The sequence below is a fragment of the Lemur catta genome, chromosome 22 (assembly GCF_020740605.2).
Source record: "Lemur catta isolate mLemCat1 chromosome 22, mLemCat1.pri, whole genome shotgun sequence".
Classification (NCBI taxonomy): domain Eukaryota; kingdom Metazoa; phylum Chordata; class Mammalia; order Primates; family Lemuridae; genus Lemur; species Lemur catta.
Genome location: NC_059149.1, coordinates 11,863,917 through 11,936,005, shown reverse-complemented (window position 1 = coordinate 11,936,005; position 72,089 = coordinate 11,863,917).

Here is a 72,089-nt window from a genome sequence, read left to right as displayed (position 1 = left end):
AAATAAGATGAGAGATACAAAGCATTATCTTAAAATACAGGAACTCTGTTGTTTACCATAGTTCTTTGTGGTTATATGAATTCTTTTAGGACAAAGATACTGTGTTGTTCCTCTTTGAATACCCACAGCACCGATAAAAATAGTTTGCATAAAAATTAGTCCTGATTGAGGAATTAGGAGGGCGAGATTATTATTGCTAGTATAGCTCTGACTCTACAATCAGCTGTGCTCCTTCTAAATAGCATGAAAAAAAAGGAAAAAGGACTTATCTGTTCTTAAAAGTTTCACAACTTTAATTGTAAAAAGTGTTGCCCGATTTGGAGGAAGAATTTAAAAAGTAATGCAACAGTCCTTCGCTCATGGAAAAGTTGAATGATTATTCTGATAAGATTACACATCACTGATTGGTTTCTGTCCTTGCCATATTTAAAGCCAGGAAAGAGTGGTTTAATTCTTTCAAGAGCTTAATTCTTAAGTCTTGTTTGTGCTCAAAGAAAATATTTTTTTATTTGAACTCTTGGAAATTGTAGAATTGAGGGGAATTTCTGTTGATTTATATACAAATAGGACTGTTCTCCGAGGGGTCAAGCTTTGCCTGCTGCCTCTTGTGTATCATTCTGCAAGTTAGTAAGTAGGTTCTAGTTTCTTACTTATTTGCTGAGTCACTCCCAGAATCATGTCATTTCCCTCCTCAACAATTTTTTGCATAGCAATAGCTTGCACATCTCAGATAACTGGACAGATATTTATTGTTTTCTTTAGACCTTCTTGAGGTCTTTCCAAGACCTCAATTTACCTTTGAAATGAATAGCCTTACTGTCATGGAATATATATACTCGTATGAATATAATTGTGAACTATGCAAATTCAAAGTTGTGCAATTAAAATACAAATGAATTCTGATTTTTTATGAGCACAATACAAAGTTATGCAAATGCCTGAATTGAATTTTTAGTTCAAGAGTCACAGAATTCCAAAGTTGGCAGGCTGCTGAATGAGCCATGTTGACGTTGTGACCACCACACGGCAGTGCCACTTTAGCTGTTAAACAGAGATATCTCCCATCATTTCACAGGATTAGTTTTATAAATGCATATTTCAAATTGTATGGCCTTCAGGATTCCATCCCTCAAATAAAATGCAACTATTTTGCATGCAAATGATTAAAAAAATTGCTACGTAGAAGTTCTGCATAATGGGAAATCTGAAATAAGCAAGTAGTTCACATGGATGGATAAAAAAAAGTGGAAGAAAAGTCAGAATTCAGGACTCGATGGTGGTGGGAGGGATGGAAGAAACAGGGATGAAGACATTCAGGACAGAATGAGCAGGGCGCAGATTAATGGGATGCAGAGCACTGCCAAGTGCAGAGGGAGGGAGGTGGGCACAGTGGGGCTCTGAGTGGCCTAAGAGGGACTGAACTGCAGGACAATTCCCATTTGGCCCACTTGGCTCCCACATGAAGCCAAGGAAGACTAGAAAGGGTGAGAATAGAGGCTCTGCTGGGAACTTCAGCTCAGCTGTGGCCCCCTCACCACCTAGCAGCACAACTTGGGGATCAGGACGTCCAACTGGCTCCTGTCCATACCGGAGACTTCCTCCTATATTAACTGAGGGTGTTTCTTGGCTCTGGTCTTGGCTTCTGTTTCTTGCTTTGTTGTGTACTCAGGCTCCTCCGCTCCCTCTTGGATAGACCTGCAAGCTTCTTCATCCTACAAACACAGTGATGCTACCTACAACTTAGCACTTTATATCAAGCACTTTATCCAACAGTCCAACATGCCTATCTCCACCCTCAAAGAGGTCTGACCCTTGTAAGTTTCACTTTTTACACAGCATGGAGTGTGTACACCAGTTTTGAAATGGTAACGGGTATTTTGTGCATGAAAGGAGGGCCTATTAATTATGGCTACTCTCAGTCACTTCAAAACTTCCACTGTGCTTTTATTCCACACATTGGTTTGGGATATAGTTCTGTAATCGTTGTGTTCTCATAACCCAATATTTTGCATAGAAATTTAGTTTTAATTTTAAAACATATCATAATTTTATGCAAAAACAGCATCCTGACACCTTGTGTTACTTCTTTTACACGTTAATTTGCACAGCCTGGCAACAACTGTGAAGTGGCAAGTGCTAGGGTGCAGCTGCCCCACGTCCCCACGTTCCTGGCCAGTTAAGGGGTTTCATACATTTTATTAGTGTAATAATAGATTTTATGGTTAACTGGAATATGTAATTATAAATGCATATTATCAATATTACCAGCTTGATGCTTGGGCTTAGGTTTGCATTGATTGGAACACTGAAGTTTTAAAATTAATTAGGAACTGAGAGTTAATGGTCATTTAAGTTTTCCCACATGAGAGAAAATATTAGAATAAAGTATGCTTGGGTAGTGAGTGATAATATACAATACGATAAATATTTTAATAGAGGTTAATGAAGACAGGATTTCTTAACATGAAAGTGATCCCTTGAAGATTTCTGTCAGCAGTAGAAAAATATACAAACAGCAAAAAGTCTACAAGACAAAATGTGAGTAAAAATAAAATATGGACAAAGAGAAAGAATAAGTCATGTGGTCTGGGTATTGGGTTTTTTTTTTTTTTCTTCTTTTTAATTGGGGAATTGAATGAGTGGCCCTGCCGCAGCTGTGGGGAATGAGAGACTAAAGTTGTCCAGACAAAAGCACTGGAGTATCGTGGATTATTAATTGGATTTTCTTTTGTGTTCTTCACAAGTCACAAATAAAAAATGGAGTTTGTTTTTAATTACTTTTGGTGGCTGGGATATACTTTTTAAAAATGATACTCCATGCCGAGATCGAATCACATGGCCTCGGGAAGTGTTCAGGTTACATAGATACCCAGAGTGATCAGAGCATATATTAGGGATATCAAAATCAGAATAAAGTTGGAGGCAGGAGAGACATAAAATTTGGAGTGAGAAGAAACATTTTTTAAAAAGGGCCTACTAAACTGAATCTTGAAGAATGAGCAGGATTTCTCCTTTGATGGTCTTTCCCCCAAACTTCTACCTGAAATCCCATATAGCATAGTTTTAAGACCAAGACGTCTGAATCTAGGCTGTCTGGGTACCACTTATCCTGCCTCCACTATGTACCACCCATGTGAGGATTTACTTAAATTCTCTGGGTTTAGATTTCCTCCTCTGCAAAATGGAAACAAATGAAATTACCTACCTAAAAATTAATTTATTAATCATGTGTCTGACACATAAAAGTGTGCTATAAACGCCTTTTATCATTATTGCAGCATGTGATAATGCAAGAGAGAATACAATATACACAGGGAAACAGTGAGCAGTTTTGGATAACTGGAATTTGGAGGGTGGGTGGAGACGCTAGAGAAACAGAAAGGGATGAGTCATTAAATGCCCTATATTCAGGCTTTGGATTTTATCCTAAATGCAATAAGGCCATTGAAGAGTTTTGCCTGGGGAGAAGTATTGAATTACATCCACCAACAACTTCATTGTTGTTATTATTATATCTGTTATGGTGATCTGTGGTCAGTTATCATTGATGTTACTATTATAATTGTTTTGAGGCACCACAAACCACACCCGTAGTGACAGCGAACTTAACTGATCAATGCTGTGTGTGTCTGATTGCTCCACGGGCCTGCCGTTCCCCCGTCTCGCTCCCTTTCCTCAGCATCTCTATTTCCTGAGACACAACAGTATTGAATTGAATTTAGGCCAGTTAATAACCCACAATGGCCTATAAGTGTTCAAAGTGGAAAGGAAGAGTAACATGTCTCTCCCTTTAATCAAAAGCTAGAAATGATTCAACTTAGAATGTATTTTAAAAGCAGAGATAGGCTGAAAGCCAGGCTTCTTGTGCCCGGGTGTGAATGCAAAGGAAAAGGTCTTGAAGGAAATTGGAAGTGCTACTCCAGTGAACACATGAATGTTAAGAAAGCAAGACAGGCATATTGCTGACGCGGAGAACGTTTGAGTGGCCTAGATAGAAGATCAAACCTTTAAGCCAAAGATATTCCAGAGAAAAGCTCTCTCTTCAATTCTACAAAGGCTGATAGAGGTAAGGAAGGTACAGAAGAAAAGTTGGAAGTTGGCAGAGACTGGTTCATGAAGTTTAAGGAAGGAAACCATTTCCATAACGTAAAAGTGCAAGGTGAAGCAGCAAGTGCTGATGTAGAAGCTACAGCAAGTTATCCAGAAGATCTAGCTAAGATAATGAAGGTAGCTATGCGAAATAACAGATTTTTAATGTAATGAAACAGCCTGCTATTGAAAGAAGATGCCACCAGTTTTATAGAGAGATGAGAAGTCAATGCCTGGCTTTAAAGCTTCAAAGGACAGGCTGACTCTCTTGTTAAGGGTTAGTGCAGCCTGTGACTTTAAGTTGAGTCCAGTGCTGATTTATTATTCTTAAAATCCTAGGGCTCTTAAGAATGATGCCAAATCTACTCTGCCCGTGCTCTATAAAAGAAACAATAAAGCCTAAAGGAGAGCACATCTGTTTACAACAAGGTTTACCAAATATTTTAAGTCTGCTGTCGAAAACTATTGCTGAGAAAAGAAAGATTCCTTGCAAAATATTACTGTTTATTAACAATGCACCAGTCATCCAAGAGCTCTGATGGAGATATATGAGGAGATTAATGTTTTAATGCCTGCTAACACAATATTTATTCTGCAGCCCATGGAACAAGGAGTAATTTCGACTTTCAAGTCTTATGATTAATAAAGAAATACATTTTTTAAGGCTGTAACTGACATAGATAGTGACTCCTCTGATGGATGTGAGCAAAGCAAATTGAAAACCTTCTGGAAAGGATTCGCCATTCTAGATGCCATTAGGAACATTCATGATTCATGGGAGAAGGTCAAAATATCAACATTAATCAGAGCTTGGAAGAAGTTGATTCTAATCCTCATGGATGACTTTGAGGGGTTCACGACTTCAGTGGAGGAAGTAGCTGCAAATGTGGTAGAAATAGCAAAAGAACTAGAATCAGAAGTGAAGCCTGAAGATGTGACTGGATTGCTGAATCTCATGACACAACTTGAACAGAGGAGTTGCTTCTTATGGATGAACAAAGTAGTTTCTTGAGATGGAATCTATTCCTGGTGAAGATGTGGCGGCCATTGTTGAAATGACATCAAAGGGTTTAGAATATTACATAAGCTTAGTTGATAAAGCAGCAGCAGAGTTTGAGAGAATTGACTCCAATTCTGAAAGCTCTACTGTGGATAATATGCTGTGTTTAATATGCATTGCGTATTACAGAGAAATCTTTCTGGAAAGGAAGAGTCACTTGATGCAGCAACCTTCATTGTTATCTTGTTTTCAGTAAATGCTGCAGCCACCCCGACCTGCAACAACCACCATCCTGACCAGTCAGCAGCCATCAACACTGAGGTTAAGACCCTCCCCCAGCAAAAATTATGGCTCCTTAAAGGCTCAGATGATTGTTAGCATTTTTTAGCAACAAAGTATTTTAAAATTCTTGTTTTTACATTGTTTTTTAGACATTAATGCTATTGCACACTTAATAGATTACTGTATAGTGTAAACATACCTTTTACGTGCACTGGGAAACCCCAAAATTTGTGTGACTCTTTGTTGGAATATTCACTGTATTGCACTGTTCTGGAACTGAACCCATAATATTTCTGAAGGATGGCTGTATCTTCTCTAAAGGCCACAGGTGCCTAGACTTCTAAACATACATTTTATGTTTGTCATAGGGAATCATATTTGGAAGTCTTTGTTAGAATGGTGCCAAGACCAGCAGAGAGCAGTCATACATCCAAGCAGTTGAATTTATCAGAGATGTTTTAGACCTTACATGGCAGAGAAGGAGGTCTAAGGACAAGGACATAAAGGTATGGAATATGGCACACTCCCAGCAGCACAGATTTAGTCAAGTTCCAAAGCATGTTCCTAACATTTTCAATGGGCTCCCTGTAGGCAGTGGGGTTTTGTGGGATGGTGAGGAGTTCCTTTAAACTAGAACTGTAATAGCAGAAGGATGTCTCCTAAATAATTTTCACTGTGAACAATTCTGCCCTAAACAAGATCCATCAAGACTTTAAAAATCCCCGAGGACAACAATCATCTAAAATAATGCCATCAATTGCATTGAGTCCATGACAACTCCCTGGACAAACTTCAGTAAAGAGAATGTGGTTAAACAAGATTTCATTGTGGATTGTGTCTTTCTTGATGTCTGGCCAAATTTGCAGCTTCATATAATTTACACTCACGGTTTCAATGAAGCTCAGGGTTTAATATCTTTCGATGCTAGGGTGTTTGACAGGTCTTCTCTGTCATTCCTCTTCATGTTTCCCTTTGTATTTTCAGCTCCAACAGGTGCAGATTTGCTGAAATGAATGTTAATTGCCTATTTACTGTCTCCCGGCATGTTCAATTTACTCACAGATCATTTTCTATTCAGAGCCCGGCAGCAGTTTGTATCTCATTTACTCTTCTAATCGGTTCAGGTTCCAAGAAAACCACATTTAAAAAAAAAAAAAATCTAACCTTCCAAAACTTCAGCTTCTTCCCCAAAAGCCCCTGCCACACTCAGAGCTAAGCTAGTCCTGTTGAGACACAGACAGCAAGAAGCCAAAGGAAGAAAAAGATCCCTCGACTGAATTTCCCTTAGAGCAAATGATTAAGAAACAAGGAAGAAATGTCTTTGCAGATACATCTTTCAATACACTTAATTCAACCTCCTTAATTTCTCATCCATTCAAGGGTTTTCCTGAAGTTCATCCCTTATCTTTAGCAGCTCGGTACTACATTTTAGTTTCGCCTCACTGATTTCATCACCCTGAATCTTTTATTCCATTTGTTCTGATGGTTAAGCACAGAAGGAAAGACAAGCAGAGAGCTAATACAGTGGCCCATCATGACAGACTGCCTAAAAGGTCTGCTCAGCCAGATATGAGAGGTGAGAGAAAAAACGGTCTTGGGGATATGGGTGTATTTATACCAGTGTTTGTTCCCAGGTCACCAGACTATTTGTTTGCAGTTAATAATCTGGACCTGATTGAAGACTTTGATTTTCCTTTTCAGACATAGAATTCCCATAGGTATGTATACTTATATTTTTATATATACCCACACATATATATTTCTCATTAGCTCTATTGGACAGTAAGAGGTAGGGACCAATTTGTCAACCTCTATAGCATTAGTGGACCACCCTAGGAAAGGGAAAGTTTGTCAGCGTCTATAGTATCAGTGAACCAATCTGCAAAAATGAGGAATGGTACCATTGTTCTGAGACTTTCTATTTGCAAACATAAAAACTGTGTGTGCAGAGTTGATGCATGCCTAGATTCCGCCAGCATCATGACATTTCCTTATGACAGCCACCATCAGCACACCCTTCGCATGTGCAAGCATCTTTGGGATGGCGATGGGACAAGACTCGATAAAGGCCATCGCCATGGAGTCTGGCTTGGTTGCAGCAGTATGTCTGGAACGACTTTGGCTGACATCAGGAAAGCTACAGCTTAAGTGATAAACACAAAGGCCCCGCTTACAGTTGTGTTGTCCAATATGGTAGTTATTAGCCACATGTGGCTATTTATATTTAACTTTCAACTGATTAAGCTTAAGTAAAACTTTAAAAAATCAGTTCCTGAATACTTCAAGTGCTCAGTGAGCTATAAGAATCTTTGTGGCTACTGTATTGAGCCATGCAGGTATAGACTCATTCCTTCATGCCAGAAGGTTTATTGAATGGCCCTGGTGGAATGCCATGGTTTTATGGACATTCAGAGTACTTAAGATAGCTCTGTTTTCAGGTAGAATATTCTGGTCTTTACATCCTGGAAGCAATCGTATCAGAGGAAATAACTGACTTCATCTATGCCAGTTATGAAACCTCTCTTGTTATGAACTGAAGAAGCGCCATGTCTTCCATGGAATTGAGGTCTTTAAGGGAGAGGGGTGGTTCCCAGATAGTAAGAGTAGGCAGCAAAGGAATTTTTAATCCTCAAGAATGTATCTATTCATCATTAGGGACTTTGTTTTTTTATCATGAGAAGGCTAAGACCTGCTGGCCTCTTCTTTGTTTTTAAGAAATCATCTTGGGGCCAGGCGTGGTGGCTCATGCCTGTAATCCTAGCACTCTGGGAGACCAGGGCAGAAGGATTACTTAAGCCCAGGAGTTTGAGGTTGCAGTGAGTTACTATGACCCCATGACACCACTGCACCCTACCCAGGGCAACAGAGTGAGACTGTCTCAAAAAATAAATAAATAAATACATAAAGAGAAAGAAATCATCTTTCTCTGCAGTTTAGTGGGTCATCCCACCTGCTGCCTCAGTGTACTTTTTAACAGCTTTATTGAGATTTAATTGATATACCATACACTGCACATATTTACTGTATACAATTTGAGGAGTTTATATATATGCATATACCTGTCACCTCTCCATATCTGTCACCTCCAAATTTCCCTATGTCTTTTTCTCTTTTCTTTGTTGTAAGAACATTTCGTATTAGACCTACCCCTTTAACAAAATTTTAAGTACACAAGCCAGTATTATTGACTGTAGGCATTAAGCTGTACAGCAGATATCTAGAACTAATGCATCTTGCATAAATAAAACTTTATAGCAATTGAACAACAACTCTCCATCTTCACCTCTCCTCTGCCCCTGGTAGCCACCCTACTACACTCTATTTCTATGAGTGTCACTATTTTAGGTGCCTACTATAAGTGTAGTATTTGTCCCTCTGTGACTGGCTTATTTTAGCTATCATAATGTCCTCCAGGTTCATCCATGTTGTTGCAAATGACAAAATATACTTATTTTTAAAGGCTGAATAATATTCCTTTGTGTACATATACAAAGGACAAGATCCTTGTTCTTGTTCTCTCACCTCTTCAGAGAGCTTTGGTTTGCCTTGTTTTTCTTCTTTGAGTGCTACAGATCACTGAAGTGAGACTATGAGGGTTAGTAAAAAATTGTCAAAAAGTAACTTAAAATGAATATGTGGGGAAATTAGAATGGAAAGTTTCTATAGTTTTAATAATTGCAGTAATATATTTTTTAAAGGCATCAAAAGTTTGAAAAGAATAGGCTGCAGTATTAACAAAGGTTATTTCTGGGTGGAAGAATTATTAATCATGTAAATTTTCTTCTTTAGATCATTTTGCATTAAAAAACACTTTCTCATAAACAATCATTTTAAATAGTACCTGTAAGGCTGTGATTTTGCTGTAAGAATAATTTTCACTTCTTTGTTCCCTGCTAACCTATATCAACATATTTATATAATTATACTTGTGGTCCGCATACAAATTTGTTTTCTATTTTTCTTGGACAAATGGATGAATACAATTTAAGTGAGAAAACATGAGTTGTATGTCAAAAAAGAGACATAAATTTAGCTCTGGGGACCTTAAAGTCTAGAAAAGAAACATAGACATATAAAACAATAAACACAATGCACCTTCATAAATGTTAGAGGGACAGAGTTCTCCAAAAACATAAAAGGGAACAAAATTGGACAAGACAGAAAAATCATCATTAAAAAAATGACATTCAAATTGGCTCAGGATTCCACCTAATTATACTGATTAATTTTTAACAGCTTCATTATATCCCAATCAATTGATGTGTCAGATTTTACTTAACCTAATTGTCTAATTATAAGTATAATAATGTGCTTCTCTTGGTTACTTTTATGCTTTTGCTATCTTACGTAGTGCTACCATGAACAACCTGTATTCTAAGATCGTACCCCTAGGAATTTAGCTAAAAGAAACTGTTTAAATGGAGAAAAAAATGGAACATGTACACTGGTTATAAACAATGTTATGACTGTTGATATAGCTTACCAAATTATTATTATTAGCTTAATAATTATTATATAAATTTGTAATTTTGCATTCACCTTGATTTTTGCTTTATTCTTTGATTTTTTTGCCTTTTGGTCTTTTTTTTGTCCTTGGTCTTCCCTGTTTTTCTGATCTGTCATATATCCTAGACATTCTTGGTGGGTACTTTGACTCAAAACCAGATATTTGCATCATCAGTTCTCATCTGGACTTCTTATTGAGCCATTCTTAGTAGTTTGTGATGTCTACAGTGACTAGGTTGGCTTGAATTATATTTTAATTCAAAAGTAATTACTTTATATGTATTAAGTACTTCCGTGTGATGAAAGCCACCATAAAGTTAAGAATCTAACAAATCATTAAAAATGTAACTAATATATAAAGCAAACAGTAATATTCATAATATATAAGCACTTTGGAAAATTTTCATGAAAATGACAGATAACTCTAGATAAAAATGGACAGTGGCCATGTACACATTTCCTAGAAGAAGAAATACATTGACTAATAAGCATATGAAGGAACCTCACATGAAATTATAAAAATGCAGGGTAAAACAGTGAGATACCATTTTCTCCCATAAGAAAGACAAAAGTTAAAAATGATTGCTATGTGCTGTTGGCAAGGATGTGCACAAAAGACACCCCAACAATGTTGGTGGGCATGTACAGCTTTGGGGGAGGCAATTTGGTAGCAATGATGAACATTTTAAATATATATACTGTCATCAGGCACATTAGGCTAAGTTATGCTCTTGTACCCAGGAACCCCCAAAAGGCAGTCTATTTTTTTTTTATCTTGCTACATTACATATTCATTGTGGGTCAGCTGGCACCTGGATTGATGAAGTAACCTCTATATGGGACAACTTCTGGCAGGGAAGATAGAACAAACACATCCTGGCTCCTAAAGTGCCCAGTCAGAGGGACTCGCATCACTTCTGCTGCATTTTATTGGCCAGAGCAAGTCACATGACCAAGCCCATTGTCAATGGAGCAGGGAAGCGTGATCTCTCCTGGGTGAGACCCTCTGTAGGCAGGGGGCAAATATTATGAATAACAATAAATTTATCATCTATATATTTTCACCAGCAGTTCTTCTTTGGAGTTGTATGTTTCACTAAATCATGTGTATAAATGCTCAAAAAAAAACCAAAAAAAAGTCCGAGGATGTGCACTGAAACCATTTGCATAACAGTATCAAAGAGAGACAAACCGATATTCTAGGCAGCTACTAAAAAGAATAGAGTAGCACTGCATGCATTAATGTACTTTCCCAGAGGGATGCACAGGTTACACTTAAAAAAGGAAAGTTCTGGAATAGTATACTGTTTTCCTATTGCTACTGTAACAAGTTACCACAACTGCAGTGGCCTCCAAAAACAACACACATTTATTCTGTTACGGCTCTGGAGATCAGAAGTCTAAAATCGAAGTGTCAGCAGGGCTGTGCTCCTTCAGGAGGTTTCAGGGAAGAATCAGGTCTCCTGCCTGTTTCAGGTTCTGGGGGCTCCTTGGTCTGTGCCCCTCCTTTGAATCTCTCCAACCTCTTCCATCGTCATATTTCCTAATATTAATGTTAGCTCTCATCCTCTGGCCTCCTTCGTCTGAGGACCTTGTGATTGCCTTGAGCCCACCCTGATAATCTCAAATGATCTCCCCATCTCAAGATCCTTAACGTCTGCAAAGATCTTTTTGACATGTAAGGTAACTTATTCTCAGGCTCCAGGGTTAGCATGTGGACATCTCTGAGAGTCATTATTCAACCCACCGTGAAGAGTAGGAGTTAAATTTTTGTACACATGTGCACATACACTTGCATGTGTGCAAAAAAATATATGTATAGGTGCATGACAAAAATGTCTGGAGAGATGCGTAACAAATTATCAACATAGTTATCCCTAGGGAACAGGTGTCGAAGTAGGGTAGGCCATGAGAGAGTACTGAAAATGCGTTATAGGGTATAATTTATAATTATAGCACAATAGCCAGATATGGAAACAACCTAAATGTTAGTAGAATGAGAGGATAAAGAAAATGTGGTGCACACACAGTGAAATATTATTCCCCCTTTAAAAAGGAAACCTTGGCATTTGTGACAACATGGGTGGACCTGGAGGACATTATACTAAGTGAAATAAGCCAGGCACAGAAAGACAAATACTGCCTGTTGTCACTCATATATGGAATCTAAAATAGTCAAACTCATAGAATCAGAGAGAAGATGGTGTTTGCCAGGGGTGGGTGCAGGGTGGGGAGGTGATAGTTCAAGGGTACAGAGTTTCAGTTATGCAAGATAAACAATTTCCAGAGATACTACACAGTGTAGTGACTGTAGCTAATACCTTATTGTAGACTTAAAATTGCTATGAGGGTAGATCACATGTTGTGTTTTCACATACACAAAAATCCAACAATAATAATAAAGGGGACAGGAGGACACATTGGGAGCTTACATTTATGGCCTTGATGGTAGCGATGGTTTCACAGGGTATACTCATCCCCAAAGCCATTGAGATGTATATGTTAAATGTACACGGCTTTTTGCATGCCCATCATACTTCAGTAAAGTGGTTTAAAATTTTCAATTAATTAAAATTAAGCCATTTAAAGATTCAGGTTTTTAGTCCCACTAACCGCACTTCACTTGCTTAATAGCGATTAATATTGAATACATGCAGCTGGGGGCTACCGCATGGACTAGCACAAACACACCCTATTTCTGTCACTGCAGCGGGTTCCACAGGACAGCACTGGGCCAGAGCATGTGCTCCAGGCTTTAAAGGGAATGAAGATGAGATTTAGATTAAATTATTCTGAATAATACATTATTTAAAAAGAAACAGCAGTTCTTCCGCAAAGGCATTGCCATATAGGTTATCTTGTGTATTCCTGATGACAGTTGTGTGAGGACAGTATTGTCTTCGTTTTACCAATAAAGATATGGAGGCACAGGCAGTGTGAATGCAAATGACTAACGTTGGCATAACCTGTGTTTCAAACCCAGGCCTTGACGAGTGAGCCCGCAAAACTCCTTCAGGCTGCGTTTACCATTCCTGATGCTTCGGGCTCACACAACTCGGGAGACTATAATTTTAAAGCTCTGCACTATCAAAGGTTTCATATTCATTTGTTATGCATAGAGTAACTTTTTTTCCGACTAATTTCATCACGTGTTTATACCTCCAGTCATGGAACATCTTGCCTACAGGTGTGCCAACAGAGAGCAAATGCTCCACAAATGTAAAGCTTATTTCTGTAAAGCAGACGTGGCACCGGGAAATATATTTCCCTCACCCTGCCTCGTTCCTTTAGCCTCTGGATCAAGCCATCGTTCAGAATTTGAAGTGATACTGCTGAGCATATTGTAGGGGAAAAGCTGATACACAAGAAAGCCTCTACTATAGTCATCAAATGGCATAAAAATAGCTCTAAAATATTGCCTATGCTTGGAATTCCCTGAAAATTGAGACTTTGAACAAGACCAAGAATAATTTAATCCCTTTTTTGTTTCTAAGACATCTCTTGATGAAGTAGAGCAGGAGCTAAAAATAATAATATATAAATAAGAGCCGGGTGAGGACTGAAACCTACCCATCGCCCAGCCCACACATAGCTCAGGTCTGAATTTGCTCAAAAAAAGTGCTGACTTTTTCTAATTTTTGTAAAGATGCCATTGGCTTGCCAAGCCATGTTCTCATAGGTCCTTTTCTACCCGGAAGAAGTCCACATGGAGGGGAAGACTTTTCTCATCTGCCTGAGGTACCATGCATATAAATGCAGTTACGTTTTTTTTTGAATGATGCTTTATCACAATTACTAACTTAAGGAGCATAAAGTAGGAGAGATTGAAACTCATCATAGGATTTAAGTGGCACATTATGCAGTATTAAGAGAAAGAACAATGTTTCAAATGCTGATGCCTAAAAGAACTGATAAGAAGGGAAATAAATTCTAGAGACGAGAACTCTGGATAAAGATCAATTCATCTGTCTGTTCAATAATTTATCTTGAGGGAAGGCAGCTATAGGCTAGCAGAGCACTTTTCAAGCTGTGATCTGCAGAGGCTTGTAAAGGCTACCTGGGTGGGTGGTACGATTGGAAGAGCCAGATCATACAGGATCCAGGTGCCCTGATTTTGCAGTTCAGAGTTAATCCATTTTACATAAGGGGTTTCTAATATTTGAAGAAACTTTCATGGCTAATGGCTAAACTATACTTGAAAACAGCAGTCTTAGAAACTTGGTTATAGCTATACTCATTGAGTGTTCACTACATGACAGATTTTCACAGGTATTATCAATTTCATCTTTACAACAGCCCTAAGTAACTTGATTCCCTCTCTATATATGAAACGGGCTTAGAAAGGTTTACATAGCTTACTTAACATCATTGGCAAGGCTGAAATTTTGTTGATATCTGACTTTCTTCAAAAGAGAAATTCTATATACTGGTTTAGCTTGGTTGTAATAAAAATATACTAAAAAAATCTATTTGGGGAAAAATAAAATGCATATTTAAAAACACAAATATCAAGACAGAATTTGATATCCATACAATCTCAGTTAGTTTGATGTATAGGAGCTTTGTTACAGCATTATGTCATTATTGATCTACATTTTTCTATCTGCGCCTTCAGCCACATAGCACATAAACCCGACCTTCTGATCCCTTAGAAAAACTCAGTAATCTTCAAACAATCATTTTCTTTCACCAGTGTGCATTGCTTCAATCTGTTCCCTATAATAATCTGTCTACTGACTCTTATCTGGAGAATTCTTATTCATCTTTGAAACCTAACTTTTTTACCTTCCCTGACTCTTCTACCTAGCTTATTCAGTTTCCTCTGTTTCTGTAGCACTTTGAATAAAAAATGTTATTATATATGTAATATATATGTATATATAATGTCATGCATATGTAAACATAAAACTATAGCACAATTATCTCTTTATATGCCTTGTAGGGCAAGGATTATATTAATATATGATTCACCTTTACATACTCCAAAATATATTAGACCTAAAATAAAAGTTACTTGAATGAATGAATGAATGGAAACCACTGAAAATTTTCCCATCTTGAAAGAGTAAGTGGTTTAAAAGTCTCTGCCAGGCACATTGGCTCATGCCTGTAATCCTAGCACTCTGGGAGGCCCAGGTGGGAGGATCACTTGAGCTCAGGAGTTTGAAACCAGCCTGAGCAAGAGTGAGACCCTGTCTCTACTAAAAACCGAAAAATTATCCGGGCTTGGTGGTGCATGCCTGTCATCCCAGCTACCTGGAGGCTGAGGCAGGAGGATCTCTTGATCCCAGGAGTTTGAGGCTGCAGATAATGCCACTGCACTCTTGCACTCTACAGGGGGCAACGGAGTGTGACTCTGTCTCAAAAAAAAAAAAAAAAAGTCTCTCCACCTGGTCCATTCTTCTGTTCCCAGACCCAAGATATGCTATCAACAAGTGAAGCCCCAGGAGATGATTAAAGTCCAGAATCGATTCTTTCTGTCTGGTGCATTCTCTTTATCTAGTGCATTCTGTAGCAGGTTCATCCCTTCTTTCTTCAGGCTCCAGTTTCTGGAAGGTTTTGTCTCTTTAAGTTTGGAATACCTTTCGAATTTAGAGTGGCATTTATCCCCCACATTGCTCCAAGTGGAATATTGCACAATGGATGCTTTGGAAGTTGCTAGAGAGATTCCTTTCCTTTCCCAATACTATTAACTCCCTTACATTGTTTATATTTGCATGATTTTTGTGTCTAACCTGCTATGTTAGAAGCTTCTCTGGGGATGGGGACAAATATCATGACCTATTCCTTATTTTCTTATATCACCATTCCTCATTAGCACCTGTACGCAGGACTCAGCAAGGCGTTTTGCTCATAGGTCGTCCTTGAGCTTATTCAGTAAAGTGACTATTTCCAGTAGATGTACAATATGCAGTAGAGCATACCAGTCAATGCATTCCCCACGGCACATCACACAGGACTGTGCAAGCCTAACTTTCAGTCGTTATTCTTAGAACGTTTTCTTGGAGTAAGAGTTTTTTTTTCTTCTCTTTATCAGACACTTGATTGCATGATGTGCTTTTCACACAACCTCACTTGAGATAAGCGTTCATGGTCATTTCCTTGGATGTAGGGTGTCGTGCTCAGTCATGTGATGTTGTCACTCTAACTACCATCTTCTGGATTCAGGGGCCTGGGGCCTAGGACATATCAAAAGGTTGGGTCAGTTATCTGTGCGGTGATGTGGCCCAAGAATTTTGACCAATAAATAGTATTGCCCCTTACTGGATGCCGACTACTTGATTCAATCAGATATTCCTTTTTATGAAACTTGGGATACAAGCGACAGAGAAAGAGACAAACAGTAGCAAGTGTTGAAAAGCCTACTTAGTCACACTGGAGACGTGGGGAGAAAATGAAAGCAGAGAGAGAGGGACAGAGATGAGGAGATGGTGACTCACAAGTCAGGAGAGGCCTCTAGAATACGAGCAACAAAAGGCAGCATTTGATTGGACGAGATGCACAAGCGGAGCTACTCCTGGTCCCCGGCGCAACTGTTGCATCCTGGACAGGAGGTTTGACCAGGTATTCACATTTCACTCTATTTTTCCCTGTTGCTGTAGTTCATGCATTGTTACTTAAATGTCTCTTCTTTCGGGTTTCTTTGTGAAACATTATTGTGTCAATGTGCTTTCCGTTAAACAAAAACAAAAACAAGCAAACAAAAAAATATGAAAGGTTAACAACCTCTGGGTTAATTAGGAGCTCACCTTCTATTCATAGTTTAAAACTCTGCATATGGACTGCTTTTAAATTGAAGCAGTGACTGTGTATAGTTAATGTTTATGAATCAATATAACTAACACTGAAGATATGAGCAGAGGTCTTCATTTATATTTCTCCTCTTCCCATATCCTATTTGTTGCCATTTCTCTTAAACACAAATAATAAAATTTGTATTTAAGGGCCAAGGAGCGTCCCCAGGCATTAAAGTCCATGATAGTATTAATTGTCAAAAAGGGCTAAAGGAGTTGAGAAAGTTCGGTGTTCAGTCTCAGAAAAGTAAAATATTTTATGTGACTTCAGTGTGATAAAGGAGGCATGGAATGTTTTTTTCAGTCCCCACAAAGGAATAGATATATTCTTACATATGTATCATTTGCTCTAACTTATTCAACTTATAGCAAAACTTGATGAAAAAATGGTGACCAAGTACCAAAACAGTCTATTTAAGGTATTGTAGAGATTCCATGCCTTGTGACTTTTTAAATGGGAATTACAACCTTATGTCTTTGATGGTTTGGGAATGTAACTATTTAAGTCAGTAGACTGAATAAAATTACTTTTTGGAGATTCTCTTCGAATGTATAATTCTACAATCGTTTATACATTTTGTATAACAGATATTAAAATGCAGATAAATGCAACCTGAACAGTGAAAATATTATAAACATTTTATCAATTGCTATATAGATTTGTGTTTTAATAGCTTTGTAACATGCAGTAAGCACTTTGAGTGTTAGGATGTAGGTGACAGAGTCACATTAGGAAGTATAGCGATCACAGATGTGATTAAGAAAGCCCTGCGTCATGGTTGATAATGGTGATCTTAATGATCTGTTATTGCTACAAATTTTCCATTCTGTTGAGTTATCCTGCTGCTTTCATTGCATCTACAGCTGGTTCAAATAATCTGAAACAAGAAGCATGACAAAGGTCCCTCAAATGAAGGTCACTACCAGTGCAAAAACTTCCTGGAAAAAGCCAGAGTCACACTGGATAAGTCACAATGGTATTTCCCACATGCAAAAATTGTTCTCCCAAACCCACTGGGGCGTCAACACACTTTGAAAAAAACAATAGCAATGTAAACGCTTTATTACCTCTGAGTTTCTTGGAACAGGACAAAATCCCTAGGGAGGTTTTTTATTTCCTTCCACAGTTTTCTAAATGCACAAGGGCCTTGTATGCAAACGGTCAAGATGGTCTGAAGACTTTTGGACCACTAAGTTGGGAATGTGCACTCACTGATTTATTTGTTTCAACCTGGGGGAGGAATCTATTCCCATGAATGAGTTGTTAGTGACCAAACCTGTAGCCTCATCTTTACAGTTCATTGGATAGTTCATTCATTCATTCATTCATTCAGTGGATTCAGAGTGAGTGTATATTGTGTGTCAGGCATCGTACCAGGCACTGGGCGACCCTCCGCTAGAGGGACCCTTGAAAAGGAGTGTAGATTAGTAGATTATCTTCTGCAGAGAATCGTCAAGAATAATCTTTGTAAATAGTCAGTCACGAACCATCATTAAAGACAAAAAAAAAAAAAAAAACCTCCTAGTAGCAAAGAACTGAGATCTTGAAAGGAATTTTTCAAGGGAATTTTCAAAGAAGTTTGTGAAGTACCTAAATCAACAGAATATGTTTATTGAATAAAAGACAAATGATATTCTAGGAGAACTCAGTCTGGGACCCCATGATCAGAAAGTAGAAGGCCAATATGATTCGGCTTGTGACAGAGATGCCTTCTTTTCTAGGTCCCCACATCATACTGACCAAGTTCAAGTTTAGAAGGAAATTTTCTGAGTGGAGTTTTTTTTTTTTCCCCTTTTGTTCCTCTACGTCGTCGTCCCATAGGAGAAATGCATATTATTAATAGGACATTTGTGCTACAGGATTCAGATTATGGATCACTGGTGCCCATGCCACTGAAGGCCACTTCCCCTACGCTTGGGTTCAGCTAATGGTCCCCCGGTTTGCAGCTGTAATTTTGTGCCACCGGCGCTAACCACCCTCTCTGAATCAGGACCTGACAGATAAGAGAAAGGTAGGAACAAAACCTAAAACCTCATCAAGAGGAAAAACAGCTTCCCGGAGTCATTATAACAAAGTAATAGTCCTCACCGACAATAAATAACATTTATTAAAAACAAAATCTATACAAGGCTTTTCGTTGGACACTTTTCATACATTATTTGGCTGAACGCTTTCCCTCAGCCTACGAGGTAGAAATTATGACCCCTATTTTCTGGATGAGGAAATAGCTCAGGCTGAGTAGTTTGTTTTGGGCCCCACAGCTAGTAAGTAGATTTAAATGGAGAATTGCCTGACTCCCACCCCACACCCCCGCCAAACCTGAGTTCTTGCTAACTCGCATGATACTAAACATCTACTGCTGGCTGTGCACTGAACCAGGTGCGCTGGGGTTACAGATAAAAGCGCAGAGACTACAAATGGCAACCTACGGAACTAACTCAAGTCCTGTCCCCAGCACGTAGTGGCTGTGTCACCCTAAACAAGCCTTCTGAACTGTGGTTTCCTCATTTGTAAACTGGAGCCCACGGTTGTACTATCTTCTAGAGTTCTTGCAAATGTAAGTGAGATAATGCATATTGCATAGGTTTCCTAGTGGTGCTGTAACATATTGCCACAAATTAGCAGCTTAAAACAACACAGATTGGTTATCTTACAATTCCCGCAGTTCAGAAGTCTGAAATGAACCTTGCTGGCTAAAATCAAGATGTCAGCAGGACTACGTGTGTTCTGGAGGCTGTGGGGGAGAATCTGTTTCCTTGCCTTTGCCAACTTAGGGAGGATTTTCACACTCCCTCCATCTTCCAGGCCAGTACTGTGACATCCACCCTTCTGCCTTCTGCTGCCGCTGCTAAGGACACTTATGATTACGTTGAAGCCACCCAGATAGTCCACAAAACTCCCCCTATTTTAAAGTCAGCCGATTCCCCCTTTAAAGCAACCTAATTCCCCTTTGCCAAGCAGCACATTCAGATTCCATCCATTAGGATGTGGACATCTTTTGTTTTTTGAGGGGGGCATTATTCTGCCTAACACAAATATAAAGTGTCTTATGCTTTTAAAGTACTCAATATATAATTTCTAGTGCAATTATTATTATTTTGATATGCTGCTAATATATGAATCTATTCTCCTTATGAAAAACTCAAACAACTTCAACACACTTGTTATATATATAGTTATATCCAGCCATGTAATATGAAAAATTGCATTCACAATGGCTGTATACTCTCCAGACAGCTCTCATATATATATGTATATATATATATGTGTGTGTGTATATATATATGTATATATATGTGTATATACACACACATATAGTTATGACACTGAATTCCACTCCTCCCCAAAATAACTACTATTAGGAGTTTAGCATGCATCCCAGTAGAGTTTTTTTTTATTTCAAACATATAAATATACATTGACCTAAATAAATTTTACCTAAATTGGCATCATAACATTAACATTGTTTAATGACTTGCATTTATCAAATAGTCTTTCCCCCACAATAAGTGTATCTCTCTACCTTATTCTTTATGGCGTTTTATAGTATGAATATGCTATAATATATTAAACCATTACCTTCACGGTGAATTTTAAGGTTTCTATCACTTTTCTTGTTATAAATAAGGCTACAAGGAGCATCTTTGTGCACCCTTGCAAATGTGTCACTAGGAGAGATTTCTTTGAGTAGAACTGATGTACTAGCTTAAAAATATTACGTTAATTCTTTAAAATACACACACATACACTTCCAATATATACGTAAGCACAAACATATCATATACTTCTCCTCCTCTCTCCTCTGCTCATATCCATACCCCCCCGCCACGTTACTTTCCAGCATCAAGACCAGTAGTGTATTCCATCTGCAGTCTGCTGCCAGGCTTATTATATAGAGTATAATATAATTCACTGTTACTTTGACTCAGGTTTCTTTGCTCATCAGAGCTAGTAAATGACTTTTCATATGTTTATTGGTCACTTATATTTTGCTTTTTGGTAAATTATTCATACTGCTTGGCCATCATTCTGTTGAATTGGTTGCCTATTCATTATCAGTGTGTATCAGTGTGTATTTTTTATTGTAGAGACTAATCTTGTGTTATTTGTGTTACGTAGATATTTTCTCAATCTATTAATTTTCTATTGACCTAATTTCTGATGTATCTTGCAATACACACACACACACACACACACACACACACACATATATGTCTCTATATGTGACTTTATGTAGTCAACCATGTCTTTTCTATCTTACTGAGCTTCTGCCTACCGCAGTGGCGGAAGAGGGAGGATTTGGTGTAACTAACTGCTTTAGATACCCCTTCAACTAACTGTCCTATTTTCTTCATTACTGTACCTTCACTATCTGAAATATCCATGCCTCTGTTTCTTGTCTCTATTAGAGTTGTTTAATATAAAATGACCTGTTGGTAGGTTTTCCCAACTGTTGGCTTAGACTCAGCTTTCTTGGTTCTGGTAAGACTGAGTGATTTAGTTTCTCCTGAGATGAATTCTCTAATCTCTCTTAGCCAGGCACGGTGGCTCATACCTGTAATCCTAGCACTCTGGGAGGCCTAGATGGGAGGATCACTTGAGCTCAGGAGTTTGAGACCAGCCTGAGCAAGAGTGAGATCCCATCTTTGCTTAAAAAAAAAAAAAAAATACAAAAAATTAGCCAGGCATCGTGACACGGGCCTGTAGTCCCAGCTACTCGGGAGGGTGAGACAGGAGGATCGCTTGAGCCTAGGAGTGTGAGGTTTGAAGTTTTAACTGTCTTCCTGTAGTCTTTTAAGCCAGGCCCACCTTTTGGATACTCCATCTTGCCTGCCCTCTTCAATGTCCCCAGTGGCTCTAGTTGCTTAGCTTTTGGGGTATTCTGTGAGAAAAAACCTGTTTGTTTATCTTTGGATTTATATGGTTGGTAATTATCTTCCTCGATACCTCATTCCTTATCCATTACTAACAGCTTTCCGTGTTCATCTACTGTGCTTTCGAGTTACAGATACACCCTACTTTGCTGAATTTAAAGTTTTCTCTTCTCTGTGTATTGTGACTGTCATTTGAAAGCAAATGATTTTCAAGTAAAAAAGGGGACACACATGTCTTTATTCTACCACAAGCATCAAAGGTCACTGTTATGATAAGGGTGATTACTATCATTATTTTATGGTAAAGTTTATAGGGCATTGTATCTGCTCTGGAAATTTGGATTCTTTTCATGGAAAGAAGGCTTAACCTCATTGTCCCTGAAAGAATAAGAGTGCTAACACCATGGTCTGCTCACACAAGTGAAACTGACCATTTGCATGGATTACCTGTGTTGGCTGGCTAGTCTGCCTACCCTCCGCATTGCATAAAATCACCTTGCTAAGTCAGCGAAGGCTCTTGGAGTTGTTGGAGTGAAGATGAGATGGATTTCTGCCTCCTGAGGATTCATATCAGCAACAGATTTGTTGGCGGCATTTGTATTCTCCAAAGCCAACTTAAAAAAAAATCAGTTAGTAAAAGCAAGTATCAGGGGTTTGAACAGAAAACATATGATGCAATCCTTTAAGGGAAGTATTCCTAGTAGAAAGTCCAAAATGGTGTAGGCATTTTTTGATTATCTAAAATAAATCCATTATTAGGGGGTTATTTAGCTTTTTGAAAGAGTGATGAAGCATTCCAATTTATTGAAAAGAGTGGTTAAGCTTTTGGCTTAAGACATTACAGGAGACACTTCAATGAGAAAGACAGATCTCAAGGGGCTCACAGGTGGTGCCATTAACCAAGATACACAGATTATCTTTTATTTATCATGTACAGGTGGATAAAATGATAGTGAGGCCTTGAACTAGCACACTGGATCTCAAACTTGGCTGCATATTAAAAAAATAAAGTGGAAATCCCATATGCACGCATTCGTGTGTGTGTGTGTGTGTGTGTGTACAAATACAATTTTGCAGTGCTTTTCAGATAGTTCTAATGCGTAGCTATCTCTGAGAATCACTGAACTAAGATTACAGGTAACTTTGGAGAAAGATGATGGGAGGAAAGGTAGTTACTCTTTTCTTTTTGTATTGGCATCTCATCTTATAAATTCCAAGGAAGCCATTGCAAAAACCCTTAAACCCTTTCTTTTCTTTACCCTCCCTCTAGGGATAGAAGAGGCAAGTGATTGGTTCCCTGTCACCAAATCTCAGTCTCCCATATAGAGAATAAAGTACCCCACTTGAGAGCAAAGCCTTGGTCAATTAGCACTAGAGAAATTTTCTCTATTTCCAAAGGTAGAGTTCTGTTCCCCCCCCTACACAACTTCCCACTTTAATCAAACCACCGATTGCCATTCCATCAGTTTAATCACAGGCTTTCTTTTGAAAAGTTGGCTGCTGAGGAATTAGTTTCCAGGGTCACTGAACCCCTGTGAGCAGCCTCACCTGTGAATGCCACAGAGCATGCTCATTCTCAATTCAAAGGCTTGTCTGCTTAGATCTCTGCTGCAAACCCTAGGGTGTCATCAACCCGCAAAAACATTGCTTGGAAAGAAACTTACAAGGATTCGACCGGCCCCCCATGAAGGTATGAAGTTTGGTTCTTGTTTTTAATCACGTTTAGAGATGAAATCTCTTTTTTTTCATTTATTATAATAAAACCCATCTTTCATTATAAAAGGCAAACCAAAGCAAGAACAAAACAACGTGTCATCAATTCCTGCAACGGTTTACAAATGGACATATATCAGGAGCATGGATATGAAAAATGAACATTTTTTATTAGTGTGAATTGACTCCAGGGAAAATTCCCCCCTTCCGTTGTCAAAGAGAAGAAAGTCAAAAGGATTCCATCTCACTCAGAAGTAACTTCTTGTCTATCATTGTTCTTTCCTGACATAAGCAGGTTTTAATCTGTTTATTATATCCTCTGAAGACCCTGGTAGATGTGCATAAACTTATCTGTGTTCCATTTTATTTCACAAATCAGTGAACAAAGCGGTCCTCCTGAAAAATTATTGCAAACTCCTCATTACAGATGACAATGAAGGAAACCATGAGAACCAGATGGAGCTCTGAATCCCAAGTGGGTTTTTGAGCATCGGAATAGGCAGGAGTAAAAAAAAGTTTAAAAATAAAATAAAGTCAACTATGTTTGACATGCAAATTTGCTATGAAATAAATACGGAATGCTTCAGTGCGGGTTTAACCAGCCCTTCTTCTCTGAAATAATATTGCAAATTTATTTAGCTTCTTTCCTCCTTGAAGATTCTCAAGCATGCAATAAGTTAGCAGTAGAGATGTTCCCCAGAGAAGCAGGAAAAAAAAAAAAATAGCAAAAGGGGCAGTAAACATCACCAGTTCTTCAAAGATGTTAGAAACTATTTGAATTCACAATCGTGACAACAGCTCTTCCTTCAACATACCTATTAGGCAATTTCCCAGATCTTATAGTTGAATATTTGGCCTTGGCATAGCGAGCTACCATATAAGAAAGGCTGTATTTCAAATTTCTTTATTTAAAAAAAGGGAGAGAAAACCCCATTTATTTATATTATCACGGCAAAGGAAACCATTTCTTTAAAAGTGACTACTAATTGAAATTTTATAGTCTGAAAAAGGCTTTCAAAAACATGTTGGCATATTTTAATATTTCAATAGTGTTGGGGAGGACATCCTTCGAGTAGTAGACACTTGGAGAGTCTCCCCCGAGAAAAAAGTCATCCCTATAGTTTGCTCTCTTGTCCTTTGGGACTGTAAGGGAGCAACAAATCTTTCTTCCTTGTAATCTCTGTTGATCCAAGTTCAGAAACATTTATTCTGTGCAATTCAGGACTGTGTTTTGTGCTTTGCTCAAGGTAGATGGCAGTGAGCCTTTCTAGAACAAGTTGGACATTTATCTCCTTCCTTTCCTGGATTTGTAGGCATTGCTTTGGATTCTTCCATCATTCTTGTCTCCTGCTGGCCTGGCAACTACTGTACTCCATGACAACATGGACTTAACTTAGTATTGGTGTTCTTAAATTCAATAATTTATTAACTTTTACAATTTGGGGACATAATAATGAGAAGGACATTCTCTGACCTCAGTGTACTTACACACCACCAGGCAAAATTTTAATAAATGATTTTAATAAAATAACTTAAAGAAAATCCGTAAGATGGCCATCAGCAAAGCAGCATAGGGATTCATAAAGAAACTGTTCTTCCAACCAGGGGAATTATCAGTTAACATTTCAGCTAAACATATAGGCAACACATTGGGTTGAGTTGTTCAACTGCAACTCTAAATTTAAACACGCTAGGCGAGGTGTTTCTGGAAATAGGTAGCTGTGAAGAGCTTGTTTAGTGTTGGAGATTAGTTAGTTCCCATATCTAAATTTTCTCCCATGAATTCATGAGAGAGTACCACAAAGATATTGCTACAGAGAACATCCCATTTTTTTAAAATGTTAGGTTTTAATAATCACAAGTCAACCAATAACCAAGGATGAAAAAATAAACTGGAAAATCCTATAAGATGGAACCAGGCTAATACAAAGCATCACTCTGAATGAACAAGATGATACTGGATTTTCCTTCACTCTACTCACCGCAAGGCTCAAGTCTCAGAAGGCATCGTGGGGCCAGATCAGGCCAACCTGGTACACCATCTGCCTCTTCATAGCCGCTGAACCACACACCCAAAACAATGCTTACACTATCTCAGAGTAATGCTAGGGCTTGCTGCAACACTAGCATAAATATTCTAAGGCAGCTTTGATTCTCTGGTAAGTGTAGGTAGTATAGATTTTTGCCTGTAAGATGTGATTTATGAAACATATGAATCTTTCCATGCCAAATTTCCCTTTTCTCACCAACTCCCTTATGCTTAAAATTAGATACCTGAAAAAATAAACTTCAGATTAATTATAGGTTGACATTCATATCTCAAAACAGGTGCCCTATTAAGTCTTATCGGTTATCTACACTTCAGTGTGAATTAGTTTAATCAGATATTTTACTTAGAGAAAAATTTAATGCTAAGTAAAAGGAAGGAAGAAATAACATTTGTTTGGAGTAGGAAATTAGGTACATTTTTTCAAGTAATCCAGAATCCTAGTAAATTATGTATCATTATTGTAAAGGACCCTGGAGTTTAAACAGGATAAATAACTGGCTCAAGTTAGCCAAGCTAGTAATAGAAGCAATGCATATCCGGTTTTATGTGAAAAAATTAAATATACTTGAAGAAGAAAAATCAGGAAGAGAACCTAAGCTTCATTTGGAACCAAAATTCAGCCTGAATATCTAAAGCAATTTTAGGCAAAAAGAACAATTCTGGAAGCATCACATTGCCTGACTTCAAATTACTCCAAGGGTATATTAACCAAACAGCATGGTGCTGGTATAAAAGTAGAAACATAGACCAAAGGAACAGGATAGAAAAACCAGAAATAAAACCATATAGCTTTGACCAACTGACCTTCGACAAATCAGACAACAATGTACACTGGGAAAAAAAAGCCCTATTCAATCATGGTACTGGAAAAAATTGGGTAGCCACATTCAGAAGAATGAAATAGGACTCCTATCTTTCACTATATACAAAAATTAATTCAAGATGGATAAAAGATTTAAGTGTAAAACATGAAACCATAAAAATTCTAGAAGAAAACATAGGGAAAACTCTTCTAGACATCAGCTTAGGTAAAGAATTCATGACTAAGACCCCGAAGGCAAATACAGCAAAAACAAAAATAAATAAATGGGACTTAATTAAATTAAAAGGCTTCTACATAGCAAAGGAAATAACAGAGTAAATGGATAACCTACAGAATGGAGGAAAATATTTGCAAACTATACATCCAGCTAGAATCTACAAAGAAGTCAAACAAATCATCAAGAAAAAAGCAAACAATCCCATCAAAAAGTAGGCAACAGACATGAACAAAAGATTTTCAAAAGAAGATAGACAAATGGCCAAAAAACATTAAAAAATGCTCAACATCACTAATCGTCAATTAAATGCAAATTAAAACTACAGTGAGATACCACCTTACCCCTGTCAGAATGGTCATTATTAAAAAGTCCAAACACAATAGATGATGGTGTGATGCAGAGAGAAAGGAACGCTTATACACTGTTGGTGGGGACTGCAGATTAGTACAATCTCTATGGAAAACAGTATGGAGAATCTTCAAAGAAATAAATATAAACCTACTATTCGATCCAGCAATCCCACTGCTGGGTAACCACTTAAAGGAAAAGAAGTCATTTTATAAAATAGACACCTGCACTCGAATGTTTATCACAGCACAATTCACAATTGCAAAGATATGGGATTAACTTAAGTGCCCATCAATTCATGAGTGGAGAAAGAAAAGTATCATATACCATGGAATACTACTCAGCCATAAAAAGGAATGAAATGATGTCTTTTGCAGCAGCTTGAATGGGACTGGAGACCATTATCCTAAGGGGAGTATCTCAGGAATGGAAAGTCAAACACTGTATGTTCGTACTAATAAGTGAGAGCTAAATGATGGGTACACACGGGCACACAGGGATGCAAATGACATTGGAAACTAAAAAGGGGGAGGGTGGGAGGGAGAGACAGATAATAACTTATGCATTGGGTACAATTAACCCTATTTTGATGATAGCACACCAAAAGCCCTGACTTAAGCATCATACAACGTATCTGTGTAACAAAAACAGTTGTACCCTCTTAATATTTTGAAATTAAAAAAAGGAAAGTAAAATAAAATAAAGAAAGCAGGAAGAAGAGGAAGAGGAAGAAGGAAGTGAGGAGGAGGAGATGGAGCCAGAGATTGGTGTTGCCAAAATTTGTCTTCATATTCTGTATGCGTGCAAAACACCCTGTTGTAAGAATAATGCTTGGACAAAATACATAGGTGAAATTTACCTCTGTGCAATAGTAATGAAGGGGACATATGTACATGCTCTATGTTGATTACATGTGATGCAATATAAACATTTGTGTCACATCTAGATGGGGGTGGTAAACTTGAGTGATAAAGGCAAAACAAAACGAAATATAAAATAGCAAACAGCAACATCAATTTTTTTTTACCTTACAATTTCAATCTCTTCTTAATGATAAATGCAACAAAAGGAATAGTCATAGGTTTGCACTTCAGGGACTATGAAGATGCCAGTGACTGGCTGAATTTTATCATTTAGAGTAGCCCAAGGTCGGCAGTGGCATGAGTTTACCACACATCTATCCTTAGATACTAGGCAGCTGCTCAGAATGAATTGTGGGTCTTTATTCTTGACCCACAAAATTGTGAAATAAAATAAAGAGGTTGTTTTATGAAGTATTGGGTATAGTTTGCTATACAATAATAGGTAAGTGAACATTTGGTTCACAGAACTTAAGATTTTTTCCTCTCAACGATAATAATTCCATATAATTTGTGTGCTATAGATCTTTATAAAGATCTTTTTCTTGCTACTTTTGTTTCTTATATGCTCAATTCATACAAATAAATCAGTGGATTGTGGAAATATAAAGGTAATAAAGTAGTAATTTTAATGGAAACATTACAATTCCAAAAATATTAAAATGAACATTGAAGAAAATTCCAGTGCAAACACAAGATGTCATTTTTTATGTACTAAGACAAATGACTCTGTTTGTATGACATGTAACTGGAAAAAAGAGGTGAAATTGAAAATATAAAAGCAAATATTTAAAAATTCACATTGTTATGTTCACTGTTAAGAAGTTTGGTTGAATGGTAGCATAAAATTTCGTGTTATTTTCAAACAAATCAAAGTAACCACTCTAGTAGTCCAAATGAGTTTTTCTTTAACAAGTGCAAAACTATGCTTTCAAGTAAAAATTGATGCCAATGAGACATCATTCAAAATTGCTCTTTTCCTAACTGAAATGAGATTTGACTCACATTGAAACAGAGATGCTTACAATATCAGCTGAAAAGTTATTAACAAACATTATGCCCTGAACCTTATCCCTACAATTCCATTACAAGCGACAATAATGGATATTACATAGTAGCAATGTCATATAGTATAGAAATCCAATTACTAGTGTGTGTATTTCTGCCAATAGAACACAAAGTTGGCCTTGTATTTGAATAAAATATCTAAAGTACAAAAGATGAATCAGCTACAATTCCTTAAGAAATGCTAACAACTTTGTCCTTTTTATCCTTGATGACACAAGCTACAGGGGGAAATATTTTTGGTATACGTTACGATTATTTTGTAAATCATGTTGTAGACTACTACCAGTCCATTAGACTCAGCACTGACTGTGTAGGTTGGGTACCTGCTACAGGAATAAACACTGTTTCAGTCACAAAGTAATGCAGTGGTCAATGGTACACGTCCTGATGTTTATTCGGTGAGCATTGGGAATAGGACTGATTCTTAGACATTGAGAGTTAATACTTTTATCACGTTATTTGAAGAAACATTTCAGTTTTGCTACTCTGACCATCTAGGGAATGTTGGTTACATGTAAGTTTAAAAACTAAGAGAAAATGTAAAGTAGCTATTATTAATTCTGATAGCTCAAGAGAGAATTGTTTTGGTGCCTTATTCAAATGGCAATATATTCAGATCTTAAATTATCTGAATGTATCACTTCCCAGGCACAACAAAGCAAATTTATAATTATGAGCCAAAGTAAGGATTTAAGAAGACTGAATCACTGCAGAAATAACTGCGAGTTGGGGTGTTTTTGATGATTTTATGTAGTCATTAGAGGGAAAAAATATATCTCCATAATATAGCAGAGATATCTCTTTACAATTTCCTCCGAAGTTGAAACATTCAAAATTCTGCCTTATAAAAGCAAAGCAAATGCTTGAGGATTTCTTTATTTTATTTTATTTTATTTTTTGACACAGTCTTGCTCTGTTGCCCCAGGTAGAGTGCGGTGGTGTCAGGCTAGCTCACAGCAACCTCAAACTCCTGGGCTCAAGCGATCCTCCTGCCTCAGCCTCCCGAGTAGCTGGGACTACAGGCACACACCATCAACAGCTGACTAATTTTTTCTATTTTTGGTGGAGACGGGGTCTCACTCTTGCTCAGTCTGGTCTCCAACTCCTGACCTCAAACAATCCTCCCTCCTCAGTCTCCCAGAGTGCTAGGATTACAGGTGTGCACCACCAGGCCGGGCCATGCTTGTGGTTTTGCCATGTGACAGGGTACTGAAAATAGACTTCATGAAGAAATTCCTTCAAAATTCAAGTCTTATTTCAAACCAGATATTCAGAATTATCTGCCAGAGATGCCAAAAGCTTGTTTTCATTCCAACATCCTATAATTACATTGTGGTCTTTTTGTTTGTTTGTTTTATTTAGTATAAAGAGGCTAAGCAAAGAAAACTAGATTTGGAATCTGACCAAAGTTTCACAGATTGAGTCCGATCCTTTGGTGAAAGTTCGTAAACAATATCGCCCTTTTAGTGAAGCAAAATAAAAATTGTACTAATTTTAATTATTGTATTCTTTTTGTCCTAAATAAGTCCACTTACATTCAGGAAAAGAAAAAAATATAGGAATAACAAGCAAGTCAGTAGTTGGAGTTCAAAGTTGAGGAGTCTCTGATACAAAGCAGCAATAGGAAGAATTCTTTGGGGGTGTTGGCAAAGTGCTGTGTATCCTGTCTGTGGCTACAGTGACAAAAATCTAGAAGTGTTTAAAAACTTATAGAACTATATGCCAAAAAAAGGTGAATTTTGCTGTTTGTAAATTTTTAAAAAATCAAAATGAATCTATTTGAAAGCGATACACAATTAGATGTTCATCTTTGCATTGCACTCTCATTAATTTGTCTCAAAGATTGAAAAACATTTTTCGCTTTTTTTACAATAGATATTTAAAATTAATGCATATTTATCTCTTTCTTCAGACTGTCACGAAGTCTTATAGTTAGGTGGAAGGGAATGAGAAAAGATACTAGAAGCAATAAAAACAGAAGTGGAGCTCTGGCACCCATGGGTGAGTTGGAAGGCGTGCTTGCTCTGCTAATGCTAAATTTAGCAAAGTTCTCAGCACTGATGCATCAGGTGCAAACGAGCACATCTGGATTTAACAGCAACATGCTCACAGAAAGACACCAAGAAGCAATGGATGGATAAAATATTCTGCTATTCCACATGTGTCTTCACATGAAAGTTGCCCGATATTTCTTCCCAGAATTACATGTTCTCTAGTATTTAAATGTATTTGCCTTCTTTAGAGATAAACCAGGAGGCCAAATGATTAAAGTCCTTTTGTCTTTCCTTGATTTCTCAACTCTCTTCTCATAAAAGAATGCTTAAAAAATGCTTCAGGTACAAAAGCAATTGGTCAGAACTTGGAATTACTTCTCTGACAATTGCATTTCAAGCATCTGTTGCAAACAACAAAACAATTTCCCAGGCGAGAATGGAGCTGTGAAGAGACCAGGGGATTAAGAATCACAAGGTCTGGACTCCCAACCCAGTGCTGTCATTTATGGGATGACCTTGAATGACAATGATTATGATGATGATCCTGACACTGACTTCTTAGTCCCAAATCCAAGAAGACTGAGATTGGCTTTGAAGATACCAGACCTGAAAATAATAGACTCTGCTCAGTTCCGTGCACGGGATTACTAAGCATCAAACAAGACACGTGCTCAGGAATGGATGCTGTAGACAGGAGATGACTACCTGATGTTGGGAATGGACTTTTAATGCCACCGAATTGTGCACTTAAACATGGTTAAAATGGTGAATTCTATGTTACATAACTTTTACCATAATTTTAAAAAGACATGAAAACGGCATAGGCAAAGAATACACAAAACACAAGCCTGTCTCCCAGGGGACTCTCCGTCTAGTATTCATGAGAATTTATTCAGGGTAGAATAATAGTAATAGTTAGAAACCTGTCTGGTGTGAGGAATCTGCCCCACCTGAGAAGCCCTCCAAGACCGCATCCCGACTTTTATTCTGCCCTCTGCCGAAGAGCCATATTCACGCCCAAACACAATGTCTACCAAGTAAGACAATGCATTTGCCAAGGGGTCAGCCATGTCCCCCACCCAAGGCTACTAGGCTGGTTACAAGGACTGAAAATTCCTGCTGCACCACTGTTGTGCGATCTCTTTATCCACGTCTTTGCTGCACGTTAGGAAATCTCATTTTGCTGTGTCTATGTGGAAAGACTTTGGAATTTTTCATTTATTTTCAGGGAAGTTTGTTCATAGTCAGGCATGGTTGATATATACAAAAAAATAAAACACCTACAGGAGTCTTAACTCCTTCTCCTGTCGGAAATTTTCTTCTATGGGAAGGGAACTTCATTATTATTAATACAACACTTAAGGTTTTTCATGCACTTTTCTCTTCAAGAGAAGTAACTTAATTAGAGTATTGCTTTTGGAAAGATAAATGAGGCATATGTAGCCCAGCCTCTTACTCCTTCCTTCCTCTTAGAAGCAGTTTTGCTCACATATATTATACATTGTCTTTTTTCTTATTTTTGTTTTTTAATTTTTTATTAGAAATGGGATCTCACTGTGTTGCCCAGCCTTGTCTTGAACTCCTGGTCTCAAGCAGTCCTCCAGCGTCGACTTCCCAAACTGCTGGGGTTACAGGTGTGAGCCACCACACCTGGCCTGCATTGTCCTTTGCTCCCTTGTATTGTCCATTTTATAGTGACCTTCCTTGATGTGAGGAGATGCCTGAGACTGTCTAGTCTCAAGATTAATATTAGAAAGCACAGTTGATTATGTGTGTGTGTGTGTGTGTGTGTGTGTGTGTGTGTGTGTGTGTGAACCAACTTTCCTCAATATTAGCTTTTTCAGTAAATAAAGGTGGGATTTTATCCTTCCCTCAACCCCCCTCTCCTTACCCCATTTGCTCTATTTCCCGGCTAGTTCAGAACTTAGGCAGACAAGAGGGATGGATGTTATTTATTGAGCCTATCAAAACACCCCAACATCTGCTGCATGGACTAATGAGTTTGAAAAGAGATAATAAATAAAATGTGGAAGACTAGAATATATGAGGAGTAACTGGGGCTTCTTGCATGCCCAGAGCAGTTAAGTTGAACTCTGGAAGATGCTTTATTAAAACAAATTGGGTATTCAGTTGATAATGTGTAGCTCTTGCTTTTCTTGAACACAGGTACGCAGGCGTTAGCAACAGCGCAGCCCTCAGGAGGGATGATGGTCTTAGCAAAGGTTTGGAGCAAACTGAACGGTGAGCAAGCCTCAGCCAAGGATTGGGCCTTGGCAAAGATTTAAGAGCGTAGACCTCAGCCAAAATGCTGGCTCAGGCCTTGGGAGCCTTATCCAAACACCAGCTGGCCCTGACTACACCAGCAAAGGCTCAACCATTTGCACTTGGAGGCCACGTGGAGGCCAAGGCACTTTGACCTCAGCAAGGTTTTGTGGACAATGGATCTCTGCTCATCTGCTGCACACAGAGGCATGATAGGCAGGCTAAGACACACAGGTTTTCAACTAGGCAGAAAAGAGAGTTTTACTGGCCTTTTTAGCTTTGGAGGAAGAGCAATGTTTGCTGCTCTTCAACTGCCAAACAGCTGACTTCTACAGAAACACTAGTGAGGTGCTAGCTTTAAATTGTTCATGCCAACTGGAGTGTTTATGAGTGAAATGACAGGGTGTTTTGTTTTCTTTTGTTTTCAAATAAAACCAACAGTAGCAGCAGAAGAGGAGGGGATTGGTGAAACTAGATTTTTTTTTTTTTTTAAATGTTGGTAATTGTGGAAGCAGGGAGACTGATGAATGGAAGTTAACTGTATGACTGTCTCAGCTTCTGTGCATTTTAGTGCCAGGCCTAAGTATGCAGGTCTAGACCTTATGTCTCAAGGTGCTTTCTGCATTTAGGGCCAAAGAGAGTATCGTGAGCAATACACTCGGATCCAAAGCCTTGCCCCCTAGGTCTCGAGAGTGACCTCTATAGGTTAAACACATGAGATATAAATTAAGAAAATGGCTACTCACTAGCAGTATTTTCAATCTGTTTCTATGCTGTGTCCACCTTCAATATGTCACTGGGTTGACAAAGCCACAGTGCTCAGAGGAGAAATTCAAATCTGAATATTCCCAAAGGGAAAAGAGAGACACCTGAAATAATTATCTCTGATGGGCTTTATTGATCAATGAAACTGGACATAATTTGAGAACAGCAAATAAAACAAGGATTAAGTTTTCAAGTTTGGGTCTGGTGTTAATTTAATAAATGTAATTTGTGGGCTATTTAGGAGTCTTTTGAGGAAAAAAAACCTACCCTGCATACCAATGACCCCGGGAGAATCTCCCTAGAAAGGAATACCATAACTCTACTTAGCCATGAGATTAATGGTCAAAATTAATGGGTTAAAAGAAAAAATAGTTGAATCACTTTGTGGCAGGGAGGGGAGTATTACTTTTCCCCCAGGCCTGGGTCCTCCTTTCATGTGGAAGGCTCTTCGTTAGCGTAGCACTCCACCCCTCCCTTCATTCATACCTCCCTTTCCAAAGAGGGGAGACATAATCCTCTCAATTAGTTGGAAGAAAAACTTGGGCATAAGACGCTGTGAAGTTATTAGGGCTGCTCTCTCCTGTTGGGCCCATGATGGAGTTATGTTTCTCCACCCAAATGAAGTTAGGCCAAGATGCTTTCCTCTTGCGATAAGGACCAGTAGTACAATGGCATTGAGTGGATCCCCTTGAAGGGACATGTGTTATGTGTCACCGCATTTGGACAGATCTGCCACCCAAACAGTAATGTAGCCCATTTTCACTGAGACTGAAATCAGTTCCTAGAAATGGGGTACTGTCATAACAAAAAGTCTAAAGTGCATGGCATTGGCATTATCATAAAGCCCAGGTAACAGAGAATGAGGGAGCTAATATTGGAGCCTGGAAATATTGTGAACCATGTTATTCAACGGCATACTATTTGGTAAAAAAAAAAAAAATCACCTGCAATAACTCAAAAGGCAGATAATACATCTGATGAGCTTATAGGTCTTAGTGAAGAGCTTGGAAAAAAGAACATAGTACCATATATTGGTTACTGTCTGCTGCATTTGAAAAGGTGCCTCAATTTCAGAAAAGATGAACTAGTTTGTGGAAAAGAATGGAAATAGAGAAGGAACTTGTAGGATTACAAGAGGAAATTACTTATTTCTCTAAAAGGCAAAATATAAACGGAGAAGCTCCTTGAGTGACAAAAGCTGAAAGGTTGATGGAACCCAGCCTTGCTGTTAAGGACAACAATCGAGGATTTTAGCCATCGCAACAATTGCTAAAATCTGAAAAAGAGAAAAGGTTAATGTAGTGCCTAGTAATTCCTCTCAGTTAGATGATATGGCTCAGGGAATTGAGGTTAAAGGTGTGGTTCTCGCCACAGAGCTTAATAAGCTCAAAGTACTTAGCAGTAAGTCCAGGGAAAGAGGTACGCCTTTAAAAGAATTGTAGTCATGGCTATTGGCTATTGGCTATTCCAGTAGGAAACCTACTGAAATAAAATAGAAGTCATTTCATTTGGAGAGTTGTACTGTCAGAGAAGGTGTGAAACAATACTAAAAAAAGTTTTGACTCTTTAAGACTTAAACAAAAACTACTCTTGGAACCCTAAACATTCACGAGCAGGAAGCAACCGAAAAAGCTGTTCTGCATCCCAGGAGGATATATTCTCTAATGTTCTCTTCAGATGTGGCCAAGAAGGAAATAAACAAAGAGGTGCATCCAACTGCCATAGAAATGACTTGATTGTGGAGTCTTTCCCAGGAATCAGAAGTGAGGTCTAATCAAGGAATATTACCTTTGCCAGAGAAGGGTCCCATTCCCCCATCTGCTCAGTGGGAATTTTGAATTGTATGGACTAGTGACTATGAGATGTCTCCCGTCTTCCAGCCCACCCTGTCCCAGTGGGAATGTTGAGTTGTCCCGTTTATGTTCCGTTATTGTATACTATATACGTGATGGTGGTTGTAGTGGGGTGAGGATGTGGGGAAATAACTTGTTTTCGTACTCTGTAGGTTTCTGGAGCAAGAAGAGTTGCATCTGGTACATTTCCCCTTGATACAGAGACTAGGATTTCACCCAAAGATCCTAGATTTTGAATTGATGCCTTGACTTGATGGGATTTGGGGTTGCCTTCCTTGAGAAAGGGGTGAGTCCACTTTGTGCAGGAAGGACAGGGAAACAGGCAATGAGTGGCAGAAAAGGAGAACTAGGAGAGTCATTAGGGCTGTTCACAAAGTTGCTGCTTCTCTTTCAATCCCTGCGTGTGGTAGGATCAAACGTCCCCGCCTATGCCAGTTTTTCTTTGAATATATGCCTTGTTCTCATTGATATCATGTGAGAAGAACTGGTGTGTGTCACTATGGGCTGGTAAGGGGTTTAACAGCCAGTGTGTATGTGACGAAGCTCCCTTCACCATTGCCACAGCTGTCTGCAGCGTTCTAGATAGCTGGTCCTGAAGTGAGACCACGTAGACCACATCCCTGAGGCCAACCATTTCTAGAAATGTGGGAGCCAGAAAAAACCAACCCTGCCTGCTACCGTAGCCCTGGTGTTTCTCTTCCTGCCTGTGGAGGAAATGTGTTTCCTTCTGCTCTTAGATGCCATAATTCTTACAGGCTCAGTGATGCCTGTTTTAGAAAGCCCAATTGTTTATGGATGTAAGTTACGTTTTCCAGCCTTGTCTTTACAAGTAATAAAGTAACTTGGGCCCTTATCAGTTAATTATTTGGTTTATTCTCCATTGTTTAGAAATTCGTGTCTGGAAGAGAAGGGCTGATTTGGGACGCAACAAATGCAATATTTACTAAACGACATTTGCCAGGCACTATTCTTACAAATCTTCACAACTACCTTATTAGGAAGACCTTGTTAATTACTTTCATATCCTTACAGATATTTTTGCTATTAACAGTTCTTAAAGGGGAGGAAACTAAAGTACAGAGAAGTTAACTGTCCAACAAATTTGCTTCATTTGTTTTAGGATATGATTATTTACTTAGTGGACAAAAAAGAAGGGATATCTACAAAAGTGAATAAAACATTATTCTTTTTTATTTGTACAGTCATCTGGGACTTTTTGTTTGGTTGTGTCAGCATTATGCTTTCAGGAAAGAAGGGTTTAGGAATAAGTAATCATTGACCCCTAAATAAATAATTCACTAAAGTAGAATTCTAAGTAAATAAAGAATGTGAGAATTTATTTTTTAAATGTACTTATGAAAAGCCTATCAGACCACTAAAATGAGAAACTCCATAGCACTTCATATTGTCTAATATAGGTAATAGTATATGGTAAAAATTTGATTTCACATTGTATGTAAGTTACTGAGCCATTAGACAAATTATACTTTAAAAATGATTTGAAAAGCCTTATTGATATGTATGGATAGACTGATAGATACTCTCATTGCACAATAAAATATTTTTAGATGAACGTAGTAATCTTTGGGGCTGAACCTGTATGGACTTCTCTGGGTGTTAACACGATCTTCGTTTATGCCTGCCCCCGCACTATCCAAAGTGTCCTGCTATAATCACTTGATTAGTGGCCACCCTACCAGCATGCCACCTCTTGATTTGTCTACATAAAGCTCATATCTGCTATGAATTGAAAGTTTGTGCCCCACCCCCACTCATATGTTAAAAATCTAATTCCCCATGTGATGGTATTTGGACATAAGGCCTCTGGAAGCTAATCAGGGTTAGATTAGATCATAAGTATGGAGCCCCCATGACCCTTCTAAGAAGACTAAGGGACCAGAATGCTTTCTCTCTGCCCTGTGAGGAAATAACAAGAAAACTGCCCTCTGCAAACCAAGAAGAATTCCTTCAGCAGAAACTGGATCTCCCGACACCTTCATCTTGGATTTCCCAGCCTTCCAGAACTATGAGAAATAGATTTCTGTTATTTAAGCCACTCAGTCTGTGGCACTTTTATAGCAACCTGAACTAAGACAGGAAATATCTTCCTGGTATTCAAAATAATGTGCTGTAAAAATATAAGATTAATTATCAGCTAGCAAAGAATGATAGACTTTCAGTTTACAATCAATTTTCTATCAAGGTAAAAATTTTTAAATGCACAATGTAGGTGTGGTTCCTGTAGCGAAAACATGGGAAGCATTAGAACTGGCTCTTCTGTAGTTTCCAAGACTGATACGATAATGCATTTGGTCAACTAGGTGAGTGCTGATCGTGGATTAGCGTGTTGCAGGGTGGAGTAAGAGGTTCTTGTTCTCTGCTCACCTCATTTTTGATAATGAAAAAGCAGGCTCGTTTACCTTATATCCTGAAGCAATCTCCAATATTACTTGGATATATAATTGATTAAGGCTTGTATGAGCACGTAAGCCCTCGAAACAATTATGTATTATCCCATTTTCATATAGAACAGCTTTAGCCACAAGCCTCTTCTCCAAAAATGTTCATTTGTAACCTTATATGTAACCTATTTCCCAGTTTAAATTTACCTTGAGTTGGTCTGGAGCCAGAATTTCTGACAAGTAGAATAAAGCAACTAATAAAGTTATTGCTTCAGCTGCACTTACTCCTCAGGATATAACCCCATTAAGTTATGTTAGATAGAGAGAGAGTCTTCAACATAACAGGGTTAAGCAAAGAAATGCAATTAAGTAGGTTGGTGGAAGCTCACTATACTGTAAGAGTTCCCAATGTTGGAAATTTCCATTGTTTATACAGTTTTGCCCTACTTTTTTAGTAATATATCTTTGAGTACCTTTTTTCATCATCAATCATAATAACATACCTTATCTTCACCTCTTTTTAATGAAAATCTGCTTGATGAATCAGACATGAAGGTAGACCAAATAGTTTTTATAATAGATCTTTTTATATTTGATACATTCTCATTAGCATTCATATAAATCTCTTAAAGGTTAAGAGGCCTAATATGTATTTTAGCTCTAAAATGTTATGAGGTATATATCAGTAATTTAATCTTTCAAGAATGAAGGTATAAATATTAAAGGATCCGACCGTTAAAAAGCATATTCAAGAACAAAAATTCTGTGATAATTCAGAACCAACTCAGCTAGGTATATTTACTATTCTACCAATATTTCAGGTTGTTGTCAATATTTAAGGCTGTTTAGATTGGTGATCTGAGGTTAGGTAAAGAACTATGTCTACAGTCAAGCCATCAGTGATTTCTCTTATTTATATAATGCCTTAACTTTTCCAAAGATCTTTTATATACATTAAATCATTTAATCATTAATATAATAGCCTGATTTAGGTATTGTTATCTTACTTTTTATTACATATGAGAATGTTCTGGCTCAAAATCATAGTCCACAATTACATAGCTATGAAGTGACAGATCTGAGACTAAAAATAATGTCTTTTGGTTCCAAGTTCAATGTTCTATTCAGAAGAGCATTCTTCCGGGTTAACTGTAATGTGTGTCCCTAAACTCAATGTGTATCTGTGTTTGATTTTAAGCAGAGGTCTGATGTTTCTTCTGTGTGTATATAGGAGGCTACAATAATTACTACATATTACCTTAAAAGTAATCTGTGCATAGTGTATAGAGATTATTAGGATACATTGAAATCCATGTACTTTCTCCATGTAAGGCAGAGGCGATTCTGTGCTAAGATTAGAAAAATAATCAATGATTTATTTGATTTATCCGTTCAGGTGAATGCCTCCATTGTTCTTGATGGCAGGTCACAGAATGGGCACAGTTGTATTCAAGCACCACGGTACAAGCAACCAAGAAATTCCTCGACTCTCATACTCTCTTGTTCATGGCTGGCATCCTAAACTCTTTGCTTTGACCTACTGATAATAAAACTTTCTGAACTGTTTCTCTTCCTGGCTTGACTCTTGCCTGCACTGTCCTCATTATGGTTGGTATTGTTTTATAGTTTAGAACTCTGGCTTTGTTTCTCAGCTCACTTTAAATTCTTTGATGGCATTGCTTCTGGATGCTCTGGGCAAAAATTCTTGCTATCTGTCCCAGCGTGTCTTCAAGTTTTATTCCAGGTCCAAGAAGTGAACCAGAAAAAAAATGGGATATACCAAACTTGGAAGCTTCTACTTATACAAATGAAAAAAAATATTGATCACAGCGACCTGTTTAAACCATCACTGAAAAGTGAGAGCAGATTCTGGAAACCTAATTCAACTCATATTAAGCACAGTGTTCATCTCTGGCCTTTTGACAGAGCAGAAGCTATCCAACTAGTAAATTCCATTTTAGAAATGGCTGTCATTGCAGCAGTGGATGGATTAACACTTTCTTTATATATATCACTTTAAGATTGAGATGAAAATGCTCTGTGTAAATGTAAGTTATTAACAACCATTTGCAGGATTAAGAACCTATTCAATATAGGTTGATGCCAGATACATTAATAGTTCTGAAGAAGCCATTACAGTTTATGGAGTCAGCTATCTGATGAGAGAATATAATAGGGACATCATCTCTATGACCCAGCAAGATATCATTTATACCTTCGATGAGGTGGAATAAAAGACATTAAACTTATGGGATATCTTAAGGTACAAAGAATGGTAGGGGAAGGTTAGGTGACCTTGTGAATCAAGTCTGTCACTGTTTCCAGGGACAGTAATGAAAAATAAATTAGCAACAATATTCACTTATTTATGAAGTCTTTTCAAAATATCTGCGAAGCTGTGTGGATAATTAAATAAAAGAATCATAAACTATAGTATGACAGAAACCAACCACAGCATAATAACCATACAGAATTTCTTCAAATCCCCCAACCAACAATCCAGCTATATTTTCTTTTTGTTTTGAATCATACTGCAAAAAATAGTCCCTTACTCCTCCAATTCCTAGTGTCAGAAGATTAGATATGCAAACAGACATTTTGCATAATGTAAGTTTGAAGTTTATTTGTATATGAGTTTTATGTGTTTATTAAACACCCTCTACATACTTATATTTGCATGCATCAATCTACCCAGCAAACAGAATCCACGAAGGCAAGGTGATGGGAGACCACTCACTGTATCCCTCACTCAATAGTGTTTATCTTCTCTCTTTAGGCCCCACCAGCTTTCTGCTGTTACAAATGTTTTGTTGATTTCACTTTGGGGAATCGTTTCTGCATTTCTCTTGATCTGTTTGAGCTGTATCTCAGCAGACACCAGAGAGGAGTAAGAATCAATATATTTAAGCAGCAGCACTGATAGGGAAATTAGGTCTTAGTGTAAGTGAGAAACAATTTGGAAGAAAATAAAGAAAAATAAATTTAGATGGAAAAATCTCTCCCACAGCTACATGTTTCCTACTGCATTTATATTTATTTCAATAGGAGCAGAAAATATAGTGTGAAATGCCCCAACAGAGCAAATACACTTTCTAAATGGGGCGGGTTCAGATGCACCCTTAATAGTAAGCAAGGATGAGAATCTAATATCTGTCACATAGCGATGGCAATGCTCTGCCTAGTAATGTAATGTTATTATCAACAACCTAATATTTGTGCCTGTCACAAATATTTATATTTATGTTTTATATTTTTGCAGAAGATTATAAACACTTTCTTGTACATAAACTTATTAGAATCTCAAAATATCTGTGGAAGTGGGAGGTTTACCTGTATCTTTCAAATAAGGATAGAATACAAAGATATTATGCAACTTGTCCATGGTCATATAGTTGGTAAGTTAGCAGAGAAGAAACTTGAAACCCAATTTTTCTCTGGAGCCCAGACTTGTCACTACACTCTCATATGGCTTCCAAAGACAGTGCATGGTTGAGAACTGGCTAAAGAGTCAAGTGTTATTTGAGAATGTTGCCCCTCACCTAGGACATCGGAACTAGACATTCTGGCCCTTTCCTAGTTGCTACAGAAACTAACACTTGGAAACACTTTCATTAGTAAGAATATTCTGGAAATAGAGAGTTTCAATTATTTTATAGGCAAGGTGAATGTTAAGGGGGCTAGTTTATTGAAAAAAGTATGGATGCTCATTACATGATCATATTCTACCGTTTCTACACCCTCATAAATTTATGCCAGTGCAAATAGCCTCCATGGCTGCTAGGAGAAGAAAATATTAGCTATGTTCCCAGGGTCATTATCCTATTAGGGGTGTTGATGGAGTCAGAGTGGGGATCTTGGTAGCAGGGAAAATAATTCCTAGCTTGATACATTAGTGCCGTAGAATAATCCTCCATCAGTGCACATATGCAGCACCAGTTTGCGTGTGTCCATGCACATACACACATGCATGTGGGTGGTAGGATGGAGAGTTCCACTAAGCTGCCCTCCACAACCCTTTCAGCAACTCTAGGTGAATACCCCGTGATGCTTCCATGTACACGCTCATTAACGAATGAGTTAAGCACCTTGAATAGGCAGAGAGTAGGCTGGGAAGCAGCTGAAGATGGAAGCCTATCAGAGCAAAAGGAAATGATCCTGCCAAATGAAATAAACCAAATCAAATTCTAAATCCAGATGGCTCTTACACCCTGTATTACACATACTTCCTTAACCACTGGGACAAAGGTGTGGAAGTTCTTCCTCTCTTATCCATATTTCTAGTAGTTATTAAGTTTTAGATGTTGACTTTCAAGTGTCCCAACTAGAATGTAGGATAAAGTAGTTTATGCAACTGGCTTTGTTTCTTAAACAGTGAACTGGGGAGAATAAAATACAGAAAAGTAAACTTTTTATAGGAGAAGGGGTTGTTGGGAAGCTCTGAAGCATGGTGTGCCATTGGCAGGAAAAGTCCCAGAACGGATAAGTGGTCTAAGAAGTAAGGGAAAGCATAAAGCAAAATGGGATACTGAAGGAAGAAGAAAAGGATATTAAAGCAAAAGCTTCTCTTTGCACTTTTGTTTAGAAGCTACCTTTCCTAGAAGATTATTTTTTATTTCAGCATATTATGGGGGTACAAAAGTTTAGGTTATGTATATTGCCCTTAGCCCCTCCACCTCCTTGAGTCAGAGCTTCAAGCTTGTCCATCCCCTAGACAGAGCGCATCGCACTCATTATGTATGTGTACACCCATCCCCTCCCCCCCAATATCTGCCTGACACCGATTAATGTTATTCCTAAATGTGCTCTTAGGTGACGATCAGTGAAACCAGTTTGATGGTGAGTACATGTGGTGCTTCCTAGAAGATTTTTACAAGACTCAGCCCATCAACCTTTGCAACACCCCACAGGTAAAAGGCAATAGTGGTACAAAAGAAAAAAACATTAGAGGGTTTTAGATATAATCTAATTTTAGTTTGAAGATTAATATACCAAATTTTCTTCTAGTTCTGTGGTCAAAGAACATAAATGACTTGCTTTCCAACACACAGCTTGTTAGGTATTAGATTTGGGATGAGACCTCAAGACCCCTTGCTCTTGGCCCTTTGTTCTTCCCACCCCCTTTCCCCACTTCTTATTTTTCTGGTTAGCGGCGCTATAAGTGGGGATGTGGCCTGCCTATGGTCACAGCACAAACCAGCAATGCAAGATTAAATCTCTGCCAAGATTTCTAAATGCATGCTCAGACTCTCAGGTATTTCCAAAGCTCTTTAAGCATGCGATAGTAAAGTTTGGACAGAAATATAGATGTATGTTTCTATCTACAGACAGTGATCTATCCTTACAGTATATATCATTGTTTTCCATAGCCCTGTGCTGGCACTGTAACTACCCAAGAGGTTGAAAAGATTGATGCATAACCTGAAGCTCTTTCCATTTCAAGAATAAATACATGTTGCAAAACTGTCTTCTGGTTTTAGTCATTGCCAAAGTCCGCGATTCCTAAGATTGCATCGGCATAGCGACTAGAACCTTTACTAGATTCTGCACTCAAAACTCTGTGAAGTCAGTAATCAAATGTGTTAATGAGAAATCTGGGACATGGAGTTGGGTATCAACAACTCAGATTCATCTTCTTTATGTCTAAGAGTAAGACTATCTGGGAATTACTCCCAATTCATTGTAGTTTAGTTCCTAAACATAGAATAATGAGATTCTGAAAGTCCAACTCCTCCTTTTCACAAATGAGATAGCAAAGGATAACAAAAGTTTAAATGGCTCACTTGCCACCACACCACATAATTAGTGGCAAAGCTATGATGGAATCTGAGCCCAGAGACTCAGTCTGGTGGTCAGGGATTGTAGGAGGGTTTGTACTATTCCAATGAAAAAAAACCTAAGTCAGGGAAATATCTTGAAGAACTGAGTTGTCTACGTTTCAAAAAGAATGAAACAGAATATTTTATGATAGGCTGTCAAAATATGTGTCTTTTATTGGGTATGACACTCATGATCAGAGTATCATACCCAAGCATAGACACATACAGACACATACACACATTCACTCTGAAACCTATTCTGGAAAAAAAATTGGGTAAAATTCCCTGAATTGTTGCTATGTTGGTTACTGGTATCATCAAATATTTTTAATCTCTTTTCTGAGCACAACTCAAGATATTCAACAGTGGGGAATAAATAAGCAATATAAATCTCTATTTCTTGAAAACAGAAACGAAAGTCTATACCTTTCAGATAACTTAATAACATCTAGCATCAGTAATAAATACTCAGCTTTCTGCATAAATTACATTGGGTCTTAGAATATTGTACTCAGCCCTGAGTTATTTGTTTCATATATTGTAGCTCTAGGTATACAAATTAAAAAGAAATGCTTTGGAATGTGATTAAATTATGATTGGAAAGAGGTATGGGCTGGCAATGTAACTCTGAGAAGTGTCCATCTCTATGAGTTTCCTCGTATTTTTTTATAATTGCATTAATTAAATAAATGCTCTAGAAACTCAGAGTAAGGGATGGTGAAGCAGTCTAATCATGACCTGCACAGGGAGTGCTCAACATTTGATGGTCACAAACTCTCATTAGTTAGCTCAGCCTTTGCAGAGAGCCAGGGTCAGAAACAAGCATGGCAAAGTTCAAACGGTTCTATGATTCAGCTTGAACTGCGGTGCTTTGTTTATGCTCAACTAATGACCAGGCTGGCTGCATGGCCAATCTGATCTCTTCACCTGTCGTCAAGGTGGATATTGATCACCACAATCAGGCTGAGTTCAGAACCAATTTTAATCAGGTTCCCTCCTTCCATGGCTCTCTGTCAGCACTGAGCAACATGTCATTACAGAGATAAAGGTTGTGAGTGTGTCTCCTTCTCAGAAAGGCTTTGAAAAATTGAAATGGATTGTTATTGTGAAGTCAATAAACTTAGGCACTGACTAAACCAAACCCTGATGTTCTAGGAGAAACTGGTGAAGATTATTTGGACAGCTCATTCATTATTAGTTTAACACTTCATTTGAATCAGAATGCATTCTGCAACTAGCTTGTATCTGATGTGCAGAACAAAGAATTTATATCTGTTTGTACATAGACCCGTGCATAGAAGGAAAATACCTGCAGCAAAAGATACATCACATCCTATTTGTGCAAATCATGGCCTCTTGGAGTCACAAATTCCACTATGTAAAAATATCATTATGAATTTTGTTTGGATCACTGACTTTTTGACCTTTCTGGTTTTTCTAAGCAAAACAATATTAAGTTCATGTATTTTAGACAACACCTGAAAGCTGCTTGAAAGAAAATCAGATCTATATCACATATATGTATATCTGCATAAGTGGAATTGAGTATAAGTTTGTCATGTATATTTTTCTGTAGATTTTTGATAGGGTTCATAATAATTCAGAGGGCTGTAAGTGAAAATGTCAGCACTTTTAGTTTTGTAGATAGATGGCAAGACAGATAGTAGCAGCATGGTGCACTGTACATGCTCATTAAAACTGATATTCAGCATTGTCTGGGCATATCAGGCAAACTGAAGGAGGAAGACTTGCTGAAGGTCATTTGTATGAGGCCCTACAAGCCTCTTGGACGAACTCATCTGGGAGAAGGAAAAAGACCATCCATTGCATGCCCTGTCCCCTGGGTACATCAGTTTGAGAGAAGACACAGTTTGAGAGAAGAATTAAATGATCTCTTTCTGATCTTTGTATCACATTGGGGCACAAGTGTGCTATTTCGAGGAACTCTCCAACACAGGGTTACAAACAGGGGCACTCCTAATTCCCAGTGCAATCCTAGATCACCCTTCAGCTTTAATCACCTGTCAAGATGGGCTGTCCAGTGGCAGATGACATAACAATAATCATTTCGCTCTATCACAATTTCTTTCCTAATGGAGAAATATTGGAATTAAAAAAATCAGATTAGGAACAGAAGAGAATCACATATGTTCCAATTTGGCCACCAATTTCCCAAGCCATTAACAACTGGAATTATACATTACCAATGAGAAAACCAAGATTACTTATTATTTTTTTTTCCCAGGGTTTTCATATTCCTCACTACTGTGACTGTGATTTAGGATGGTTAACATGTAATAGCGCTGTAATAGCTTAAAATGATCTTTAAATATGGCCTTTAATTTAGACAGATATGGCAAAAAGCCTATATTATACCGTAATTTGATATCATATAATACTAATGGTTAATAATGTAGTCTTTTATTCATATTTTTATTGATACATAGTAAATACGCATATTTTGGGAGTACATCTGATAATTCATATAATTTGTAAAGATCAAATCAGTGTAATTGGATTATTCAACACCTTAAATATGTCTTTTCTCTATCCAGGGTAATACAAGAGGTGCTGTATCACCATTGTTTTTTCGTGGCTGAGCAGTCCATGGTATACATATACCACATTTTATTAATCTACTTATGTATTGATGGGCACTTAGATTGTTTCCACATCTTCGCAATTGTGAATTTTGCTGCTATAAACATTCGAGTGCAGATGTCTTTTTTGTAGAATGTCTTGTTTTCCTCTGGGTAGATGCCCAGTAATGGCGTTGCGGGATCAAATGGTAGTTCTACTTGTAGCTCTTTTACATGTCTCCACATTACTTTCCGTAGAGGTTGCACTAGTTTGCAGTCCCACCAGCAGTGTATGAGTGTTCCTGTCTCTCCGCAACCACACCAAAATTTATTGTTTTGGGAATTTTTGATAAAAGGCATTCTCACTGGAGTTAAGTAATATCTCACTGTGGTTTTGATTTGCATTGCCCTCACTATTAGAGATGTTGAGAATTTTTTCATGTCTTGGCCATTAGTTTGTCTTCTTTTGAAAAGTGTCTGTTCATATCCTTTGCCCACTTTTTAATGGGGCTGTTTGATTTTTTTTTGTTGCTGATTTTCCTGAGTTCTACATAGATTCTAGTTATCAGCTCTCTATCAGATGTGTAGCATGTGGATATTTTCTCCCATTCTGTAGGTTATCTGTCTGTTTCCATGATAGTTTCCTTGGCTGTGCAGAAGCTTTTTAATTTGATCAGGTCCCATTTATCTATTTTTGTTGTTGCTGTGATTGTCTTTGGAGTCTTCTTCATAAATTCTTTCCCTAGGCCAATGTCTATAAGAGTTTTTCCAACATTTTCTTCTAGAATTCTCCGCACCTCTCACCTCTCACAAAAATCAACTCACAGTGGATAACAGACTTAAACCTAAGGCATGAACCTATAAGAATTCTAGTGTTAATTATTCTTTAAATATTTGTTAGACTTTATCAATGAAACCATCTGTTCCTCAGATTTTCTTTGTGGGAGGTGTTTTGATTATTAAGTAAATATCTTTACATGTTAAAGAAAGACCTATTGTCATATTCTATTTCTTCTTGAGTCAGTTTCAGTAGTTTGTGTCTTTTTAAGAATTTTAGAAAGTTTCAGGAATTCATGCCAATTTGTTGGCATAAATTGTTTGTTACATTTTCTTATGATCCTCTTTATTGCTGTAATGTAGTTAGTAATTTCCCTTCTGTCCTTCCTGATTTTATAATTTGAACCTTTATTTTTTCTTCTTGGTTTGTATTTCTAGGCTGACTCTTTCCTAGTACTTTAGCTAGAGAGATTAAGATTTTTTGTGTGTGTCTTTTTTGATCTATAACTTTTGATATTTCTAGGCTGCTGACTCCTTCAACTTCAAGTTGGGACATATGAGACAAAAAGAAAACCCAGATAATTTACCACTGTGTCATTCTTCAGGTCCTGAGTCCCCAAAGTGGTCTTCCTTCTCATCTTTACCTTTAAGAGTCTTTTCTGTTTGTTTTATATATAAACAAGGATTTCAATTGTGCTTCATGTGAGGAATGAGGAAAGGTTTGTCTTCCATCTTCCTGAAAAGTGAAGCAGGATATATTTTTAAGTGTGACAACCACTTTCATTGTTAACGCAAGAAACTTCGAAATCTCAATTTTAGCATTGTGACTTGGATATTAAAATTCTTATTACCCTTTGTATTTTTAAAAAATCTGATTTGTGTGTTTTTGAGTAAGAGGCCAAGTTGCCTCCTGATTTAAAAAACAAAACAAAACAGGTAAGTTGATTATTTTATTGCATTCCAAGTTATTGCATATGAAAGTATCGTAAGGGCAATCAAAGCCCTGCAAGTTCACTAAACTCCAACTTGTCACCAATTTTCTGTGACCATAGTTTATCAATGAAAGTAAACATAAAGAGTGTCTGATCTGGAAGTATGATAGAAGCTGAAGATTGGCTTGGAGGCATAACTGATAGCTAAACTTTGCTGTGGAATACGTTGAAGAGAGGGAGCGTGGATGGTCTGTTAATGTAAACAGCATTGGGTACCAAAGGACTGGGAAAGTACCTGATGGTGATAGAGAGAAAACAGAACTACTTTAAGAGTGTGAATAACTGGACCTGAGTCCTAGCTAGACTTTCAATCAGCTCTATAATCTTGGCCAAATCAATTGAACTTCCTAAACTTCCTAAACCATAGCCACTATGGTTTGAATGAGAGTTGAAACTACATACAGGTAAAAACTGATATTATTATTATTGTTGTTGTTTTCATTGTATTTACATTTTGGGGGATGCATCTTGATACATATCCTAATCTATATAACAATTATTATTTTGGAGGTTTGCATTTATTTAGTTTTGAGATGATGAAAGTCATAGATTTGCAGGTTTAAATGACCATGTAAAGGTATCTAGGTAAGATTCTATAGATCATTGGTTCTTAACTTCAGCTACACATTAAAATCACCTGGGGAGCTTTTTAAATGCTTCAGTGCCCTGGCCAGTCTCCCAGAGATTTTTGATTTAACTGACCTGGGGTGAGGCCTAGTCATTAGTATGTTTGAAAAGCTCCCCAGTTGACTCTAATGTGTACAGGATTAAGACTTTTCAATATAGATAAATGTCTCCAGTCCTGATTCAAGATGTCACTCAGCCTGAGTGATTCAAATGATCAGCCTGGCTTGGGTACCATTGATCTAGTAATTTTCAAAACAGGATTGGAGAAAAGGGCTAGTTTGGAAGGAGTTTCTAACTCCTTCAGCCTTCTTCCTATCATGAAAGATGAGACCTTAGCACTTCCATCTTGAAAATGTTGCCTAGTGATTCCAACTCCTGCTTTGTACCTTCACACTTCCCAGCCCACCTCCACTTTTCTGGTCTTCTTCTGCCCTTCCACTTGAGAGTTGACCTAATGTCGTTGTACCTTCCAAGCTTGAATGCTGTCTGCAACATTAATATCAGCTTCTTCTCGGACACCTTCTGTGACAGGAACCTCACTAGCTCCTGGGCATCTCTGGAGAGTCCTCAATAAGGTAAAATGTACAATAAGGCACTTCAATAAGCTCACAAAGAGACAGAGTTCAGCTCAATATAAAGAAGACCATGTGTGCTAATTTAAAAACAAGTCACTCTGGAAATTAGCTAATTAAAAAAAAAATACTATATTTCATTTACCAAGCCTTTGACCTCAAAACAATCCTGTGGATATGTTATAATCCCCTCCACTTCTTAAAGAATAAAAATTGATTTTCTTAATTGTCACAGATGAGAAGGTTGAGGCACATGGAAAATAAGTAAATGGACAGAGTTGGCCAGCAAACGGTCATGGGAAATTTGGACCGTGGCAATCACTGTCACAGCTACACTTTGACACAAGGCTCCTATCCACAAACAGGTTGTATTTTGCTTTCTTCCAAAAGAACGCAAAGAAATCACCACCACACGAAGTTGTGCTCTTTTAATAATACGTCTAAAATATATTTTCAAGACCAGTATAGAACCTATGAAGAAAGGTTTGACACATGAAGGGAGGAAAGAGACACTGTTGTGCCCAATATTCCAGAACAGGTTGGGGACAGGACTCTAGGAGTCAATCTGAGAATCATTTTCTGCAAGACAATGTCAGGGAATGCAGTGTGGACTACCCTGCTTGTTCCTACCCTGGCTGCTGTTTTCAGCTAAGTGTGAACTCGGGTCATTCCTGGCATTTAAAGGCAAACCTGTCACATCCAAAAAGAGCTCTCTGTACTGACCGGTTCACTAATTCACTGCTGACTGGGCTTGTCTGGTAAGGGAATACATTAAATATTTAAGCCTTGTGCTTCCTCAGATGCAGAGCAGCAAAGATGATTTTCCACAGAATTTAGTATTAAACTCAGGCAGTTTGTACAGCTGTGCATATAAATGGCTTTTCACATAATCTCTAGAGGCCAGGGTCAATGTTCCTCGTACATTTTAATACTGGAGATGACATAGCAACATCCTTCCAATTTATGTTCTCTCATAATTGAAAGGGGCTTAATAAAAGTGAGGAAGAGGCAGTATGTACACAGCAACATCGATTTCTGCTGACAGTTGAGCGGAAGTTAATTGTAATTTTAATGTAATTTGTTCCATGGGTGATGTTGAACCCTAGAATATGCCTAACTCCATTTTAAAGGAAATTGTGTGTGTATGTGTGTGTGTGTGTGTGTGTGTGTGATATTAGAACGACCCAATTATACAGCTGTCATGAAGACACCAAATATAATTTCTCCAAATAAATAATTATTTTTCCTGCAGATATATTTGTGTAAATAAATGGAAGCCTGGCTTCTATTATCAACACAGAATTTTACCCAATCAGATTGGGGCATGACACAGATGTTAGGTTGCTTGAAATAAATGTACACATTATTTGTAAAAGGACAAGCACAACATACTCCTAATTGCCAAAGTTAAGCTTATCTGCATGAACTGTAGTTAATATTTATTCTGGGTAAAGCCATTTTTTATTAAGTTATTTTTTCATTTAGTAGAGCAAGAACATGCTAATAGTTTTGTTGGTAATTCAAACATTTCCTGCTGTGGGTAAAAAACAAATGTAAAACTGAAGAATGATGGTGTTCTCTGGCTCTGAAATTCGCTAATTGCACAGCTATTCAATTATAGGTAATATCCTTTTATTGCTAATAAGATTACCGTGTGTCAACACAACTGCAATTCTGAAATGGAATTTGCCCAATTTGCCTTGTATGGAATGTAAAACTGTTCTATGTAAAAGACTTTAGAAAATTTGCACTGAAATATGAATGACAAGGAGAAGAAATCAGTAAAATGCCTAATCTAAAAAAATTTTTTTTTCACATCCAGATGCTTTTATTTTGGGATAGTTTCAAAATGGACATTTTTGTCACCAAAAAAAAAAAAAAAAGGCAGGCACATGATTCAATCTACTGGCAACTAGGTTAAAAAAAAAATTCTTAAACTAGTTTATCATTTGTTTTTATACAATTTGGTATTTTCCAAATCTCCCTCCCCCAGCCAGGGTTTAGTTTTGCATTGGCTACCAAATAAGCAGGGAATGAATGTAAGGTTATGAATTTGACCAGGTAATCAAAAATGCAGTAAACTCACCTGGTGAGGAAAAAGGGCCTGGAAAATGCATATTCCTGGGTATGACCTCAGACCAATTAACCAGACTCTTAGGTAGAGTGCAAGAATGCGCATGTCTTACTACATCTCCGTGTGCTTCTGCCACACTTGGAGTTTGAGAACTACTGGCCTGAAGGCATCCTTGCAATGCCTGAGTCATGGCTGCAGCACATATCTGGGACCCCTCAACCTTGGCCTGTGGCTGCACGGGCTGTGGAATGGCTTTCCATCTTCCCTTAAGGAAGAATTGTTATCCACTTACTGCCAAACACAGCTGAACAGAGGCCTCCCGGATGATGATGATTTTTAATCAGATATTACTAGCGACGCCAGCAGATGCAGGTGTTCAGCCTCCTCTGGATGTAGGAAGATCCTTTAAGAGTACGAAGGAGAGACTGCTTGGGAAGTCTGATTGCGCTTTCTAAAATGACCTTTCTAAAAATGTGACCTGTGGACCAGTCACATAATTTAGGAAGATATTAACAGTCATTGTTCTGGAGTTTCATGCCAGACTCATTCAATCAAAATTAGAGAGAACGGATCCAGAAATCTGTGTCTTAACATGTTATATGGCAACTCGTAACATCTCCCCAAATTGAGTCACTGGCATTTGGTGAGCTTGGGGAAGAACTTTCTTCACCTTTCCCTGGATTTCAAACCTAACTAGCATGAGTAATCATTGCAGTTTGCCTGAGACTTCCCAACTTTAACCCTGAAAGTCCCATGTCCTGGGAAATTCCTCAGCCCTGGGCAAATCCTAACAGTTGGTCCTCCTAAGATCTAATTTCCAATCTTGTTCCACCATATATTGGCTACAGGGCTTTGAGCATGGCATTAAACCGTTCTGAGATCCAATTTCCTCATCTGTAAAATGGCCATAATATTCATTTCACAGAGATATTGTGTGGATTGAATGAAATTAAATGTGATTATGTATACGAAGCAACTACCAGGCAGACATTTAGTAAATGTTATTTCGTTTTCCTACCGTTCGCAAAATTGTATTCCCAAGCCCAAGGGGAGGGTCCTGTTACACACAACAAGAAGGTGGATACCGTTTAATGTATTTCACCTGCCAAAAAAAAAAAAAAAGAGATACTTCTTTGTCGGTAAATAACAGGTTGTCATATGCTGTGTTCAGGCAGATTTGTTTTTGATTTTTTTCAATTTGCAGATATGCAAATGGAGAGTCATGATTCACTTCATTTCCATGTAAAATTAATTAACTATAAAATTCTGGCTATAAACAAGAAAGAAGAAAGAATGGTGAGTTCAAAATACAGAGTTGTAAGTCTTAGAATTTAGATAAGATGTTTGGAGTCATATAAATCAAGGCAAGTATGACTTATAAAATTTGAGGCAATACATGGACAAAGCCCTAAGGCCAGATGATGTTCCTATCACTGGCTTTAATAAGCTATATGGGCTGGGCCCGGTGGCTCATGCCTGTAATCCTAGCACTCTGGGAGGCCAAGGTGGGCGGATTGTTTGAGCTCAGGAGTTCAAGACCAGCCTAAGCAACAGCGAGACCCTGTCTCTACTAAAAATAGAAAGAAATTATATGGACAGCTAAAAATATATATATAGAAAAAATTAGCCGGGCATGGTGGTGTATGCCTGTAGTCCCAACTACTTGGGAGGCTGAGGCAGGAGGATTGCTTGAGCCCAGGTGTTTGAGGTTGCTGTGAGCTAGGCTGATGCCACCGGCACTCTAGCCCGGGTAACAGAGTGAGACTCTGTCCCCTCCCCCCCCCAAAAAATAAGCTATATGGATTTAGATATGTTTCCATTATTCTGGACCTGAGCTTCCACACATATAAAGTGGAGCTTGCAATAGTATATTAAATTGGTCTCTGAAGTTTTTTCAAGCTTTATGATTCTATTCCAGGTAAATTATTTTGCTTTAATTTAAATTCTCTAAGTAAAAGGAAGCTGGCTACTTCAAGGCAGTTGATGTCATAGTAGGGAGATGAATTTTAGATAGTTCTTTATTTTGAGTCAAAGTCTTCTTTCTATAACTTATTCCCCTAGTCTTAAATGATCTTAGAAAAACTCAGAAGAACTCTGTTTTCTTTTGCATGGGTTTGTTCTTCAACTACTTGAAATGAATGATCATATGAAGCCTTAGCAAATTGTATGTCTGCCTCTGCTAGAAGCGGTACGTCATGGCCACGTTTAACCCTGAGAGACTTGAAGCTCTGAGGACTTCTCAGGCCAGGTGAGACTGTCCTGACCAGTTTGTGACTGAATACCCAAAATTCAGCCTGTGTATTTGGGTAGGTATGCACCAGCATCAGGCTTGGATAATTAAATGAAAGGGCTCACCCTTTCTTAATCGGTTAGCTTAGACTAAGAGTGTTGGAAATCAAAGATAAGAGTGGATTGAAGGAAGGTTAAAACGATGGGAGCTCATTCATAGAGACTCTGGAACAGGTGGATTTGGTGAAGAAGTGTCTGGGTAGAGGTGAGAAACAAAGGTGTTTAATCAATAGCAATCTCCCAAGTTGGAATTGAGAGAACAGAGGGCTTAAATGTAGATTAGAGAAAACATTCATTCCTTCAGTCATTCATTAAATCACCAAATTTTTGAGTGTCTACTATGTGTCAGGTATTATTTGGACCCTGGACTATTTCAGTGAGCCAAGGTAAACTTTAATTCTGTACAATATAGCAGAGTGTACCAAACTTACCACCTGTCAAATGCCTTCCATTAGCACATTAATGATCAAACTGAGTCTTCCTGTGCATGTTAAAACACATGAATTTCTGGATCCATTCTCAGTGATTTTAAATTGAATAGGTCTGGTAATGGACCCAGGTACATACAGTTTTCCTAGATTATTCTGGAACATAAGGCCCACGGGTTACATTTTCAGAAAGATCATTTTAAAAGGAGGGATCAGATTTCCCAAGCAATCTGTCCTTTATACTCTTAAAGGCTCCTAAGATATCCAGAAGGGTCCAGATACCTATATCTGCTGAAGTAGTACTTTCTATTTATTAATGCATGGCTTGTTCAAGGCACTGACAACCTCTTTATCACTCCATGTGCTCATGACACGTTCCTGATTTCTACTACATGTTAGCGGTCTGGGGATTAGACTCTCATTTGCCAATGTTTCTCTTTAAGAACCCAGAATTAGCCACGTTGCTCTGGATACATTCCGCTAGCCAGTGGGTATATTTAATTTTTCTGGACAGTGAATTATTATTGCTGCAATCAAAGAATACATTGTTCATTTTTAGTGAAATCATGTTTTCAGCTTTTATTGATCCGGTAGTCAGTTTGAACCTGCAAATCTTTCACATATTTCTTGAAATGAAATTGTATTATCCAATCACCTCTGTGTTTCTGTGAGTCAGCCTCTTTACTTGGGGGTAAAACCAAATTTTCAGTCTCTAGTTATTCCACGTCTTGTTGAGTTGACCTTTCCCCCCAAGTGCCATGTGCAGCTGCTTTAAGGTCTTCAATCCCTTTTTTGGTTTCCATAATTAATCCTTGGACATCAACAGAAATCCAGATTTCAATACCATACAGTACAACACAAATGATTATCCACCTGCAATTGTTTACATTTACCCATCGGATCTTAACTCCCAACCCTCTCACTTGCTCAAATCCTTCAATATATCTTGGAGCCATTCTCACAACCCTACTCCATTCTGTTCTCAACCCTTTCCTCGAACAACCCCTTTATCCTCTTGCTTAACTGAAATGCAACTACACTGAAAATACCACATTTTTCAGACGCGTTTTTCTTCTACACTCCATGTAACCCAAGTGTCTTTTCTCTTCTCCGTCACCCCTTGAGAACCATTTCTCTCCTTCCCCCTTAAAACACCAGCTCTTATCAGGGTCAACTCATCAGAGGTTCTCAGCTCTGGCTTCCATTACTGCCATCTGCTGACGTTTTGTTTACTCCCTCCATTCAGAGAGCACCTAGCTCTTGTCTCCCTCTTCACTGCTAGGATTTTTTTGAGATTTCCTCATGCAAGCAGATAATACATACAACCCCTACATTCCCAGAACTCGGCATACTGGTTTCCAACATTTCCCTTCTGTCTCACTTGACCACCCAGCCCCATGCAGGATCTTGTCATTACCTGTAACTACACTACTCCAAAATGTTAAGTTTCAAATATCTCAATCTTTAATTATCAACTTTTCTTCTTTCAGCTCACTTCTTCTAATATTTTTATTTCAACAATTCTCAAAACTTATAAAAATCTGCAGCCCTTTTATATCCCAACGTCTTTTTATTATCCATCAATCACTCCCAGTGCTCACTTCTAGCAGAAGTCTAGATTCTTCAGTCCAGCCCTGTGATCCCCTGCAGACCTTGTGAATTCTCTATCCTCTCTTTCCTGACATTATGTTCACCTGGAATATCCCTAACCCAAATTAAGCTCAACTATTAAATACCATTTTATTTTGTATTTCTGAACAAGTATGTCAACGATCAGAGAGGAGTCACTGATTGAAGTTACTTTATATTTATGTTCACAGTAGCAAAAGAAATCTTGCCGGGCGCAGTGGCTCACGCCTGTAATCCTAGCACTCTGGGAGGCCAAGGTGGGTGGATTGTTCGAGCTCAGGAGTTCGAGACCAGCCTGAGCAAGAGTGAGACCCTGTCTCTACTAAAAATAGAAAGAAAATTAGCTGGACAACTAAAAAATATATAGAAGAAAAAAATTGGCGGGGCATGGTGGCACATGCCTGTAGTCCCAGCTACTTGGGAGGCTGAGGCAATAGGATTGCTTGAACCCAGTAGTTTGAGGTTGCTGTGAGCTAAGCTGATGCCACGGCACTCTAGCACAGGCAACAGAGTCAGATTCTGCCTCAAAAAAAAAAAAAAAAAAAAAAAAAACAGAAATCTCGACCTTGACAGACAATACTGCTAAACGTTCCTGTTAAACGCACTTAGTCACTTTCTGAAAGAACAATTTCATGCCTTTTCCTCAAATGTTCAAAATCCTCAGCCACATACTATCTTAACTGATGACTTTGCACACGATAAATAGATAAGAATTATTTTATCTCCACCCAAAATTTGACCAACCTCTTGTATCATTGTCTTATTATAGTTTCCCTTATTATACTAAAATGATGTCTCTACTCAAGGCCAAGTTAACTTGGGCCACAAGTTACCATCTTAAGAATGTAATTTCTGCAATTAAATAATTTCTCTCCCTAATCACCAAATTTCTGCCCTTTACTGGTTCTTTCAAAACGTCTTTTACAATAATTTTTTGTTACCCTCATATAATTTTGCAGTGAGAGTCCCATTTCTCTGCTCCTACTCATGGAGAAAAAACCATGAAAGTAGTTGTTTATATTTGTGGTCCCCATATACTCACTTCATGTTTTATTTCCCACCCATTCCAATTAGACTTTGGAGCCATAACTCTACTTAAATAGTTCTTAACAAGGTCACTGTTAATCTACCTCTTCCCATGGCTGATGGTTATTCTCCATCATCTTGGTAGTGCCGTCTACAGTGTTTGACATAATTGATTTCCATCCATCCTGAAATATGTTTTTCATTGGCTTCCAAGACACCATGCTATCCTGGTTTTGGTCTTACTTCACTAACTGCACTTTTTCAACTTTCTTTCACAGCTCCATGTTATCGATGAACTCTCCAATTGATAGAATGCTCTAGGACTTTGGCCTCATTCCTCAGCCTCCTGGTCCTTTTTGTCTATCAGTAAGTAATTGCAACCAGTCTCATTGTTTCAAATACTATTTTTATTCTGTTGGACTCTTAAAACAGCTCCATCTGAACAGCACTCAAGTCTAAAACAGCCAACTAACAGAGCCAAATAATCTCTGCTAGAGTATTTAACAGGTATCTCAAGTTGAACATGGTTGAAGAAGAACTGTCAGTTGTAGGCCTCCAACTTAGCCCATAATATCCCATCACTTCTAGAAATGATAACACCATTGGTACTTAGGTGCTCAGGCTACAAATCTAGGAACTGGTAATTCTTGAATCTTCTCTCTTTCTTTCATATCCTACACCCAATCTATTAGTTAAGTCGTGCCACCTCTTCTGCCAAAATATAACTAAAATTCAACTACTTCTTGCCATCTCTACTGCTAGACAACAGTCCCGGAAGCCATTGTGCCTTAGGAAAACCTAGCAAGAATCTTTCCACGTGTCCCGCTGCACCCACCCTCTTCTCCCTGTCCATCATTCTCCATAAAACAGAAGCAGCCATGGTGATATTTTCAAAAGTAAATCACAGCATGCCTTTACTTACTGTAAAACCCTGCAATGGATTTTTATTACACCGAGAATAAAATCTTACTGTGACCTACAAGGCCCTACATGATCTGGCCTCTGTCTGTATGTATTCCTTCCCTCAGTTGTTCATGACACAACATCCACACTGACGTTCTTTCTGTTCCTGGTACCCACCAAGGGCTTTTCCATCTCAAAGCCTTTACACTTGCTCTTTCTTCCTTCCGTATGTTTGCAGAGCTGCCTTCTTCTTCTTCAGGACGCAATGCAAATATTACCTCCTTATCAAAGGCCTTCCTTGTTCACTCTAGCTAAACGGAAAACTCTCAGTCACTTATTAACATAGCACCTTCTTTTATTTTTTTTATTGACCTAATCAGTTCCTGAAATTAGGTTATTTATTTCTGCTACTGTTGTTGTTTTATATGTTTAGCACATCTTTCACTTCCATATTGAAATATATTAATAAGTTCCTGTAAATATTACATGCTATATTCCCAGTGCCTAAAAAAGCACCTGACAAATAATGAAGTTCAATAGTTTTTGGCTGACAATAACATTAGGACCTTGTATCTAGTACTTGTGAATCTACTGTGCACTTACACGTAGACTTGTGCGGTAGGTCAACAGTTTCTTCTGCTGATTTTGGTCAATTGTTCTGACCCACTGAGCCTTCCTGGTAATCATAGGTCTCTCATCCTTTATCTATTATCTTTCCTATTAGTTTTTCTTCTTAACTTTGTACGCAATGCGTTGTTTTCTAGCATATATTCAAGTGTTTTTTTAGAAGCATTTATACATTTTGAAAAATGGAAACAGTCTAAGTGTCCATCAATGCTTGAATGGATACAGAATTTGTGGTGCACATATACACGGAATATCACTCAGCCCTAAAAGAGAATGAGATTCTGCCATTGGCCACAACATAGGTGAGCCTGGAGGACGTTATGCTACATGAAATAAGCCAGACACGGGAAGCAAAGTATTGCCTGATCTCAAGTATATGTGGAATCTAAAAAAAAAAAAAAAAAAAAAAAAAATTCATATATACAAAATAGAGAAGAAAACAGTGGTTGCCATGGGCAATGGGCAGGGGGTGGGGAGTAAATAGGAAAATTTAGATCAGAGGACATAAAGTAGCAAATATGTAGGATGAACAAGTCTAGAGATCTAATGTGCACATGAGCACTATAAATAATAAAATTGTACTGTATATGAGATTCATGCTAATGAGTAGATTTTAGCTACTCTTGCCACGCAAACAAAATAAAACAGGGTAACTATGTGAATTGATCTCTATATTAATATGCTTCACTATAGTAACCTTTTTACTTCTCTATCTGTACTCTGCATTATACTGTATACCATTAATAATATATACAATAAAATGTATTAAAAAGGGAATATGAAGTTTGAAAGGTGGAACAATTTGAGTAGGGGCTAAGGGGAACTTTTTGGAATTTAAAAGAATCTAAACGTGAATCTTGTCTTGACCCTATTTTTGTGTTTGGTAAAAGCAACAGGTTTTTAACATGAGAGTCAGTTTCCTCATAAGTCAATTGGAGATGGCAATATTTCATTGGAAAGGTTGCTTTTGAGGTTTGGTGAAATAATGTATATAAAGTACTCAGTGCAAAGTTTGGCCTGGAGAAGTTGCACAAAAAGAGAATGAGCCACTTCTTGGTCTGCAGGGTTAGGAAAAGGACGGCCCAGCTTACAAAATGGACAAAGAAAGGCCCTGAATCCTCAGACATGGTACTTTATATATATTAAATTTACAATTTCTATTGTAATTTAATTTACAATTAAATTTACTAGATTATCTTTTAGTGTTTAATAGTCTCCTTTTTTCTAAAATAAGAGGTTTGATCCCTAAATTCTTCTAGATATAGAGTTTCTGATCAGATTAAAATAATCCACATGGGAGACCCAAAGAGGTGAAGTGTGTTGCCTCGGGTTACAGAGAGAGCCCAGTTTCTTAGCTTTAGGGGAAACTCAGGGATTTTTTTTCCATCTTACATTTTAGCGTCTTGCTAGAGGGATGGATACAGGGGAAGCACGCAGCTGGACAGGAGAGGATAACATTGAAGTCTGGGCCCTTCCAGAGGGAAGAGGCTTGTCGCAGTAGGAGATTGCAATGAAATGCTTCAGGCAGCCAGAGGTCTCCAGAGATCTGTGCAAAGCGATGGGAGTACAGGCGATGAGTGGTGGGAGAAGGTTATGTTTTACTTTTCAGTTTTGTCCAGAGCTTTTATCTCAACTAGTGGCCATGTGTACAGCAGTGTCAGAAGCAGTTTCGCGTTTGGTGGAGAAGTATAAACAAATGAAGCCAGAATGCAGAGATTTAAGGTCTAGTCCAGCTACCTTTTAGCTGTGTGACCTTCACCGAGGTATTAAATGTCTCTAAGTGTCAATTTTCTCATTTGTAATAATTGGAATATCATCTGTCTCATAACTCCTACTTCAGGTGGTTGCCCAGATAAATTTCACATAAAATGAAACAATTAATCATTATTTCCCAATCTTTCCTGATAATAAGAATCACCCGGGGGTTCTGTCAAACACACAGATTGTAAAGTATTTACCCTGAGAAAGTCTGATTGAGTTGATTTAGTAGATTCTCTTTGGCAACGAGAATTTATGTTTTTAATAACAACCAAGACTTTTTTTTCCCTCAGTCAAATTTGGAAGACAGTGAAGTGATAGTGCTATGGTCATGGTGATGTCAACGTTGGTCAATATTGTGACAACCAAGGTGCCCTGCATTAAACGGCCAGTCCAATGGAAGGACATGCAATGTTTTCTCTCGCCATTTGGTCCGCATTTGTGTGAGGGAGACAGTAGTGTCTAGTTGTCCAAAGCTACTGCTATTGTGGGGTAGAGATAGAGCAACATGTTTTGTTTTGTTTTTGTTTACCTCTCTATCCATCCATCTATCTTTCTATCATCTCGCAAGCTAGCTACCTAGCTAACTACCATCTGTGTATTTATCTACCAATATACCTCCCTACCTACTATCTATCATTTATGTATTTACATTTTCTGTGTTTCAGGATCTAATGCAAACATGGTTCTGTGTCACAAATCCAGGTCTCTGAGTACTGAGAGATTTAGATCAACCTTCCAGCATCATAATTCTGCTAGTCATAGACCAATCTATTGTCACCATATTTGAATATAATAAACCTCAATGTGGTGGGCAGAGAGAGAGAAGAGAGGAGAAGAGAAGGGGAGGGAAGGGAAGGGAAGGGAAGGGAAGGAAAGGGAAGGGAAGGGAAGGGAAGGGACGGGACACATGGCAAGTCATATCATGGTATTATGGTGTTAAAATGGCAACTTTGTCAATGTCATAATTATTTAAATTAAAGGCAATGTTTTCTCATATAACTATGTTTACAAACACAAAACTGCAAAGATACCACTTTGGTACTGGGATATAGGGCAAATATTCAACCTTGTGGGCTATTCAATTTATTGGCCTGTGTTTGGTTAAGACTGAATTATAAAGAAAACTAAGATGCTGTTTTCCTTACAAATCAGCAACACACTAGTAGGTAAGTTGCTTTTGGATCTCTAACATTTTAGGAGCCACAGAGTGTTTTTGCTAATTTTATTAATAGTGTTTTTCTCTAATTTTATTAATAGTTGACTCCAGTTACAAAGTCATACACATGCGATTCATTATCAGCAAAAGACCTGGTGAATTTAGCAAACTGTCCTGCAGTACTGTGGCTCTTTTATTTAATACTGTTTTTCTCTTGTCCAGAACCTGTCTTTGAGTAAGTGCCTAAAAAGAACTAAAGAGAACTGCCGAGGGCATTTTCAAATTTTATGATGCATATATGGTCCTTAAGTCTATTTCCTTTTGGTTGTGGTTCTAAACTTGCTTTAAGTCTTCTGTATATGAAAAGGTTCAGTTCCTACAGTGACCATCTGCAAATGAATTGTTGCCATGAGTTATTAATGGTTACTTTCATAGATCTAGAGCTTTGTTCTCTAATATCCAACTCTTGATCTCTGGGAGTTTAAGGTCTGGTAGGGATAACAAAACATGGGCATCACATGCGACTGGTGAAATGAATGCTTTTGTCCTCTCAGACGTATTTATATTTTAAAAGATTATCACAGTAAGAGGAAAACTTTCTACAGGCAGAATTTCAGACCCCACTGCATCTGAGTAGAGAATGTTTTGAAGCGGGAAGGTGAAAAGCCTTTCAGACTTCTCTTGAAACATGACAGAGGCCACTGCCGATTGTTCCCTGGTGGATATAACCACAGTCCTTTGACATAGACTGAGCAGTGCATGCCAGGGAGATTAAGGGAGACAGACCATGTTTGCAGAATTATTTGCAGAGCTACTCTAGCGTGCTTCTTCACTAGTACTGACTCTGGTCACTCCTCTAACCCTCACGACAAGGGTCCAGTTATCATCTATGACGTATGTATCCTGCTCTATAAACTCATATCTTGCTCTTGCTCTATAATCCTATCTTGCTCAATAAATTTCACCTCATGCTTGCTTTACTTTGGTGTATCTGGTCATTCTTCCGCCAAGAGCACAGCAAGAACCAAGAATGCAGAACGAGATTGCCAAACTCGACACTAGTGGTTACATAGGTTGGCCTCGTTCATTTTGAAGGGGGACCATAGAAGGCCATGAACTCCAGGGGGTGGGGCTCACTGGGGCAGGGCCATCTTAGAGTCTGGCTGCCACAGTAAGACATTCAGATGTGTGTGTTATCATTATAAAATATCAAATTGATCCCTCTCCGCAAAAGAAACCATATGGATAAGGTTTAATATATTTTAAAAGACCTTTTCTTACATTTACTTAATGAATCCACACAGTCACTTTTTTTTTTTTTTTTTGGTAGATTCCTCGTTTTGCAGTTGAAGAGGCTGAGTTTTAATAACTTACCTAATATTACCCAATTAGTAAGCTGCAAGAGGAGATTTTGAACTCAATTAGGGCAATCTGGATTTCTATAGAATAATATACATTTTCTTCATCTTGAGTTCCCTGATGAGACAGTGTTCATAAGGACATGCATCTTTATCACATGATGTATGGTCAATATTCTGCCGTCCAGATGCATCATCTCTTCCTCCTCCCACAGTTTCTTTTCCGCTGATCCCTTTGTAGACAAGGTACTCTGTAGTGGAGAATCACCACTGCAAAGTGCTCAGTTTCCAGAGGAAAAAACATCTATCTGCCAGCAGTAAAATACAGACTTTAATATCATTATCACAAATGCTTTTAGTTCTGTAGTTACTCCGGTTAGCCTAACTCTCGGAAATCACCGGTGAAGAAGCCCCTCTTATACTGTGAACCATCAACTTTTGTCCTGTAGATTAAAAAGGACATTTTATATTTTACTCATGAGTCTTTGTGGCAGCTTCTGCTCTTCCAAATTCATGTTCCCTGGGGGAATAAACGTGTATAATAACTACAATTTTTATTCTAACCACACATCTTAGGGCACAGAGCCCTGAAGATATGGTCTGTCTTAGCCTTGATTCATGACTATTTTAATGCCTACATTTAGCATTTGGTGCGCAGGGTTCCAACCCCAGTGCAAACACTGTGACTACTGCCAACAAGGTAGAATGACAGAGCAAGCTGTTCACACAACAGAGGCTGCTAAACTCATTTTGACCAAAAATCCAAGATTCCTATTGCAGCTTAATTAACCATTGGAATTAGAAAGCTTGGAATATCGTGCACAAGAGTCAGTTACACAGATGTTAAATGTTGTTTTTAGCTTTCTTTCCCTTTTATGAGTTGGATCACAACATCTATCTTTGGCCCTGCTTTATTTATTAGTCTCCTTAACTCCATTTGTGGTGCTGAGGTCTGATGATTCTTCAGTCCAAATCAAAATTAGGGCATCTCCTTTAAAATCTCCCAGGCCTGGAATGACAAAGAAATAGGCCAGCTGCTACCCTAAAATGTTATTGGCGATGGAACACAATGGAGATGGTCTCATTCACCAGCATCACTCACAGAAAGGACACTGTGTGGTCGAGAGACACCGTTGAGAGGTTGGAGTTGGCCTTAGGTTGGGAGGAACACTCCAGAATGCAGGTTTAAGTACAAACAGAGGATCTATCTATCTAGCTTACATTCTAAGGAAGCTGGGTCTGGTTCAACGCAGGGTGTTAGATGACATTAAAAGATATTGTTAATCATTCTTAGACATAATAATGATTTTGTGTTTATGCAAAAACATTTCCTTATTTTATGAAGATTCATGTTGACATACATAAGACTGAAATAACCTACTGGCTGTAATTTAAGGTAAGTCAGCAAATAAAATAGATGATGCAAGTGTGGCAAAATATTAACAACTGTTAACTGCAGGTAATAGATACTTGGATATTTAATTCTTGCTACTTTTTTGCAATAAATGGTAAAATAAAAGCTGAGCAGGGTACAAAAATTCAGAGGCAAAGTGCATAGGTCAGAACAATGGAAGAAAGATAGTCTGTTTTTCTCCATCCTTTCCTAAGAGGCACCAGTCAGGTTGCTGTCTAAATGTTGAACAAATATTTTAAAAATATATTTTAAGAAATATGAAATTATGTCTCTGCCTAGAATTTTGACCAATACACTAATTCTTTGCATATCTATGGGTCAGAAACTAAATCACTAGGAGGGGACCAAGACCTAAGAGGTAAAGAAGATGCAAGAACATTGACCATATACCAAGGAGAACTTCCCCTAGAAAAAGTGACTTTAGATAGACAAAAAGGTATTGTCTCTATATATCTCACAATGGGAATGTCAAAAGACAGCAATCTGGGACCATTTTCAAATAGTCCCAAAGGAGTTATTGCTTCATTGCATGTGCACAGTGACCATTTAAAATTAAAAAAAAAAACCAAAACAAAAAATGTTATTTTTCACAGAATAATTTGTTGAAAGAAGAGAGCAGTGAAGTATATTTTTCTAAAGATTTCATGAAAGATGATTACTTTTTTAAAAGTGTAGTAATTAAACAGTATTCATCAGTTATCTGAAAAAATGTTTATTATCTTATGTCATCAAAGTACAAAATAAATAGTATGAAGTGACACCATGAACCAGGAGGACTCTGCTTTGGGGACATGGTTGAGGAGCTGGTTAGCTATTTTAAATCCCTCTATTCCCTTTTGGTTATGTGGAATGTGGGCCTAGCTATGTGGATTTCATATTTATTTCTCTTTTTACTTTTTTTTTTTTCCTGCCATGGTCATTGTCACTTCATTGTTAGGTAATTTAGCATAGACATTCTAAAGAAAAGGCTAACTATGGAAACATACGGTGTTTCCATGCAGAAAGAAAGAAAATCTGAAAAAATCCTTTCCACTCTTCCCTTTTCTTTGCACAATTTGCAAGGGAGCAAGTGGTCTGTGACAAGCATGATGGTAGACAATGAGCTAATTAACTATGTAACTGAGAGTCAGGAGAGAATCCAAGAAGTTTGGAAAGCTTAGGCCTACTGAATAATTGGATTTCGTCATTAGTGATAATAAACGCTTGCTATTCATCAAAATAGTCCTAAAATGATATCAAGGAAAAAAGTTCATAATCTTGATGATCTTAACCTAAAGATTTTTCTTTTTCTGTTATAACATGTGTGCATAAGGAATGCTACTGTGGGTTTTAAAGTTAGTATTAATAAACAAGTTCTATATTAAATGTGTTAGAAAAAAAATCATGTATTTATTCCTTACCATAATATTGGTAATATTTCCTTCGGTAGTTTCACAGTTGATAGAATTTTAAAATTAAATCTGCGACTGGGGGTAATCCTTTAATTATAGATTATTTAAAACAGAATATTGAACTTGAATCCTAATAAGAAAAGTTTAATAAGTATTTTTCCTTTATAAATTATAATTTTGCACCTCTTTTCTCCAGCCCTCCTGTGGTATTTCAAATAGAATACAATTTGTGAACACTTGACTCTCTTAAGATTTTAAAAAAATAGTGAAAATAAGTATATTTCTTCCCATCAACTAAAAAATACATATATTTTTCATTCTATTAAGGGGAAAATCTCACAAAAACTCTAACTGCCCACCTCTCTCCTGATCCAATATAGATTGCAACATGGACCTGATAGAAAGTTATGTTCTGATTTAATTTTATAACGTGTAGATGAAAGATAATATTTTCTTAAACCACGGTAGCATTGGCTGAATGCTGGACATCATTTTTGGTTGAAATACTCCTAGGTAAAAAACATGCCATGATTTCTCACAAAAGATTAAGAGGAAAAAGAAATAAAAGCAACAATATCCTTGAGCTAGTTTTCCAGCCTTAGGCATTGTATCAGAGTCTCTTAGTAAAATTAAGTTCAAACTTTTGTATTGCATATAAAAACAAGGAAAAGGATTAAGCTAGGAAATGGTGTCATCTCTCTTTCTATCTCCCCATCTGCCTGTGTCTCTGTATCTACCTTCAGACACACATATAAACACATACACATTTTTCTAAAGAGCGAGATGAAATTGGAACGATGTGGGAAACCATGGGAAATAATGTAGCAGATGGCAAGAGCTATAGAGGAAACAAGTTCTCTCACCTTCGATGGTGAGATTACATGTGTCAACAAACCTCCGACACATATGCCTTTTTTAAAAAAAAAAAAATGTAGCACCGTATATGGACTTTTGAATATAGGAAATAAAATTTCACTGTAATTAAGATGAGAAATAGTCATTACCCATTTGGATTCGCTCCAGTTCTCACAAGGGCAAATTCCTAAACTGCCATATTCTTTTTCCCATTATAGATTCTGGCACCAGGGCAAGATATTAGGATTTTTAATACCTTAATATATTCTATGAAATATACTAGTGTACTTTACTATTTTGACCTTTTGGCACATCATATTTTGATTCGGATGGCCGTTTCACTCTTCGTTCTCAAGCTCAGGGAGGCCATAAAAGACCAAAATGAATGGATTGACTGTAGCTAGTCACAATAGAGAATACTGAAAAGGTCATTGTATCTCATCGACTCTGCTATTATTCACGGAATACACAGGACCTTAAATATTTGATACTGTAGTCTTGTGACAAAGAAATCTAAGAAAAAGTGGGACCGGGAATCACTTCTCATGACAAAATTGCATCGTAATTCAAGAATGAAAAATAGCAGAAGCCTAGTCGAAGGGGAAAAAAATATCATTTTCTCTTCTTTTCATCTCTCCTTTTTTTTGGTAAAATATATCTATGAGTTCATGCTCTCAAGAAGCAAGACAATCTGAAGATGTGAAGGGCACAGTTTGACACTACAGAGTTTGGGAATTCAAATTTCTGGAAGTATTTTTTCAAGAGTTTTTAGGTCATGTTTGCTTCTGTTCTGGAGAAGAGATTAGGTAACTACAGTTCCAGTAGAAATACAGGAAAATTTGCCCAATTTAAGGTACTAGAATAGAAAGCCTTAAAGGGTGCGTTCTCTAATAGAAACTTTAAAATTATGTTTCTTTCTCATCCATATATGATATCAAATAGCAAGATCCATGTCCCCCACGTACAGCTAGAAATTAAGTTACTAGGTAGTCCAATAACCATCATGTCTTATAGAGCTGTATTTATTGCTGCTAATATTTTGTTAGTTGACTTAAATAATAAAACCAACCATAAAAATATAAAGGAATAGTAGGTCAAACTGATGAGACACAAAGAGCTAATTCATCAAAGAAGAAATACAGATCATTAAAGAAAAATTTTGACAAAAAGCTCAACTCACTAATAATTATTTTATCAGTAAGATACCTGCACTCAAATGTCTATTGAAGCATAATTCACAATTGCAAAGATGTGAAATCAACCCAAGTCCCAATCAATTCATGAGTGGACTAACAAAATGTGGTCTATGTATACCATGGAGTACTATGCATCCATTAAAAAGGATGAATTAGTGGTCTTCGCTGCAATTTGGAAGGAAATGGAGACCATTATCCTAAGCAAAGTATCTCAAGAATGGAAAAACAATCACCACAGGTACTCCCTCATAAATTGAAACTAACTGATGGTCTCACAAGTGCAGAGAGTGAGGTAAAAGTCATTGGGAATCAAGCAAGGTGGAGGAGGAGGGGCAAAAACACACCTAACGTGTACAATGAACACTATTCGGGTGATGGACATATTTACAGCCCTGACTCAAGCCATGTAACAAAAACATTTGTACCCCCTTAATATTTAGAAATTAAAAAATAAATGCAATTTAAACAACAATTATATCCACTTTCAACTACCAATTATTCAAAAGTAAAACAAGAAAGAAATAACTACAGTTTGTGAGAGTGAGAAAAATAATAAGCCAACTTTTGTTAGGGTTATATATTGATAACTCCTACTTGGATGGCACTATTATTCAAATGCATTTAAAAGGTGCATGGCTTTAATTCAGCAGTCTAACTTCCAGATTTTATCCTAAGGAATAAGCTAGATGTGTGCAATGACTTATCTTTAAGAATGTTAATCACAATGACATTGATATCAGTGAAATACTGTAGACAACAGGAGGTTAAATAAATTGAATTCTGTTTATATCGTTTAACTTTAGGAAAATCTTAAGGGCTTTAGAATGTGTTCACAATACGTTGTAAGTGAAAAACAAGTAAGTAGCAACTTAACATCTTGAGTATGCTTCCAAATTTTGTAAAGTGTGTGTATATGCATATAGAGTTGTATTATTGTGTTAAAATTTTAACAGTGGTTAAGTCTAGGTAATTACATGATGATATAATGGGTGGTTTTGTGCGCGTGTTTGTGTATCTGTGCATATGTAGGGAAAAAGCGTGGGAGAAGAAACACCAAAATGTTAGCAAGGGTTAATTCTGAGAGATAAAATTGTAAATACAGGTGATTTGTGTATGTGTTTGTGTCTACTTTCCTGATTTTCTCAATACTCTATAATCAATATGTATTATCTCTTTACAAACTGAAGAAAAAAACAACACACACACACACAAAAAGAAAAAGTAGTCAGGAGAAATATCTTCAAATGATGATGAGGAATCAGAAAGGGAGGTCTGAATTCCAGCGATGCTTTGGAGATACATTGGAAAATTCCCTCCCTGAGCAAATGCATTGCTCCCTTTGCTGAACTGCCATGTCTTTGTCTAGTACTCATTTCGGGGGGTGGGTGAGGGGGTGGGGAGTAAGTAGGATGGGGAGCTATAGATAAAAAAAAACTAAAAAATGTAAGAAGGAAAAATCCACCAGTTGTCGTAAAACTATACTAAATAAAATGTTCATTCCTTCTTAAAGGGTATGGACCAAGGGATATGATATGGTCAGAACATGAAGGTATAGTGCTGACTAAGCCACGTGATTTTCCTGCCTAACAATATGTACTTCCCTTCCACAAAATTGCATAAACGTCACACACAGCAGACGTCTCTTCTAAAACAATCCTTCTATACCTTGCCAAGAATCGCTTTAAATTATCAGAAAATTAGTCTGCATCGCCGAAGTGTGCTTTCAGGTTCTACTGATGTCAGGAGAAAACTTCGTTAGCTATTCATTCCCTGGTACACTTTAGTTTCTAGGGCCTTAAAGGAGATTTGTGTTTAGTTAGATTAATTCAATTGCGGGGCACTTGCTAGCACATTTTCATTTATTACAAAACCATGAACTGATAGGTAAAACATTCTATCTCACACATTCCTCTTCGAGTCATGAAAATAACAGTCTTCTGGAATATGCCGCCCTATCTTGATTTTATTTTGGGGAATATCATTACCCACTCCAAATGTCAATAAGAACTCAGTGCCACTGATTTTGTTTTTCAAAAAATGAGGCATTAATTTATATTTTGTTTCCTGTATGATTTTCCTCCCATCATTTTTCAAAAGCTAGCCCTCCCAGAAGCTGCTCATAAATAACCTCTTATCAGCACTTGAAATTATGTAGGAGGGAGCTCCAGAGAGAGGCAAGTAATTTGAAAGACAGCAAGAGAGAGAAGGGATTTCTTTAGGTTTTCATGGAGGTAGAAATGTACTCCTAGATCAGAAGAAATATACAGTCTACTTCCTGGCCATCCCCTGACTTAGCAGGGAGACAGACACTTGGGCACTGGAGCTCGTAGTCCTGGCAAGGATTTTTCTGTTCTAGGGGGCACAGAACCATCAGACTTGAAAGATCCGGGTCTTTTTAGAATTCTCAGTTTGCATGATTATCTCTTGAACCTTCACCCATTCCGGGGGGAGAAGAGGGAAGGTTGGAATAGGAATCAGGTTACAGAATCTCTTGCCAGTCTGGCAGAATGGAAACTTGTACTCAAATACGATTTACTTGAAAGGGGAAAAAATGTGATATTTTTCATATACCCAAATTTGTGCAAATTTATACTGGCTATAGAAAACAGGGAAATATGCACAACCTTCCTAACAAAATCCTACGTGGATATTGCTATTTTTTTTGTTTTGTTTTGTTTGTTTGTTTTGTTTTTTGGGTTTTTTTGTTCTTTTTGCGTTTCCACATGTGCTTTTTAATATACCAAATCAAAATGCTTTCGCATACCTTAATTCCACTGTGTCTCCTGTATTCCTCAGCTTTCTTCAGTTCTGATAAACTTACTATTAAAAGCCCTATGAAATGTGCATTTCCTTTATGACACTTTCTTGGCTTGCTGGGCAGAACTACTTATTTCTGCCTCTAAGCACAATTCTACTTGGTAGATCCAATCTGTATAGACAAATAGAAATAGTGTCACAGTATTTCCCCATTAGGCTGTGAGATATTTTTAGGTCAGGACAGGCGATATCTTATAGTCATCTTATTTCTTGAGCACCTACTGTGTACCAGGTGCTATGCTGCCTAGGGACACACAACAATAAAGATACTTTATAGTTTAAAATGTTACACAATCAATACGCATTAGAGTAAGGATATATCTAAAGACATCAACTAGTAAATCCCCTCATTTCGTAGATGAGGAAACTGAGTCACAGAAAACTCCTATTGCAATGGACTTCAAACTCTAGCATTAAGCAGAATACTTGGGGCGCTTGTTAAACACAGAGTCCTGGTCCCCACCGCTAGTTTCTGTTGCCGCGTTGGTTTGAGGCCTGAGAATTTGCATTTGATAGTGCTGGCTGGGGACCACACATTTGGCAACACCAAGCTGACGTCACCCTGGTAGTCCTTCAGTGGCAAAGCAAGACCCAAGTCTCCTGACTGCACCTCTCTGAGGTCGCTTTGATAGTTGTTCATGATGGCGTCACTTGCCCATGACAATTACAGGATCATATGCAAATAATAAAATGGTCCTGAGAATTAACTGCTGGTTTTTAGATTTGCATTTAAGAAATGAAAAGTCCAAGGTACAGACGAGGGTAACATAAACCGCCCTCACCCCTTTTAAGGGTATCCTGTGGATCAGAAGAAGATGAGCAGTTTGCATCTCTGGGGATTATGGACAGACCTTCTTCTACTTCCCTGGCTACGTCCTACTGATATTAATACAGCATCTTTCTTCCTAGATTTTCTCAAATCCTTCGCAAAACCCCCAAGCTTCTGCCTCTTGACCTAGTGTTTGAGGGATGGAGAGTGAGGCTTAGGCTTCTGACAGCGTTTTGTCCACCTTCCTCCCATGCCGAGGATTTAGGAAAGCTATCTGTTTACTTCCTCCTGTCTGGTGTTCTGCAAAAGAACAGGCATCAGAGAGGAAGCACGTTTCTAACATTTAAAGACGAACCGATACTAGTTTCATTTTCTGTTCATCAGGGTTGAGCGCTAACATACGATTATTCCCTGTCAGGCCATAGAGCACAAGCCGGTGTTTGATGGATCCAGGGAGTCAAAAAGCAATAATGTTTTAACACTTACATAAAACCACCTTTTGTTTAATAGGAATAAATAATGTTCCAATCATAGTCACGCCAACTCTCTGCACACAGAGCTGTAGCATCTAATGAGATGGGACTTCCGGACGTGAGGTGGGTACAATAGTATGAAGAATGCAACAGAGCAGCAGGAAAAAAATGAGTTCTAATCCTATGGACTGCTGAAGAAAATTGCTGAAGAAAATACCATATAATTAAACTCATTTTTTTCATGATTCATAAAGAAACAGATTGGTAGTGTTCTGAAATTAGGGACAGGTAATAAGAATTTTCAAAGTGGCATTTCCATAGTCATTCAGAGCTCCTGAATGTAAAATATTGGCTAATCAATGAATTAATTTTAGAAGCAGAACACAGAAAAGAAAAATAGAAAACTATATAAAATCTCCTGTCTCCATGTTTCTACAAAATTCATCGCATGCCTCATATATTCATTTCTCTCTCAAATTATGGTCTCAGATGTGGTTACTTACACCTCATGTTGGTCTTTTTTTACAACTGATTCCCTAGCACTGAGTACTGTGTCTGGCAAATGATATCTTCTTAATAAATATTTGTAGAATTAACATGCTGAAAACTGGCCCTTTAGCTGAAATTATCTTCATGGGCTGCCTACTCAGCTCTCACTT